Source organism: Lactuca sativa, chromosome 4 (genome assembly GCF_002870075.4).
Source record: "Lactuca sativa cultivar Salinas chromosome 4, Lsat_Salinas_v11, whole genome shotgun sequence".
Taxonomy (NCBI): Eukaryota; Viridiplantae; Streptophyta; class Magnoliopsida; order Asterales; family Asteraceae; genus Lactuca; species Lactuca sativa.
Genome location: NC_056626.2, coordinates 374,395,966 through 374,468,054, shown reverse-complemented (window position 1 = coordinate 374,468,054; position 72,089 = coordinate 374,395,966). Strand labels below are relative to the sequence as shown.

General features: G+C 38.5%; 4 protein-coding genes across 4 annotated transcripts; all 4 read left to right on the top strand.

Moving 5' to 3' along the window:
* Window positions 1-15,918: 15,918 nt before the first annotated feature.
* On the top strand, window positions 15,919-18,505 carry LOC111884936 (UDP-glucose 6-dehydrogenase 1). The gene is made up of 2 exons (XM_023881234.3): window positions 15,919-16,075; window positions 16,810-18,505. Exon 2 carries the CDS (start codon window positions 16,837-16,839, stop codon window positions 18,277-18,279), a length of 1,443 nt encoding a protein of 480 aa, XP_023737002.1. The 5' UTR covers window positions 15,919-16,075; window positions 16,810-16,836; the 3' UTR covers window positions 18,280-18,505.
* A 32,821-nt stretch (window positions 18,506-51,326) lies between these two features.
* Window positions 51,327-52,368, top strand: LOC111884929 (uncharacterized). The gene is made up of 3 exons (XM_042901774.1): window positions 51,327-52,077; window positions 52,190-52,236; window positions 52,345-52,368. The coding sequence occupies exons 1-3, from the start codon at window positions 51,327-51,329 to the stop codon at window positions 52,366-52,368; spliced, it is 822 nt and encodes a 273-aa protein (XP_042757708.1).
* Window positions 52,369-53,817: 1,449 nt separating this feature from the next.
* LOC111884935 (probable galacturonosyltransferase 14) lies at window positions 53,818-59,770 on the top strand. The gene is made up of 6 exons (XM_023881233.3): window positions 53,818-54,450; window positions 54,828-54,883; window positions 54,990-55,145; window positions 55,360-55,956; window positions 57,049-57,351; window positions 59,046-59,770. The coding sequence occupies exons 1-6, from the start codon at window positions 54,240-54,242 to the stop codon at window positions 59,325-59,327; spliced, it is 1,605 nt and encodes a 534-aa protein (XP_023737001.1). The 5' UTR covers window positions 53,818-54,239; the 3' UTR covers window positions 59,328-59,770.
* A 3,580-nt stretch (window positions 59,771-63,350) lies between these two features.
* On the top strand, window positions 63,351-66,175 carry LOC111884931 (membrane-anchored ubiquitin-fold protein 2). The gene is made up of 4 exons (XM_023881225.2): window positions 63,351-63,593; window positions 64,413-64,544; window positions 65,232-65,396; window positions 65,858-66,175. The coding sequence occupies exons 1-4, from the start codon at window positions 63,395-63,397 to the stop codon at window positions 65,935-65,937; spliced, it is 576 nt and encodes a 191-aa protein (XP_023736993.1). The 5' UTR covers window positions 63,351-63,394; the 3' UTR covers window positions 65,938-66,175.
* The last annotated feature ends 5,914 nt before the right edge of the window (window positions 66,176-72,089 follow it).

Below are 72,089 nucleotides of genomic sequence, written 5' to 3'. Positions count from 1 at the left end.
GTTTACAAACATAGTTTTCAAAACATGTTTAGCATTAGAGTCTCCCAAAATCATAAGTAAAAAATGTAAGGTTGTGTACGATCTTGCCTTCACCTTCCCGCGATCATCCGAAGTATCTGAAACATAACCCAAAAGTATAAGCCAACGCTTAGTGAGATCCCCAAAATACCAATACATAATACACATAACAATAACAAAAAACAACATGCATACAGATCTTGCAGCCTGACTGGAGTACCCCATCGGCCTACAGTCTATTTGTTATGCTCACAGAACCTTCAGCATGACTAGTACGCCTCACCAGGCCTTCAGCCTATCTGGAATGTTCTTCGGGCCTTTGGCCTAACTGGTATGCCCCTCAGGCTTGCAATCTATCCAGGATGCCCTGGGTCTCTTGGCCTTCTATCCATGTTGGTCCGCCTTAACCCAACCACACATAACATGTCTACATATACATAACAGATAAACATATATAACTAGTCAGAAGACAAACAGACAAATCTTGCTGATCACTAAGTATAGTATCATCCTATATACTAGGATACCGATCTAACAGATCACTATAGCACAATAACATACTATCACATAATAGTATATATATATATATATATATATATATATATATATATATATATATATATATACAATCCAATGGGCCGGCCATGGTGCCTTCGATCCACAAGTACAGTGAGGAAAACTCACCTCATAAACTGGACAGAAGCTAATGAGGTCCCGACTCCGAATCTCAGCACACTAACTGACACTTAATCCCACCAATGACAAATTCCATCAAAATCCCAAAATACCAAAAATACCATCAAGGTTAAACTTGGTCAAAGTCAAATTGGTCAAACCAATGAGTCAACTGAGTTAATCCAGTTGAGTCAAACCAGCCGAGTCAACTCATCCGAGTCGACCTAGAGTGAGTAAGCAGGGTGTACTCTGGAGGTACAATGGGCGTACTCCTCTTTGACCTCATCGGGACCTTTGACTGCGTACGATGGGTGTACTCCAAGGTACGTGAGGCGTAACCCCAAAAAACTTGATTCCCTCATTAAGATCTTATTGTAATGACTTAATGCACCCAAATGTAGATCCAAGGTCCAAATGCCATAAAGAGTCATAAATTTGGGAACTTTATGACCTTGCATGCACACAAAGTTCTTAATCCCTAAAGACTCAACACCTTAAAGCCTCAAGACTCCCATTAACATGCATGGGACAAAATTTGCCATTAAAGCTCCATTTTTATCACTTAACTCCACTACTAGAGTCTGAATATACAACTTATTGAGTCAAGAACATACCTTGTTCGAGATTTAACAATTTGGACCAAAAAAGGACATAAAATCAGCACATAATAAAGATCTAATGAACTAGCCATCAAGGTTTGAACTTTTTACCTTCTAATGATGGAGAAGGATGCAAAACTCTCAGGTCCAAGCTTGCTTTTGGCTTCCAAGCATCACCACCACCTTCCTCTTTCTTTGGAATACACAAAAACTCACACTAAATCTTCCAAGTGCTTAAATGAGGCTAGGGTTTGCAAGAGAACATTAGTATGGTGATGGAGGCTAGAAATGAGAAGATAAATGAGGCTTAATGTTACATAAATAGGTGTAAAACCCTCAAAACTAGGGTTTGGGGTCTGGCCACGTACGCGCAACATACGAGTGTATGCTTAGGTACTAGGTTGTGCCATAGTACGCCCAACATACTCACATAAGCATGGTGTACTCCCATATCCTCAAAATTATGGAAATGCCACCATGACTTAATTGAACACATGTAACCCCTAAGGGTCCAAATTTCCAAATAATAAATTCATAAGGCTTAAAATTAGAAGTACCTTAATGAAGGGATGTTACATGTGAGCAATGTACCAAATGTTCGGGAATACCTGGCTATTTTTTGGTGGATTTGGCTGGAGTGGCTCCGGAGAGGCGGGTGGAGTTTCGAATTGATTTGGTTCTAGGTGTGGCTCCGATAGCCAAGGCACCTTATCGGTTAGCACCTCCCGATATGTAGGAGTTGTCTACGCAGCTGCAGCAGCTGTTAGACAAGGAATTCATCTGGCCAAGTATTTTACCATGGGGAGCGTCGATCTTATTTGTGAAGAAAAAGGATGGGTCGTATCGGGTGTGTATCGAATACCGGGAGCTTAATAAGCTAACGGTGAAGAACTGTTACCCACTCCCAATGATTGATGATTTATTTGACCAGCTTCAGGGCATATCTTGGTTTTCCAAGATTGATCTGTGTTCAGGATATCACCATATGATGGTCAAAGAGGACGATAAGCAGACGACGGTCTTCCAAAATGGTTATGGTTATTAACAGTTTGTGGTGATGCCCTTTGAGCTCACCAATGCTCCAACCGCATTCATAGATCTCATAAATCGCATATACAGGCCTATGATGGACTGGTCTGTGATTATCTTTATTAATGACATATTGTTCTATTCCAAGACCCAGGATCAGCATGAGGAGCATCTGAGAAAGGTATCAGTGACATTGAGCAGGGAGAAGTTGTATGCGAAATTATCCAAATGTGAGTTTTGGTTGTGCAAGGTGAAGTTTTTGGGACACCTTGTCAACCAGAATGGTATTTTGGTCGATCCGGCCAAGGTTGAGGCGATGATTACGTGGGAGGTTCCAAGGTCTGCATCCAAGATTTTGAGTTTCATTGGATTGGTAGGTTACTATCGGAGATTCATTTAGGATTTATCCAAGATAAAAGTTCCTTTGACCCGGTTGATGAAGAATACTGTCACTCTTCATCGGGGGCATAAGTAGCAAACAACTTTTGAGACTCTGAGGCAGAGATTGTGTGAGGCACCGATTCTGAACCTTCCTGAGGGAGTTGAGGATTTTATGGTATACTATGATGTGTCAATCACTGGTCTGGGTGCAGTACTGATGTAGCGGGGTCGTGTGATCGCTTACGCTTTGAGGCGGCTGACGAATTATCCTATGTATGATCAGGAGTTGGGGGTTGTGGTTTTCTCCCTCAAGATTTAGCGACATTACCTCTATAAGGTCCATTGTACTATCTATACAGATCACAAGAGTCTAAGGTGTATGATGGATCAGTTGAATCTAAACATGAGGCAGTGTAGATGGTTGGACGTGGTGAAAGATTATGATTGTGAGATCCTTTATCACTTATGGAAGGCCAACGTGGTGGCCGATGCTCTTAACCGCAATGTGGTTACTGCCAAGATCAGAGATGTATGATTAAGGATGACCGTGATTACCCCACTCTTAGATAAAATTCGAGAGGCTCAAGTTGAGGCTATGAGAGAAGAACACCAAAAAAGTGAGCGCATAGTGGGTTAGGTGGCTTCTTTTGATTATAATAGCCGAGGGTTATTGACCCTTCATTGGAGGATGTGGGTTCCATATTGGGGTGGTACACATCAGGTTTTGATGGAGGAGGCGCACAAGTCGAGATTCTCTATTCATACCGGAGCGACAAAAATGTATAGAGATCTCCGACTTGACTATTGGTGGCCATGCATGAAGAGAGACATGGCTTGGTATGTGGAGAGGTGCTTGACTTTCAGAAAAGTTAAGGCCAAGCATCAGCGACCTCAATAAAAAATGGAGCCATTGGGTGTTCCCGCTTGGAAATGGGAAGAGATTACGATGGACTTTATCATGAAGTTACCTCATACGACACGCAGAGTGGATTCGATATGGGTCATCATGGATTGATTGACCAATAGCGCACATTTTATCCTGATCCAGGAGAGTATTTCGGCTAAGAAGTTGGTCGTCGTCTACATTCGAGAGGTCGTGGCACAACATGGGGTGTCGGTTTTAGTGGTTTCTGATAGGGATGTTTGGTTTACTTCCTGATTCTGGAAGAGATTTCACATGGAGTTGGGTACTCGTCTGCATTTCAGCACGACTTTCCACCCGCAAACGGATGGTCAGAGTGACCAAGCTATCCAAACATTAGAGGATACGTTGTGGGATTGTGTGCTAGATTCTGGTGGGAGTAGGGATACATATCTTCCTTTGGCATAGTTTTTGTATAACAATTGTTATCATGCCAACATTGATCGACCTCCTTTTGAGATGCTCTATAGGAGGAAGTGTAGAACCCTGATATGTTGGGGTGAGTTCGATCCGTGGATTATGGGGAGTACGGAGGTGGTAATCAAGACGACGAAACTAATTCGGCAAGTTTGTGGAAGAATTTAGACAACATAGAGCCAACAGAAGAGTTACGCAGATAGATGTCGATCAGACTTAGTTCTAGGTTTGGGATATGGTACTCCTGAAGGTGTCACCTTAGAAATGTGTCATCCGATTTAGGACGTGGGGTAAGCTAGGCCCCAGGTATATTGGTCCTTTCAGGGTGATAACCCGGGTAGGCATGGTTGCGTACCGTTTAGATCTTCCATATGAGCTCAGTCAGATCCATAACACTTTTCATGTCTCTTAGCTGCGGAAATGTTTGGTTGATGATTCCGCAGCGGTTCCATTAAAGGAAATTTAGGTGGATGATCACCTAAATTATATAAATAGACCAGTGATGATCCTTGATAGGAGGACAAAGACTCTATGAAACAAGGTTGTGGATCTCGTGAAGGTGCTTGTAGTGTTTGTGACTCATGTTGTATGCTTTTGTGCTTGTGTGCCTATTTGCTATATGTATGTGGAGTGAAATAGACTCAGTAGAGCCTTGTGTTTACATATAAGTTAAAATAGACTCGGGAGTGAAATAGACCCGGGGGCGAAATAGACCCGGTACAGCCTAGTGCTGACATATGAGTTGAAATAGACTCAGGGGTGAAATAGACCCAGGGGTGAAATAGACCTGGTACAACCTTGCGTTGATGTATATGTATGGTATGTGGTATTTTGGGGAACTCACTAAGCTTTGTTCTTACAGTTTTCAGTTTATGTTTATGGTACTTCCGGATCGAAGGGAAAGAGCTCAAGATTGCAACAACCCAAAAGTAATGATAAAATTGTTCATTTTAAATTCAACAATTCAATCATCAAAATTGTTCCAAAACATTCACAATGTACAATATCAAGATTATCATAGTAATAATATCCAAAAAGTGTGGAAATCATGAGAGGAGGATGTTTTGCCATCACATCGGGCCCTTCTTTTTCAAATCGGATCTACCTGAAACCATAAACATAAACTGTAAGAACACAGCTTAGTGAGTTCCCTAAAGTACCACATACCAAACATATAAATATAGGCCCCACCCGGGGGTATATTTCAACCCAATAAACAAATATGGGCTCTGCCCTAGGGTATATTTCAACCCGAACATGTCATAGTGGGCCCCGCCATGGTATATATTTCAACCCCACATATAATAATGGGCCCCACCGTAGGGTGTATTTCAACTCGATAATATAATAGTAGGCCTCACCCTTGGGTGTATTTCAACCCGATCATACAAAAAAGTATATATCACATAGCAGCTAGCGTTCTACATAACTGAATAATGGGTCGGCATTGGTGCCTTCGACCCATAGATACAGTGAGGAGACTCACCTCATAGGCAGATGAAAAACTGAAACAATACGTTGCTCCGAAATCAACTCTACTGGTCACCTTTATAAATACAGTGACCAAAACTCATAATATAAATCAAAATACCCCTAGGTCAAACTTTGGTCAAAATCAAAAGTCAAAAGTCAACCCAGCTAGTCGCCATGATATGGCTACAAGCCGACAAAACAGGTGAGTCTTGACCAAGTCACCATGTCGTGGTGACCTCAACTATGCCATGGTGTTTTGTCTGGACAGCTTAAACCATTAAGTCCTTTTTCCTTTAACTACAAAAACTCCAAGGCTCAGATCTGGTCCTTATCATGGTCTTGATGGGTAAAGTTTCAACCTTTATCCCTCAAACCCTTCCATAAGCCAAACTCCCAAACCCAACCACTAATGGTGACTCAATGCATCAAGATTCTCATTAAGCACCGAATCCTTAGAGTTGCACCTCTAAAGTTTCCAGAGTGGTTTCACACTCCAAAGTGACCTTAAAAATCGTGGCTTTATGGACTTACGTGTCCAAAACATCCCTTTTCCATTTCAGGTAAAAAAAAAATAGGGTTTAATGACTAAAATCCCATGCATGACATCAAAACTTGATTATAATCCGAATCCAAGACACTACTTGCTCATTTTGACATAGAGATTCATAAAGTTGCAAACTTTATGAGATCCCATCACTTAAGTCCATCTAAATCATGGAAAAAGCGGACAAAAACAAGATATCTAGCAACATGGCAAGAAAAGGTTGAGTCGTGGGTACTCACCAAGGTCTAAGAGATAAGCTTAGCTAAAGAAATGATGCTTGCCAAGTAACCACCTCACCAAAAGCTTCCTTCTCCTTCTAAAATCAACCAAAAGAGCTAAGAATGAGCTTACAACTTCAATGTAGGCTAGGGTTAGGGTTTCTGAGGTTGGGAGGAAGATAGAGGCTGAAACCCTAGCCTTAATGTTCCTTATATATCGTCCAAGACTCGAGATTTGGGTTTTCACTTAAAACACCTGCCATGTCATGGTGCCCATTGACCACATCGTGGTAGATCATTTAAATCCCATGGTCGAAACTGATACTTCATGTCGTGGTGAAGCTCCACCATGTCGTGGCTACCCCTTTTAAAGAAAATATAAGAAGGTTGATTCACACATGGATCAGATGTTGTAGGGATGATCGCATTGCATGCACACACCATGATTTACCGCTTTACCGACTCGGATTTACTTTTGGATGATTATTGATATACTCTGATTTTCTTATGGTTTTGATAAACCTTTTTGGTTGATGTTTTATTAATATGAGAACAAAAAAATTTGGTTCTGAGTTTTGGGACATTACATATGATCAAATATCTAGACTTACCAGTTTATGTATTACCATGCAATGATCATGCACAAGTTTAACACTAAATTGATAGTGAGCACAAATTCGACTATGAATGATAAAAGTTACTTTCCTATGATTAAGTTAAGCAACCAAGCACAAATTAATATTGACTATGCTCTCTAACACGATTAAAGTCACTAGTTTTAATTACCTAGTATCAGATGTAATTAATCCTAGCTCTAATTATTTAATGATCATAAACAATTAGGAAAACAAGTTTATGCAAATATAAATATCATCTACTACACTAAACTCATATCAAGGCATTCAAAGACTATAACTAAACAAGATAGGGTTTGTCAAACATAAGTAAAATCAATATAAAACATCCAATATTCGAAATAAACACATATGATCAGGGTTCATCTTCACCAAACAGAAGTATGGGGTGATTAACCCATAACTAAATAAGAAACAAACAATAAATCTAATTTAATTAGAAAATACATTGTAAAATCTAGCAAACCGAACGATTTGATGACGTTCTTCCTCTAATTCTCTTCAACTCTTGCAATCTAATCGATTCCTAGCCTTCTCCAGGTTTTCCAGAGGTTTTTAGTCATAAATCAAAGCTTATTCCTCAAGCCAACCTCCCAAATTCGACCTAATATCCACATATTTACAGTTGCCATATATCTAACCACCATGATGTGGTTGACCGCCACCACTTCCTGGTCTTCTATGAAATCTCGTATGCGACAAGTCATCGAAGCTTCTAGATTAAGACACATGGCCACGTCGTGGCCTTGAGATCGCCACATCGTGGCATACAAAACTTCACGACTTCTCTTCCAATTCCACACTGCTGCTAACTTTGGCCTCCAATATTTTAACTTTTGCCATCTTTGGTCCCTTTCCTTCAAGATTTTCCATTTGGCTTCATATTGTAATTTAACTTAATAAGTACCAAATATCTTTGCAATTAACCAAAATATAGCTTGAAATGTATTAAAATACTACCTAAATATATGTATAAATATGGGCATATCAGTCACTAGCCAAAACCTTCTTGCTAGAAGCATCATCGGTGATGTATTTCAATTCAAGGGTGTCCTACAATTCCTTAGCAGTTAAAGCATCACCATGGATATCAAATAGAGCATTATACATACCTTTCAAGATGTGACCTTTGCAGATGTAGTCATCGTTGTCCCACTTTTGCCTTTTCTTGGTCTCTTTAAGTGTCTCGTCAACACCTTCCTCCGCCTTAGGTGGTCTTTGTCACACCCCAAAATCGAGAACAGTGGAAACGTTCTGGGGCGGAGGACGTCATGTAATGTATCACAACAATGAAAAGTAGTAAACAAGCAACAACAACATCCATTGCATTAATAGTATAATTTTAATTACAAGTGTGTTATTTCATAGTATAAGACAACATAATGAACAATCAAAATAAAAGAGGAGTCTTGATTTCTCTGTCTTCACAAAACCTGGTCGTCGAACCTGTCTATTTGTGACCTGAGAATACAAGTTATTTTGAAAGCGAGTATCAGCAATAAAGCTGGTGAATTCATAAGTATTAATGTGTCGTTGATTTGTAAAACTTGTAATGAAAGTCTTGACATTGTTTTGAAAGAAAGTTTGTATAAGTATGTAAAGGTTTGTAAGTAATGGAAAGTGTTTGAATAACCTTAGAAATCCCTATGATCCCTATAAATGAAGTCTTCTACCAAGAACCTACTGTTTTGAGGGTAGTCTTCTACCAAGACCCTACTGTTTTGAAAGTAAGCATCTCTGTAAACGTGATGGTTTTCCCCTGTTTAACTATTAGTATAAAACTATAGTATACCTCATCGTTTATGTGCATGAGTCACATTATAAAGGTAATAAGGAAATTAGTTATCTATATCAAATATATCCTACATCGTCGATCATGTGAATGTGTCACAAAGTAAAGGAAGAAATAATATAATGACCTAAGTATTATCCTTTTGTACTAGGATAACTAACAGTGTTAACTTAAGACATCCGTAGATGTACATTTACCTTTGTAGCTAACAGTTGGGTGTAGGAATAGTTAGTCCCTTAAAGTATACCTATAATGGTATCAACCGTAGACGTTCGTAGATGTGCATTTACCTCTATAGCTAACTGAGGGATTAGGAGTGGTTAACCCCTTATAGTATCCTTTGGTACTAGGATCGACATATCTAATCTAATAATATCTACACTAATAATACGTAATAGTATCTTATCATATAGTATCTATGTAAAAGTATTTATGTAAAGGTATTCATGTAAATGTACTCATGTAAGCGTATCTATGTAAACGTACTCATGTATCATGTAATGTACTCATGTATCATGTAATGTACTCATGTATCATGTAATGTACTAGTATAGACTCATGAATGAACTGACTCTTGTGTGATTTCCCTATACTTGGAATAGTAAGTGGTATCTCCTAACTATACCTATAATAGTTACTAACATGTACGTGTATAACCTGAAGTATGCCTTTGCTACCCAAAGGTACTGAACCGACTAAGGAAAACTTTTATGTCTCTACATGCATACATGATATATAACTGATAGTTAAACGACCTTCGGATGGATACCCGATACCCTACCAGCCCACATCCCAACGGGGAAAAGGAAATAAAGCGGGTTAGCCTTCCTAAGTCTTTTAAACATTATTTATATAACTATACATATACAGTGTAACAACGTAAATTTTCAAAACAAATTTTTCATTTCTTAAAAACATGTTTTCATCCAAAACAAGTCATAAAGATCCAATGTATCATATCATAATACAAATCATATGAATCCCAAGATCATAAATTCCCCATCAGTGTGTACAGATCATGCCGGCGCCTTCCCACGGTCCTCGCTAGTACCTGAAACACATAACACAACAACTGTAAGCATAAATGCTTAGTGAGTTCCCTAAAATACTTCTTACGCACATACGCCTTTCCAGGCCATGACCTTCCGGTCCATGTGTCTCAGGGGACTTCTGTCCCAACCCGGTAAACCTTCCGGTCTTACCCGCGTCGACCTTCCGGTCCACACCACAATGCCTTCCGGCCCATAACACAAATGCCATCCGGCCCATAACATAAATGCCTTCCGGCCCATAACATAATGCCTTCCGGCCCATACATAAATGCCTTCCGGCCCACATCAAGCACAACATACATAGCACATATAAACGGCTAACTTAATCACATTCAATGCATACAACTCATAACATACCCGACCTTTCGGTCACACAATAAAACCCTTCTGGGTACAGTATAGTGAGAAAACTCACCTCGTGGAAAGTCTAAAATCTCACGTGCTCGCTATCTCCGAATCCCAAACGAAGACTCAACCTCGCCTAATCATAATGAATATCATTTTAATTAATATAGACTTCCACCACTAGACTTTACCCCTTATTAACATTCCTCAGAGGGGTAAAAGACCATTTTACCCTCTCTTGACTCAAAGTCCACATGTTGACCAAAACCCTAAAAGTCAGCAAAAGTCAACATCTTTAGTACGCGGGGCGTACAGACTGATATACGCGAGGCGTACATCGCCAACTCAATAATCAGGGTCTCCACCCAGTACGCTGCGCGTACTGGGAGTTACGCCCAGCGTAATAGTTAGATCTAGACACTCTTCATTTCTGGTCTTAATCGGTTAAGCCACTACTTCAACTTCTAGATCCGGCCTTATTTAAGCATCCTTACTCATAAAGTCGGAACCTTTAAGCCTTGGCATGGCTGTAAAGGCTCTTATACTTCTTAACACTTTTCCATTTCAACTCAAGGATCTAGATCTCATGCATGGCTAATCATTCACGTCCAAGATTACATTTTTATGGATCTACAACTCAAATGGACCAGAAATATGATGGATCTAAGCTAATGGAGACCACTTGCTCATAAAGTCTCCACCTTTGGGACCAAAACCCTAGAAAATGGTCCATAAAGCATACCACAAGATCTACAAGTCAAGATCCGAACTTTTTACCTTCGAAAGAAGCTCCAACCTTTGCCAAGCCCGGATCTACACTTGAACACCAGCTTCTAGCCTTCACAATGGACTCTTCTTCTCCTTTGCTACCTTGAAAAGACACCACCAAGCTTAGAACACTCACAAAAAGGGCTAGGAACGAAGGGACACTCTCTTAGGGTTTATTTCTGAAGGATGGTGGCTGAGGAACTAAGCCATCTCATTCCTTTTATAGCCAACAACTCAAATTAGGGTTTTGGGTCTGGACCGGTTACGCCCAGCGTAGCCTTAGGTATGCCCAGCGTACCCGGGTGGCAACGCGTTCAATTTAAGCGCGCGAGTACGCGCAGCGTACTCTTTGTACGCCCAGTGTACTCGCCCTAACACAAAAGGGCCAACATGATATTTATGAAAATATGAAGGGCTAAAGGGTTATACCTGAATTCCGGGCTGTTACATACAGGCATGCAATTGACAATATAAAAGCATATAAGGAGTTTTATAAAACCTTTGAAAAAGATTAATACCTAAGAAAAGATCGACTTGATGTCAGTTTATAAAACGGTTTGGAAGTATTTGTTTGACAAAAACGGTTTAAGTATAAAGGAACCTTCGTTTGAAGCACAACTATAACAGATTCAAAAAGGAAACATACAGTTTGTAAGACACTTTCTAAAAGTGTTTTAACATGTAAAAAAACGTTTGAGAAAGCTATTTGAAGTACTCTGTTTGGTGAAACGGCTAAAAGTGTAGCAAGTCCAATTGTATGCTAGTTGTAAATCACATGTGATTGATTACATAACCAAAAAGTATAACAAAGATTTATGTCTTTCCCACGGGGATAACCGTGTGTTTACTTGTATTCCCCCCCCCCCCCCCCCCCCCCCCTTAAAAGTGTATAAAAAGCATTTATAAAGCATTTGAAAGTGTAGATTATAGGGGCATGAACTCACCAAAGAAAGTGCGATGATTCGAAGAAAACGAGCTTTTTCTCGGGCGGCACTTCGACCGGAAAGTGGCGAGATTCTCGGGAATCTCGAGGTTTCGGACCTTGCGTCGTGTACTAGGGGTGTACCGGGACTTTCGGGTGGTTTAGTGGGGCTTTAGAGGGGGTCCAAGGTGAAAGAAATGTGTAAGGAAGCAAATAAATCTGGGCAGCCTCGTAGATATTTATAGGGTGCTGGAAGAGGGATTACGTTGGGCGTAATTTCGGAGTATGTTGGGCGTACTCGTTACGTTGGGCGTAATTTCGGAGTACGTTGGGCGTACGCGACGTCAGCGCTTACCGCAGCCTCGGACGGAGCATTGGATGGGACCTGCAGCGACGTGGACGAGCCGAGGCCTAGCAACCGAGTACACTGGGCGTACAAAGGTACGTTGGGCATAACTTGGATTGGTCCGATGACTCCTCCTTCGGATAATACCGGATTTTGATTTAAATTTATATTTTAATTGTTTAGTAAACTTCAAAAATTCATATCTTCATCATACAAACTCCGTTTTCGACGTTCTTTATATCCACGCGTAGGTGAGACTACGATCTACAACTTTCGTTTAGGCTCCGTCGGCAATTTTTGACTTTATTTTTAATAGGTCGGGGCAGGAAAAGTCCGTTAAAGTTCCATAACTTCTTCATCCGACGTCCGTTTTCGTCAGACCTTTTACCGTTGCGCTACTATTGTTGAGACCTTCGATTCTCATTTAGTTTGTGTCGGCTAAAAGTCTCTCGTTCTCTATTTCGAGTTTTTAGTTGTCTACTGCTATATCCATAACTTGGAAAAATCATAACTTCCTCATACGAAGTCAGATTTGGACGTTCTTTTTATGTACGTTTATGGTTTAATGATATCTAAAACTTTCATTTAGATACCTAAGGCTAAAAATTATTGTATTGAAACTTCGCGTTTTACGTCTATCAGTGCTGCCGGTTTGGCCGAGAATCTTCGGTTGATCATAACTTCTTCGTTATAACTCGGATTTTAGGGTTCTTTATATGTACAAAAACCTTAATACGATTCCTACTACTTTATTTAACCCAAATGAGATTTTAGGAAAGTTAAAATTTGACCTAAATTTGACTTGTGTTCCATCATATTGTCTCGAAATATCGGGTTGTCACAGTCTTGGAGTTGTCAACACGAATGTTGCTTTCAGAGTGGTCAGGATGAAGTGCATCTTCTTCTTCCAACGCCTGAAATTGACGCCTTAATACTTCTCCAGTTTTGCGAACTTCGTGGTTATCTTGTGGATTGAATCACCCATCTTCAGAAACAGCGAATATCAGTTCATTTGTTAGAAAAATAGGTAGAGTTTATAGTGGAGATCCGTATACCCCTTGGATCGTGTAAACTCTTTCCGAACTGATATTTCTACCCTATGTCCGGGTTACAAGAAGTTCAGCCTAGGATAATCCCAATGGGACACATATGTATCTAGGCACAGAAAACATAAGACAAATTGCTAGATAATACTGAGTTCGTATGAAGAAAAACAAGACCTAAAGAGTATCCCTTTTCAAAGAGGAGAGTCGTTTTATATAGAAAACGAGATGTAAAAGTTTCGTTTTTAGGGTTGGGCCGGTTGGCCATCATCAGTTTCTTTGGAAACAAATCAATGGATTCCGGAATTAGGAAATCAATGGTTTCCAAAACTAACGATCTTAGTCAATTTTACCATAATCACCCTCAAGAATTCAATTTTTCCACTACATACCTACTTGTAAAATCCAAAGAATTTTTTTTGGGCGATGCCCCAAACCTGCGGGGGCACTGCCCCTGGACCCTGCCAAAGGGTCGTTCCCCTTTAGAAACCCCGAATCTAGGGGCGCTGCCCCCGGACCCCAGACTTGTCATCGAACTGGCTTCTAATTTCATCTTATCATGTGTGCACTATGCATATTCCCAAATATATATTAGAGTACAAATTACAAAGCCCTTAGCTCACATGTAAGTTCCAATTACAATAAATGTCCTGGTGACACTAAAATCTCCAACAATGTGTATGATGAAAATTAAAATCTTGTAGTTCTTTGCCTTAAATTTAAACAAAATTTAAACAACATAAAGATAGTAAATGGTACTTTAAGGAGTTAAAGCTGTTAACAAAGAAATTTGTGGTTGAGGAACATTTGGTTTGGACTAAAACTAATGTATTATCTCTATGTGCTTGGGCACGTAATGCTTTCAAGATGGTTACAAGTACTTGAAGAGAGGTAATGTTCATGGATGTAGATTAAGAAGGGGCTATTTGTTGTGGGAGGGTATGTATTAAAACGATGTTAAAGTCCATTATTTCAAGTTTGATAGAGGTTATAACTGAAAACACAAAATATAATGTTTGGATATGTGAAATATCAGATGGGTGCCTAATATAGGAAAAAAGAAATGGATATGAAAAAATGTGCAAGAAGGTGAGATTTTTGTACATTGGAAAACCATAATGAGCCTGTGCATCGTTATCGTAAAGAACAAACTCATTTTTATAGCATGTGCTTTCATGTGTCCGATCCCCATAGTCAACATATTATTCAACTGATTGCTTCAACTCATTTCCAATTAACAAATTTCCACCCAAACGATGATACACCTAACGATTTCCATGAGACCGAGTCCACTCACTAGACAATATTTTTACAATATGTAAATTATTTTAACATCAAAAACTATAAAAATTTATTTTGAACATACGTGACAACTACATAAAAAAGTAACATCCCTAGAAACAAAGAACACACAACACCCACAAAGTGTCTTGTGTCACTATCGTCAACTATTTCAATTACATTATGCATTCAATGATATAATTTTACCGTGTTATTTTGTATTAACTTTGCTAACCACAACTCGAACCAAATCAACATAATTTATATTTGCTTGCAAATCTATACCATATTTACTCTATTTCAATGTTATCTATTACATAACACCATTTATTTTTTGCCATGTTCCTCCAGGTATGCAAAAAACCTCTATATTTTTGTCATGTTTAATCCATTAACGATTTTGTTTAGGTTCTAGGATGCGTTTTCTAAAACATTGTCTCTTAGCAAATGATAAGCAGTTTTGAAATTTCAAAGTAAATATACCTATTTTGAAAAATGTCTTGCCACCATCATATAATCGAAAAGTTTTATACGTGTTCAGATTTTTGAAGTAAAAAAAGAAAAAAAAAAAAAACAAATCCAAAAATCAATTTATTTTAAAATTTTAAAATAAAATGTATGGTGCATTGACTTATAGTTTTTACCTCTTGGAAATTGGAATTGCCAAAGTAATTTCATACTTTTCGAACGCATGTAGTCACTATGTAATAAAAGTGATTTATACACAAGTTTTTTTTCTTTACATAATAATTTATGTTTTATAAAATTAAATAATATAATATTTTAAATCATGAATTATTATATATATAGAAAAAAATTGTTTCTTTTAAATTAGTACCATATAATATCTATTTGATTTATGGTAACTATGATCTATATCCCTTTCTAATAATATCCCCCCCCCCCCCCCCCCCCCCACACACACACACACACAAAAAAAAAAAAAAAAAAAAAAAAAAAAAAAAAAAAGTAAACCTAAGATTATAGAATTTTCAAATGGAGATATAATCTATTAAAGGGAAAAGGAATTTCTTTTCATAATACTGTGTTTCCCCAACCTTATGAGCATTAAGTCTAATTACTATATTACCCCTAGGTGTTAATCCGCCAATGTTTGTGGTTTGACGCGTTGAGCTCTCCACGTCAATGGTTTTCAAAATCCTTTACTATGCCAACAACCCACCGTATTTGAATTTTGATCATATTGTATTATATAATTACATATTTGCCCTTTACCCATACGCAAATACAAATATGGAATCCAACCAAACAAAAGACCACCGACTTAATTTGCTGGCGTTATTAGGTTTTAATGCATTTGTAGTATGTAGGGCTGAAAAAAATCAAAAACTCTATTAGTGAAGGGTACTTGTTGTAATATGGCCAAATATTAGGGGAGGTTAGTGCAATATTTTCTAGCGATTTAAAACGTAAGTTTACGAGAGGGACGCTAAGTGTCATTATTTTATATCTCGAGGGCAAATCAAGCACTTTCCACAAGTATATAAACCTGTCCCCGCTTTCACTGATTTATCCTACACATTACTTGACAGATCTCTGTAAGAGAAGCAAACACTCCCTCTGACGTCTGATTCACGATCAATCGATCTAAGAGGTAACAATTCGGCTCATGATTGTTTATAGTTGACTGAATTTTCGTCTTTTATCTGTTGTTTGTCAATTATCGATGCGAATTTAGTTGTCGGTGATCTAGAGGAACGGATCTATCATTTACTGTTGAGTGTGGTATTAATCCTTATGTTTCTTCGATTATATCAATTTCTCGTGAAGTTAATTGAGTGTTTGTGCAAGATCCTTTTAATTTAGTGCTGTTTATGAACTGAATTTTGGTTTGGTTTGTGTAAATCGGAAGTTTTTGCGTTAGATCTGTGATTTATGTGTCGATTATAAATGCGGTGAAGGATATTTACTTGTAATCGAATTACAGTGTTTTAATTTTACTAAATCTGTTTATTCAGCTGCTCATATTGTAGCAGATCTGTGTTCTGTTCCATGCAATACTAAGTTGATAGACACATATATAAATCTTCTGTCGGTTTGAGTTTTCTAGGTTTTCAGGAACAGTAAATTTAACCGAAATTTGTCTATGTAATTAAGCGTTCCATGTTCAATTACATGTATCTTATATTCATACGAATATCCATGTTTGTTTAGTGTATGAAACTGCTAGCTAGATCACGAAATTATGAAAGGGTTTAGTCATTAAAAACATTTTTCCTTCATACATATTCGCAATTGTATTCATGAATGCAGATCCTGTATGACCTTTTTGCACAATTTTTCTTTACATAGTTCCAATTCTGATTCCGATTCCGATTCTGATTTCAGATTCCTGGTTTACTGAAACAAATAGAAATGTTGAAGATCTGTTGCATTGGAGCTGGATATGTCGGGGGTCCCACAATGGCAGTGATAGCACTGAAATGCCCCAACATTCAAGTGGCGGTGGTGGACATTTCCGTCCCCCGTATCACCGCCTGGAACAGCGACAATCTCCCGATCTACGAGCCAGGCCTAGACGATGTGGTAAAGCAATGCAGAGGCAAAAACCTCTTCTTCAGCACCGATGTAGAAAAACACGTATGTGAAGCCGACATAGTCTTCGTCTCAGTCAACACCCCGACAAAAACCCGCGGCCTCGGTGCCGGAAAAGCCGCCGACCTCACATACTGGGAATCCGCCGCCCGCATGATTGCTGACGTGTCAAAATCCGACAAAATCGTCGTCGAAAAGTCAACCGTCCCGGTCAAAACCGCCGAAGCCATCGAAAAAATCCTCACACACAACAGCAAAGGAATCAACTTCCAAATCCTCTCAAACCCCGAGTTTCTCGCGGAAGGAACCGCAATCCAAGACCTTTTCCACCCCGATCGCGTCCTCATCGGGGGACGCGAAACGCCAGGTGGACAAAAAGCAATCCAAACATTAAAATCCGTGTACGCGCACTGGGTCCCAGAAGAAAACATCATCACAACAAATCTATGGTCCGCGGAGCTTTCAAAACTCGCCGCCAACGCGTTCTTAGCCCAACGCATCTCCTCCGTGAACGCTATGTCAGCGTTATGCGAAGCCACGGGCGCGAACGTTTACCAAGTCGCGTACGCGGTTGGAAAGGACACAAGAATCGGTCCGAAGTTTTTAAACGCGAGTGTAGGGTTCGGAGGATCTTGTTTCCAAAAAGATATTTTAAATTTGGTTTACATATGCGAATGCAATGGTTTACCTGAAGTTGCGGAGTATTGGAAACAAGTGATTAAAATTAACGACTACCAGAAGTCGCGATTTGTAAACCGTGTTGTCGCATCGATGTTCAACACGGTTTCGAATAAAAAAATCGCGATACTGGGGTTCGCGTTTAAGAAAGATACGGGGGATACGCGTGAGACACCCGCGATTGATGTGTGTAAAGGGTTGTTGGGGGATAAAGCGTGTGTGAGTATATATGATCCGCAGGTTACGGAGGATCAAATCCAACGGGATTTGACTTTGAATAAGTTTGATTGGGACCATCCGATTCATTTGCAACCGATGAGTCCGACCGCGGTTAAACAGGTGGCGGTTGTGTGGGACGCGTATGAGGCGACGAAGGGTGCGCATGCGATTTGTATTTTGACTGAGTGGGATGAGTTTAAGAGTTTGGATTATCAGAGGATTTATGATAATATGCAGAAACCGGCTTTTGTTTTTGATGGGAGGAATGTTGTGGATCTTGAGAAGTTGAGGGAGATTGGGTTTATTGTTTACTCGATTGGGAAGCCGTTGGATGCTTGGCTTAAGGACATGCCTGCTATTGCTTAAAACTAAAACGACGTCATTTTCGGTTCGTTTCGTTTCTTTTTAAGTAGGTAAAAACAGTGATCTCCTTTTCGTATATCTGTCTTTTTTTTTTTAAAAAACTTTATGTTTTGCTTTTTTACATTACATTACACTGTGTATCAGATTTTGAGCAAAGTATTGTGTAAGAGATGATATTGTTGAATTCTTGGACTATTCGTTTTATATAACATATCCTTAATTTTGTGAATTTTATAATTGAGACCCCATAGTGCTATGGCTCCTTTTTATCCAAAGAAACCTAATCTTCATCAAATTCTTCCAACGGCAATCTCACAATAATAAAGGTCGAATCCACCTGGAAAAAAAAATCAATTTTTTTTTGGTTGAAATTGGATCATAATCATTGATACCACTTGAAAGAACACGGTTTGAAGAAAAGTTGCAGAAACATTCAACAAATATGGGTTATAAAGATAATAAAAACATAATTGGTTTGCCTCAAAGTTTGTTCATTAATTTCCACTAAAGAGAAAAAAGATGGATATTAGAAAAATTGGTCCATTAATTGGTTTGCAATATCAGTTTAGGAATGCTCATTTGAATGGATTGGAAGCTTTACAGCAATTAAGTTATCAATCCTAAGTATATGAAACTTCAAAAAAGTCTCTAAAGTAAAAATTAAAACAATAAACACATGGGAAACGTTGAAGTTGTATTTCATATGATATGCTTGACAAAACAATACAAAAAAATGTATTTTATATGGTGTACTTGACGAAAATACAAAGAAATTGAATATATGTCGTAAAAATTGTATTATGGGCATTTGAAGTTTTGGGTTGCAATAAAATAAGTTAAGTATTTCAGACAAATATCAAAAACAAACTTCGGTGAATTTGCGGAATTAAAACGTCTAAAAAAACATAAATCAAAGAAACACAATATTTAACGTGATTTGGTCAAAGTGATCTACATTCACAGGTAAACGAGAGAGGGAGAAGATTTTATTAACTTTCAAAAACAATTACAATCACACACAAAGCTTACACCTAACTTGAGCTCTCAAAACAAAAGAATCTCTCTTGCTTACTAACTTCTCCAAATGAGTGCTCTCAACCTCACAATGATTGCTCTCTTGAAATTTCTGCACACTTACAATTATAGAGATATGAAACTATTTATAGGCAAGCATGGGAAACCTTAATATGATGGGTCAGGCCATCCATAATTAACTCATTAAGGGAATGCCCAAATTTCCAACCAATCACGGGGTGCCTTGCAGATTCTTTTAGAACCTTCAACATCATGAGCATCACCAACTTCCGAATAACCTTGAACAATCTGAGCATCATAAAGGACTTCATAGCATACGTGGCTCATCAGGTTATCATGGTTCATCAAGGAACCAAGATGACGCAGTTTGCCATCACCAGAAAACAGATGGCGTAACTTGTGCACAAGTTGTAGCACCTGGTTCTTGGTATGTATTCGGTTATTAAATCTTCCTTTATTTTTTCATTTTTGGCCTTGGACTCGGCGAGTCGAATGACTGACTCGGCGAGTCGAATGACTGACTCGCCGAGTAGAAGCGGGATGAGGCACGGGGTTTAAGCTGCGGACTCGGCGAGTAGTCGTTGTTTGGACAAAAACCCTAATTCAGGGGTTTGCACCCTATTTAAACGACCTTATGCAGCCTCCTTTCCCCTCTTTATGCTCCCAAACACTCCTCATAGCAAACCCTAGCCGTTTTTGAGAGGGTCTAAGGTCTTTTGAGTGATTCTTGTGAGTTTTGATCTCAAGGAAGAAGGAAGAGCATAGAAGGATCAAGAGGGAACTGAAGGATTCGAGTTTGGTTCATCATTTGCAGTCTTTGGAAGGTATAATATCTGAACCTTGCTCATTCATTTGTTAGATCCCTCTTTGAGGTGATTTAGGGCTTTTATAAGCCATTTTTGGTGGCCAACATGTTTGCAAACATGGTTGGGGGTTTGGGCTTCTGTATCATGTCATTTTATGAGCCACAAGCCAGATCTAGGTTGCTTTTTGCACCAAGGAAGGCCCCATGCAACAAGAGAACCATTTTAGAGCCTTTTAAGCTCTAATGTCCAATGCATGCACGTAAAGTTTGTAACTTTACGTGCTAGATCGAGTTTAGGGGACTGGATCTATCATTTGGTTAAGTGTTGTACATCAGAAATCGAAGTTCTTAGTAAGGAATGTGATAGACTCGGCGAATCCATTTCCTGGACTCGGCGAGTCCAAGGGTTTTGGTCCCATATCAGTGAGGGTCATAAGGACCAGTTGAGTGTGGAAGGATTTTGGGAGTCCGGGGAGTGACCCAACGTTCTAGACTAAGCAAAGTGTTCTGGGAATTCATGGTACTCAACGAGTGCATGAACGGACTCGGCGACTCCAAGACAATCTTCATGGTACTCGGCGAGTTGTTCATCAACTCGGCGAGTCGAGGACAGAACGTGTTCATAAGATGAAGAGTAACTCGACGAGTTGTTCATACAACTCGGCGAGTCAAGACAGGACATGAGTATCAGTTGATGATGAACTCGACGAGTTGTTCATACAACTCGGCGAGTCGGATGTGGATTCAATCGGTGTTCATTTAGAAGGAAAACTCGTTGAGACATCGCCTAACTCGACGAGTAGAGACGGGTATGAGGTCTGATGAAAGGATGGGGACTCGGCAAATCAGGTCAACTGGAAGTTGCCTTTGACTTTGACTTGGTCAAGAGGTAAAATGGTCATTTATCCTAAGAGTAGATGTCAATTTCTGACTAAGTGTTTTGTGGGAATTATAGCCGGAGGATTTTCGGAGCCGCAGCGGCAGCAGTTAGAGGATTCCCGCACAGTTCAGCAGCTACGAGGTGAGTTACCTCCCAGTAGGGGTGGGTCTAAGGCCACAATGACGGCCCACCATTGAGGAGTATTTAGAAGATAATTGTCTTTTTGATAATTTATTTTGGTTTGGTATGCGTTTGGTTATGAGTTATATCTGTATGATATGTTACATGATAGGGATAGTTTCCCTGATAGTAGTCCTTAGGACCAAGGGGTAGGTCAGTACCCGGATATGTCTGAATGTGTGCTTATATCTTGCTTTTGTATGCTAGTGGTACGGGTGGAATAGTCCCCAGTTACCGGTTGAAAGATACCGATGGTATTGTATGGTATGTGGTATGATGGGGGAACTCACTAAGTTTTGTGCTTACAGTTTCAGTTTTTGGTTTCAGGTACCTTTTCATCTAAGGGGAAGGAGTCGGTGGCGTAGCATGGCATCACACACATACGTATGAAAGATACCGATGATGATTACCGGTTGAAAGATACCGATGGTATTGTATGGTATGTGGTATGATGGGGGAACTCACTAAGCTTTGTGCTTACGGTTTCAGTTTTTGGTTTCAGGTACCTCTTCATCTAAGGGGAAGGAGCCGGCGGCGTAGCATGGCATCACACACATACGTATGATTTTCCGCACGGTGTTTTCTAGGATAGTACTCTGATAAGACATTTGTTCATGGTTGTGAATTTCAAATATGATACCTGGTTTTGAGATGACGTATTTATACCATGTTTTCTAATGAATGTTTTATGAATTAATTAATCAAAAATGAAATTTTTGGGCTTGAATTTTGGGGTGTTACAAGTTGGTATCAAAGCCCTGGTTTGAGGGATTCGGACACGCCCTTGGGGGTGTCTGGACTCAGCTAAGGGACTAAAAGATTTTTACAATAAAATGGTTTTCTAAAAATCTAAATGGAAGGATTTTACGAAAGACGAGGTGTGTGATGCATGCGCCGGCCGGGCTCAAGTAAGTTTTTCCCAAGATACCCATACATGTTATGTTATGCTATATGGCTTGATTCAGAATTGCATGCTAGAATAGGACTAAGGATCTAGGAAGATGCCTTGTGTGCCTGACATATGATTCTGATAATCGCATGCTAGATAGGGCTAAGGATCTAAGAGGATGCCTTATATGCCTATTGTATGAGCTGTATGCTAGGGATGTTTAGTCAGCAGTAGGATGACATGTATAGGTTAAGCATGATTTGGTTACTCGATGCACGAATGTTGCTTGCTTTGTGCTATGGGGATTCTGGCTATTTCCAACTAACTAAGGAGCGGATATGTAACAGTACCTGCAAGTTAGTTAGGGGGAAGTGGTAGGGGATCCTGTGCAGCTGATGGCGGAGAGTAGGTCGGAGAGTGCCCTAGGGAAGCCTAGGATGAGGTTAGTGGAAAGGGGTATCGGTAAAGGGACCTTGTGAAGTCGAAGCAATCCTTGAGGAAAGCACGAGTAGATGTGGAAGGTAGTATGGGCCCGTACTACTGAAAGCAGAAGACCCTTACTCGAATCAAGGAGGGCCTAGATGAAATCGGAAACCTTGGAGAGTGTGTTAGATCTCTCGAGTATATGTATTATCCTGACTTTTATGCGTGTGTTTTCAGTATGGTGACCACAGGACTTGGAGCAGGAGGTTCCAGATCCGGATCAGGATTAGGCTCGGGTTTGGGGTCCGAGCAGGTTGATGACGGGCTACGCGAGTTCATCGCGTCTGAGATCACGAGAGGCATCCTTGAGTCGACCCCTATCATCTTCGAGTCGATCAAGGAGGGGATTGTTGAGTTGATGGAGGATCGTCTCCGATCATTCAGGAGTGATATGGCGTCTAGCCAGGTGGGTGCGCGCACACTGTCCTTTAAGGACTTTCGGGGAAGTGGTGCGCCGGATTTCCATGGGGTTAAAGATCCCATTGCTGCTAGGAGATGGATCACAAACATTGAGTCTGCGCAGCTGACGAGCTTCTGCCCTGAGGGGTCGAAGGAGCGATATGCAGCAGGATGCTTGCGAGACAGGGCTAGAGATTGGTGGGAGTCTGTTGGTGACTCATTGGGAGCCTCGGCTGTTGAGGCTATGACTTGGTCGGAATTTGTGACCAGATTCAGGGCAGAGTTTGCGCCAGCTGTGGAGCTTCAGCGGCTGGCCAGGGAGTTTTTGGATATGAGGCAGACTACGGAGACTGTGGTGGAGATCACCGCCAAGTTCCAGGAGAGGGCATTGCTGGTGCCCCAGTATGCGGGTGATGAGGATATGAGGAGGACTCGCTACCACGACATGCTACGAGCTGACATTCGGGAGCATGTTAGTTTTTCGGCTTGCCCTACCTTGGATTCCATGATTTCTAGGGCTAGGGAGAGGGAGATTGATATGGAGCACGTCCAGAAGAGGAAAGCAGTGGAGGGGCTGACGACTGGGGCTTCGGGGAAGAAGCCCAAGGGATCTGATGGTAGGCCGAAAGGCCAGGCAGGACGGGACTGCTGTAGGAAAGGTGGGGCTGCTATAAGTGTAGCAAGGTGGGGCATTTTGGCAGGGATTATACTGCCCCCGCCCCTGCGGTACAGATGATAGACCTGATTTGCTTCCATTGCAATCAGAGGGGCCACAAAAGGACCAATTGCCCGAGATTGACAGCAGCGTCAGCAGCAGTGCCAGCAATGGCGCCGGTCTCAACGATGGTGCGGATTAAAGATAGCCAGAAGGTCAAGACAGAGGTTCCAGTGGTGCGGAGCCGAGCGTTTCAGCTGACAGCCGAGGAGGCACGCGTTGCACCTGATGTGGTGACGGGTATGATTCTTTCCCTCTGATCTCTTTTTGTTGTGATTGTGATATTGATATGTTCTCTGTTTAGGATCATTCCATGTGAACGGCATTCCAGTTCTGGTGTTGTTTGACTCGGGCGCCACCCAATCATTTGTGTCTCTTGCGCTTAGCAAGAGATTTTCCGAGTCTTCGGGCATGCTGGATTGCCCTCTAGAGGTAGAGATTGCAGACGACCATTCGGTGCGGGCATCAACGGTATTTCGAGATTGTGTGCTGTCGTGACTCAATTGAATACCATAACATTGAATATATATGAAACATAACAACATTCGTCACCATTCATCAACATAGTACAACCAGTAGTGTTTACATATCATACATTGTTTAAACATTACATTCCCCAAAAATTAATTTGTTCAATTCAAAAAAAAATAAACTGCAACCGTCACTGGATATGATTTCTCTTGATTCACTGGTTCCCTGAGAATACAAGTATTTTGAAAAACGTCAACATATAAAATGTTGGTGAGTTCATAAGTTGTATTTGAAAACAATGATTTGTATCGTTTGAAAACCACCAGAAAATCCGATATTTTCTGAAAATAGTATAGTCAAAAAGGTGTGAAGATCCATAAGTATGCCTGTTTGTTTTCTATACTTGTAAAATATTGTTTATTGAAATCGTATGTGTTCCGAATTTGTATGTATTGAAAACCCTAGGAAAACCCGATGTCTTCCTAATTCTTTGAATTCCATGAAAATTACTTGAAACCATTGCAACGCATGAAGTTGTTATTCCAGACGACATTGGATCATTGATGAGCATGACTATCCGCCACAGACACGCGTTACACAAACGACTAGTCTATAGCAATACCAACGATCCCGAAGGCGTCGTCCGTACTAGTCACGCTATCCAACCGTCCTGTTGTCCCACATCCGAAGAGAAGGAGGACACGAAGGCCTCGACGACTCCATTAGTCGGTTGGGGATAAAAGGTACGAGGGGTCCCAGACCTGCCTCGCAAAAAGGCAGACTTTACTAGCGACACTAAAGGACCCTTGGGGACCAGTAGTCTACAGCCATTGAAAGTCCGGTTACGTTGTGTCGGGATGGTAAAACCCAACACCTCGTAAGATGAAGTCTTTGGGCCTTAAGATCAGGTCGTCGGGCTAGCTAGGCTCAACGAACAAGATTTTACACTTGTGGGGCCCAAAGATAGTGCGTAGACGTCTGTGCACATGTATAATGTATTCCGGATCGTTATCTGTATGAATCATAGTATTGTAGTATCATAGTATCGTTGTATTTGTGGTTTCGGATTTTCATTGGTTCGAGACCGAACCAATTCGTTTGACAACGACTTTTGGTATTGTAGTGTATTGTATTTTGTCGATAGTAGTAGTACCATTATTTGATCATATTGCATGTATAGAATTAGTCTTGGAAATTTTCTGTTTTCGGCCCCTCCTCTTTTGTAAAATTTACCTTTTCAACCCCTTTATTTAAAATATTTTCCGGTTTGGTATTTAAATCAATTTTCTTGACATTTTAACACCAAAAATTATTGAAATAATCATTTTCCAGCATATTTTCCATAGAAAACAGCTTAAGACCCTGAAAATGCAGTTTTCTTGGTTTTAATACCTTCTTTTCGCAAATTTGACAATTTTGGCCCAAATAGAAAATTTTTTGCATCTTTGGTCCTTTTTAAATTTAAAAAGCATTTTAAACCTTTGAAAAGGAATTGGAACACTTATAGTCCACTGTTTTACCGAAAGTTACAGTTTTGGCCCTCCAAAACAGAAAAATTCGCATAATGGGCCTTATTGGGCCGAAATTTTCATTTTTAGCCCATTAAGCTTGAAATTCATGTTTTTAGTCCTCTAATTAAGTGTAATTCCAGAAATAGTTTTATGGAAACTGTTTTGGCACACTTCATCCATCAGAATCTGTGAAATGTCAATTTGGGCCCTTATTTTTGTATTTTTCACATTTTAGGCCCAAAATTTGTGTTTTTGACCCAAAGAAAATTATTACTAAACCACTTAGCCATTTTTCTTGAAACACTTTGTGTTTAAAAATATATTTGAAGCTAAAATCATTTAACACAAGATATTTCTCGGTTTTGATGGGTTTTAAGGCTAGATCCAACATTAAAACACATAAAAGCATACATATAAGCATGGAAATCATACAAGGCATACAAACACATATAGATCTACACTTTCACTTGTATTTCCCCCCCCCCCCCCACAAAACTCATAAAAACAGAAAATAGGGGGTATGAAGCTCACCTTGGGTGTTGATTCGGTTTTTGAAGAAAGATTGGAAGAAATGAAGTGATTTTTGGCCTTTGCACTCCTTGATGAACTTTTCGAGATTATGGGGGTTTCTAGAGTGCAAGATCATGATTTTTGCATGGATTAGGAAGAGATGTTTGATAAATAAGGAATACAAGTCATAGATCCAAGCAAAACCTTACCTTAGATGATGATTTTTTGTGGAAGAACCTTCTTGAATGCTTCCTAATTTTCGAGATTTTGGATGGAGAGGGAGAGATGTTCTTGAGTGATCTAGAGAGAATTTGTGAGAGATTTTTGGTGTGTGTGTGTGTATGGCCGAGAGTGAGAGAGAGGAGAGAAGAAGAGGTGATATTTGAAGTGATATGCATGGAAGAATGGGAAATAATGCATGGAAGTCCTATGGGTAATAGTGAGGTGGCAACCAAAGTCAACTTCTCTTCTTATCCTCTTGAGTTTGGGCCTTGGGCCGAGAATGGTGGGGAAAAAAAAGATTTTTGGGCTTTTTGCCCTTAAGCCCAATATTTGAGGTAGTTTGGGTGTTCATTGGCCTTATAAAATAAAATTGTGATTTTTATGCTTTATTAAGCTAGGTTAGGTTAAATTATAGATCAAAGCTTGTGATTTATTTCATTCTAGGTCCAACATGGCCCAAAATGTTGAAATAAATAAGTGTGGGTCCAATTAGAGCCCAATTAGGGTTCTAAGCCCATGATAGTCTAATTGGAAGCTTATTGGTCCGTTTGGATCCAATAAGGGAGTCCTAATCCAAAATGGACTTAACAAGGACTTTTAGGGTCTCCAATGGTTTGATGACTATTTGTAGTTCTAGCATGTTGTATTTGATTGAAGTTTTTGATTCCCATTAACTTGAATGTATAGATTACATGGCTCAAAATTTTCAGTTGTGACATCATCCCCCCGTTAGAGGGAATTTCGTCCCGAAATTCTGTTTGAAAGCTAGATTTGAGAATGCTAGAATAGGTGAGGGTACTTCTGCTTCATTTGATCCTCGCGTTCCCATGTGAATTCTGGTCCACGCTTTGCGTTCCACCGTACTTTCACGATCGGGATGCGACTCTGCTTAGTACGCTTCACCTCCCTGTCCATGACTTCGACTGGTTCTTCGACGAACAGGAGATTCTCATTGATTTCGATTTCGTCAAGAGGAATGACAAGGGTTTCATCTGATAGGCACTTTTTCAGATTAGAGACATGAAACACGGGGTGTACACCGTTTAGCTCCGCGGGTAGTTGTAGTCTGTATGCTACCGGGCCTATTCGGGCGACGATTTCGAAAGGTCCAATGTATCGCGGGTTCAGCTTTCCCCGTTTTCCGAAACGTATAACCCCTTTCCAGGGTGAGACCTTCAATAATACTCGATCACCGACCTGGAATTCTAAGGGCTTTCGTCGTTTGTCGGCGTAGCTCTTTTGTCGGTCACGCGATGCTTGTAATCGAGCTTTGATCTGGACAATCTTTTCTGTGGTCTCGCGAATGATTTCTGGTCCTGTTATTGCCCTATCCGACGTATGCGTTCTTGCTAGCTGGGTGTCACCTACTTCAGCCCAACATAACGGTGATCTACATTTACGCCCGTACAGTGCTTCGAAAGGGGCCACCTTGATGCTCGAATGATAACTATTGTTATATGAGAATTCGATCAACGGCAGGTGGGTATCCCAAGACTTTCCAAAGTCTATCACACATGCACGAAGCATGTCCTCGAGCGTCTGGATGGTTCGTTCGCTCTGACCGTCCGTTTGTGGGTGATACGCGGTGCTCATATCGAGATGAGTCCCCATTGCCTTGTGGAGTGATTGCCAAAACCGCGACGTGAATCTACTGTCCCTATCCGAGATGATAGATTTTGGCACTCCATGGAGTCTTACGATCTCTCGTAGGTACAACCGCGTCAATCTCTCCATCTTGTAGGACTCTTTGATTGGCAAGAAATGGGCAGATTTCGTCAGTCGGTCGATTATTACCCATATGGTGTCCAGTCCGTCCGACGTCTTGGGCAGCTTGGTCACGAAGTCCATAGAAATCCCTTCCCATTTCCACTCAGGGATTGCCGGTTGCTGTAACAATCCGGAAGGTTTTTGGTACTCCACTTTTACTTTGGCGCACGTAAGGCACTTACCAACATAAGTCGCGATTTCCGCCTTCATGTTAGGCCACCAATAGTGTTGCTTGATGTCCAAATACATTTTGTCCGAACCAGGATGAATGGAGTATCGTGTCTTGTGGGCTTCCTTCATAACAGTCTCCCTAAATCCTCCGATTTTTGGGACCCACATACGGTTCATGAAGTAGTATACCCCATTCTCCTTGACTTCTAGGTTCTTCTCCATTCCGCGCAATGCCTCGCTAGTTCTATTTTCCGCTTTCATAGCCTCTGACTGGACTGATGCAATTTGAGTGGCCAAATGAGACTGAATGGTTATCGAGTGTGTTTTCGTACGGCGATTTGTGTACTCCTTCCGAATTAATGCGTCAGCTACCACGTTGGCCTTGCCTGGATGGTACTTGATCTCGCATTCATAGTCATTTAGTAATTCCACCCATCGCCGCTGTCTCATGTTCAGCTCCTTTTGATTCAAGATGTGCTGGAGGCTCTTGTGGTCTGTGAAGATGGTGCACTTTGTACCGTACAGGTAGTGCCTCCAAATTTTTAGAGCAAAAACCACAGCTCCCAGTTCTAGGTCATGGGTCGTGTAATTTACTTCGTGTGTCTTTAGTTGGCGGGACGCATATGCTATCACTCTTCCACGTTGCATGAGAACGCAACCTAAGCCTTGATTCGACGCGTCACAGTAGACTACAAAATCTTCCGTTCCTTCGGGTAGAGATAGCACAGGAGCGCTACAGAGAGCTTGCTTCAAGGTTCGAAACGCAACCTCTTGTCGGTCTGTCCACTTGAATGGCACACTCTTTTGCGTAAGCAAGGTTAGCGGCTTGGCGATCTTAGAGAAGTTTTGGATGAATCTCCTATAGTAGCCTGCTAGGCCTAAGAACTGACGAATTTCGGTGGGCGTAGTCGGAGTTGCCCATCCTTCCACAGCTTTGACCTTAGAGGGATCCACATGAATTCCATCTTGGCTAACTACGTGACCTAGAAAATTCACGCTCCGTAGCCAAAACTCACACTTAGAGAGTTTGGCGTAAAGCCTTTCCGATCGCAGCGTTTCTAGGACTTGTCGGAGATGTTGGCCATGCTCCTCTTTGCTTCGAGAATAGACAAGGATGTCATCGATAAACACAATGACGAAGTTGTCCAAGAACGGTCGACAGATTCGGTTCATTAGGTCCATAAATGCGGCGGGTGCATTTGTTAGACCGAAGGGCATTACGACGAATTCATAATGTCCATAGCGGGTTCGGAAAGCGGTTTTAGGAATATCTTCTTCTCGGACCTTGAGTTGATGGTACCCGGACCGTAAATCTATTTTAGAAAAATAGCTAGCTCCTTGGAGCTGGTCGAATAGATCATCGATTCGTGGGAGTGGGTAGCGGTTTTTAACAGTGAGTTTATTCAACTCTCTGTAATCGATGCACATTCTGAAAGATCCGTCCTTCTTTTTGACAAAGAGCACTGGGGCTCCCCACGGCGAGTAGCTAGGTCGGATAAATCCCTTGTCCAGAAGCTCACCGAGTTGGCTGGACAATTCCTGCATTTCAGCAGGAGCCAGTCGATATGGTGATTTAGCGAGAGGAGTTGCTCCTGGAACGAGGTCGATTCGGAACTCAACCTGTCTCTCTGGGGGTACTCCCGGAAGATCTTCAGGAAACACGTCCGGGAATTCACACGCTACCGGAATGTCTTGGATGTTAATTTCTTCTTTGGCCTTGTCCACTATGTGGGCCAAGAACGCTAAGTTGTTCTTTCGCAGATGTTTTTGTGCTTTGATGCACGAGATAAGACGAAGATTCGTGCTAGGTTTGTCTCCGTAAATTACTAGGGTTTCGTGATTCGGGAGACGAAGGCAAACGGCTTTCTCGCGGCACAAAATCTCAGCATGGTGGGGGCTTAACCAATCCATGCCGATAATTACATCGAAACTCCTAATTGATACTGGCATTAGGTCTATTCGAAAGACGTGCTGGTTAAGGGTTAGGGTACATCCAGTGTAGATTTCCCTAGTGGATTCGGTCTTCCCATTGGCCATTTCCACCGTATAGGTTTCATTTAGCTTCTGGGGTTGTTGTTTTAGTAAATGTTTAAACTTCTCGCTTACGAAACTTCGCTCCGCTCCGGTATCAAATAAGATGTATGCATAAGTGTGGTTTAGGAGGAACGTACCGGTCACAACTGCGGGGTCCTGAACTGCATCACTCTGACCCATAGTCAGCATTCTCCCTGCTCCTCTGTTTCCTGAGTTGTTGTTGTTAGGGCAATCTCGACGGAAATGTCCCATCCTTCCACACCCAAAACAGGTGTGGCTAGGCCCTGCGTTGTCGCCGCCGGTATGGGTGTTGATGTTATTGCGGGGGTGGTTGTTGTTCTGGTTGTTTCTCTGACTCTGGTTCTAAGAAGGATAAGTCCTGCAGAACCTTGCAGTGTGTCCCCTTCGGTTGCAACTGGTGCAATGGAGTTCCCGGCATTCTCCTTGGTGATGGAAACTGCACTTGTTGCATTTGGGAAGACTACCGGAATAGGGTCTTGAAGCATTTGAAGCAGCTGAGGCTGGAGCATGTGGGGTGACTGGAACCGGCGCAGTGACAGCGTGAACTGCCACCGTTTGCAGCCTTTTAGAGGTCTCGGGGCCCTGACGCCCCTTCCTCTTGTTGTTCCATCCTTTCTTACCATCACTCTCCTTCTTCTTCTCGGTCTCTACCGGTTTCTCGCCCTTTTTGTGGTTATGATCATATAGCCTCTTTGCCAATCTCTTTGCACTGTCAAACGTTTCAGGGTTCGCAGCTATCACATTCCCTTGAATGGGGGATGTCAGTCCCCAGATGAATCGTTCAATCTTCTTTCCCTCTGATGTAATCATACCCGGGCACAACAGGGATAGTTCGCTGAATCTCGATATGTAAACATCAATGTTCCCATTCTGCACCGTGAGATTCCATAGTTCCTGTTCCATCTTCTGTATTTCGCCTCGGGGGCAGTACTCAGCCGTCAACATCTCTTTCATTTCTGCCCAGGGAATAGAGTTGGCAACAGGGAGTGTCATAGCTTCCACATGTCCATTCCACCAAGTGAGTGCTTGGTCCACGAAAGTGCAGGCCGCGAACTTCACCTTCATCTGCTCGGGGCACTCGCATATCTCGAATACCGACTCTACCTTCTCGATCCATCGCTTCAGAGCGATCACTCCTCCAGTGCCGTTGAAAGTTCGGGGTTTAGCGTTCGCAAAATCCTTGTAGGTGCACGTTTTAGTGAGTCCTTGGTTCGTCCCGTTGTTCGAACTTCCGGATCCTTGCCCGTTACCTCCTCCGTTGTTCCCTCGGTGAAGTTGTGCCATAGCTGCTGTGACCGCAGCAGACACGGCTGCCTGGAAAGCAGTGGAGTCAACTTCGGGCGGGATTGGTTCAGGATTTCCGCGAGTAGCTAGGCGAGGCATCTTTCTGTCATGAAACGGAAAGATGTTGAGTGTACGTGGTTTCTGTGAGGTTGTGATCCTACTAACTAGGTGTATGGTGCTAACCTAAACATTACTACCATCAAGCATACAATCATAACGTCTCAACACATAACAACTGAGAATATTATAGCAAAACACACAAAAGTTTATTAATATTATCCGCATTTAGTATAAGAAAATTTGCTCGTAGGAGCATACATATGTAACACTATTTCGACAGCATAACGGCTCCATGAGTAGTGTAGTCACTTAAACATAGAGCCGGAGTACATAACATAGTTCCTAATAACCTACTATGATAAGTCTATCCCTAACCGCGATGAGCTGCGTCAGGAGGTGGTGCTGAAGTCATATGCCGAAATGTTGCGCCAATAGCTGCGCCATCTCTGCCATGTCTCCTATAACCTCATCCCTCTCATGCTCTGCTTGCACTGCCCGAGCCTCCATAGCATACAGCTGTTGTCGCAGTGCGGCGATCTCAACTTCGAGGGAACGGTTCTCTCTTGGGAGGTTCGCTGGTGGAGCAGGGTGATCTAGTCGTGCCTCGTCCTCGCATGGCTGGACGGGGTCCTGGTCCCTGACCTGGCCGTCTTCGTCGTCATCGTCGAGCTCTCCAAATTCGTAGTCAGTGTCTACGTATTCGTCGGGTCCAACATCGTGTGCTTCGCCTGGATTCTCTCCTGGCTCATCCACAAGCATCCCGTGAGCTACTAAGGCCTGATGAAACTGGATACCCTGCTGCTCCTCCTCAGGCTCCTCCTCCTCCTCTAGCCACCCGTTGTTTCCCTGATTAGGGAAATAGGGGTCTCCAGGGTGATGAAAGCCAGCCATGCTGTCTGCGCGAGTGCGTAAATATGCTACATCATCCTAGGATGCTACGACTATTGTACAGACTAAGCAAACATTCTCTTTTTGGGTGATAAAGGGTATAGTTTTAGGTTCCCTGGCTATCCCGATCTCATCAAGACGTGTGTTAGTTTTACCTTGGAGAGAATGTAGTTGATCAGGCTACATTCACTCCTTGGTATCCCTAAGAACAGTCTCGAATGAACCGAGATACCAGCATTATTGTGTTTGATTCAGCGTGAGGTCCTTATTCCTAATGCAAGCAAGTGTATTTTATTTACTTGTTTTGTTCAGAGTTATGTTAGTCCTTCTTTTTGGTTTATAGTTGCATATCAATGTATGGCTCGACATGCTAGTTCACTATAAACAAAGCTCTGATACCAACCTGTCACACCCCCGAACCAGACGGCGGAAACGTCCGGGGGCTGTCGTGACTCAATTGAATACCATAACATTGAATATATATGAAACATAACAACATTCGTCACCATTCATCAACATAGTACAACCAGTAGTGTTTACATATCATACATTGTTTAAACATTACATTCCCCAAAAATTAATTTGTTCAATTCAAAAAAAAAATAAACTGCAACCGTCACTGGATATGATTTCTCTTGATTCACTGGTTCCCTGAGAATACAAGTATTTTGAAAAACGTCAACATATAAAATGTTGGTGAGTTCATAAGTTGTATTTGAAAACAATGATTTGTATCGTTTGAAAACCACCAGAAAATCCGATATTTTCTGAAAATAGTATAGTCAAAAAGGTGTGAAGATCCATAAGTATGCCTGTTTGTTTTCTATACTTGTAAAATATTGTTTATTGAAATCGTATGTGTTCCGAATTTGTATGTATTGAAAACCCTAGGAAAACCCGATGTCTTCCTAATTCTTTGAATTCCATGAAAATTACTTGAAACCATTGCAACGCATGAAGTTGTTATTCCAGACGACATTGGATCATTGATGAGCATGACTATCCGCCACAGACACGCGTTACACAAACGACTAGTCTATAGCAATACCAACGATCCCGAAGGCATCGTCCGTACTAGTCACGCTATCCAACCGTCCTGTTGTCCCACATCCGAAGAGAAGGAGGACACGAAGGCCTCGACGACTCCATTAGTCGGTTGGGGATAAAAGGTACGAGGGGTCCCAGACCTGCCTCGCAAAAAGGCAGACTTTACTAGCGACACTAAAGGACCCTTGGGGACCAGTAGTCTACAGCCATTGAAAGTCCGGTTACGTTGTGTCGGGATGGTAAAACCCAACACCTCGTAAGATGAAGTCTTTGGGCCTTAAGATCAGGTCGTCGGGCTAGCTAGGCTCAACGAACAAGATTTTACACTTGTGGGGCCCAAAGATAGTGCGTAGACGTCTGTGCACATGTATAATGTATTCCGGATCGTTATCTGTATGAATCATAGTATTGTAGTATCATAGTATCGTTGTATTTGTGGTTTCGGATTTTCATTGGTTCGAGACCGAACCAATTCGTTTGACAACGACTTTTGGTATTGTAGTGTATTGTATTTTGTCGATAGTAGTAGTACCATTATTTGATCATATTGCATGTATAGAATTAGTCTTGGAAATTTTCTGTTTTCGGCCCCTCCTCTTTTGTAAAATTTACCTTTTCAACCCCTTTATTTAAAATATTTTCCGGTTTGGTATTTAAATCAATTTTCTTGACATTTTAACACCAAAAATTATTGAAATAATCATTTTCCAGCATATTTTCCATAGAAAACAGCTTAAGACCCTGAAAATGCAGTTTTCTTGGTTTTAATACCTTCTTTTCGCAAATTTGACAATTTTGGCCCAAATAGAAAATTTTTTGCATCTTTGGTCCTTTTTAAATTTAAAAAGCATTTTAAACCTTTGAAAAGGAATTGGAACACTTATAGTCCACTGTTTTACCGAAAGTTACAGTTTTGGCCCTCCAAAACAGAAAAATTCGCATAATGGGCCTTATTGGGCCGAAATTTTCATTTTTAGCCCATTAAGCTTGAAATTCATGTTTTTAGTCCTCTAATTAAGTGTAATTCCAGAAATAGTTTTATGGAAACTGTTTTGGCACACTTCATCCATCAGAATCTGTGAAATGTCAATTTGGGCCCTTATTTTTGTATTTTTCACATTTTAGGCCCAAAATTTGTGTTTTTGACCCAAAGAAAATTATTACTAAACCACTTAGCCATTTTTCTTGAAACACTTTGTGTTTAAAAATATATTTGAAGCTAAAATCATTTAACACAAGATATTTCTCGGTTTTGATGGGTTTTAAGGCTAGATCCAACATTAAAACACATAAAAGCATACATATAAGCATGGAAATCATACAAGGCATACAAACACATATAGATCTACACTTTCACTTGTATTCCCCCCCCCCCCCCCCCACAAAACTCATAAAAACAGAAAATAGGGGGTATGAAGCTCACCTTGGGTGTTGATTCGGTTTTTGAAGAAAGATTGGAAGAAATGAAGTGATTTTTGGCCTTTGCACTCCTTGATGAACTTTTCGAGATTATGGGGGTTTCTAGAGTGCAAGATCATGATTTTTGCATGGATTAGGAAGAGATGTTTGATAAATAAGGAATACAAGTCATAGATCCAAGCAAAACCTTACCTTAGATGATGATTTTTTGTGGAAGAACCTTCTTGAATGCTTCCTAATTTTCGAGATTTTGGATGGAGAGGGAGAGATGTTCTTGAGTGATCTAGAGAGAATTTGTGAGAGATTTTTGGTGTGTGTGTGTATGGCCGAGAGTGAGAGAGAGGAGAGAAGAAGAGGTGATATTTGAAGTGATATGCATGGAAGAATGGGAAATAATGCATGGAAGTCCTATGGGTAATAGTGAGGTGGCAACCAAAGTCAACTTCTCTTCTTATCCTCTTGAGTTTGGGCCTTGGGCCGAGAATGGTGGGGAAAAAAAAAGATTTTTGGGCTTTTTGCCCTTAAGCCCAATATTTGAGGTAGTTTGGGTGTTCATTGGCCTTATAAAATAAAATTGTGATTTTTATGCTTTATTAAGCTAGGTTAGGTTAAATTATAGATCAAAGCTTGTGATTTATTTCATTCTAGGTCCAACATGGCCCAAAATGTTGAAATAAATAAGTGTGGGTCCAATTAGAGCCCAATTAGGGTTCTAAGCCCATGATAGTCTAATTGGAAGCTTATTGGTCCGTTTGGATCCAATAAGGGAGTCCTAATCCAAAATGGACTTAACAAGGACTTTTAGGGTCTCCAATGGTTTGATGACTATTTGTAGTTCTAGCATGTTGTATTTGATTGAAGTTTTTGATTCCCATTAACTTGAATGTATAGATTACATGGCTCAAAATTTTCAGTTGTGACATTATAGGCATGGATTGGCTCAGCCCTAATGGGGAAGTGATCGACTGCGTGCAGCAGTTGGTGCGGGTCAGAACCCCAAGTGGGGGAGAGCTGGTGATTCAGGGCGAGAGGCCACACCGAGGACCAGCTTTATGTTCATCAGCGAGAGCTAGGCGTTACCTTCAGCAGGGTTGTGTGGGTTATGTCGCGTATGTTTTGGATACCTAGGAAACGGGTAGGTCGACGGTGGACGATGTACCTGTGGTACGGGAGTTTGCGGACGTATTCCCCGAGGAGTTGCCTGGGATACCTCCGGAACGACAGATGGAATTTAGGATCGACCTAGTTCCTGGTGCGGCTCCGATATCCAAGGCACCGTATCGGTTGGCTCCTCCTGAGATGCAGGAGTTGTCTACACAGCTGCAGGAGCTGTTAGACAAGGGTTTCATTAGACCGAGCATTTCACCCTGGGGAGCCCCCGATTCTGTCTGTGAGGAAGAAGGACGGGTCGCATCGGATGTGTATAGATTATCGGAAGCCGAACAAGGTAACGGCGAAGAACCGCTACCCCCTCCCGAGGATTGATGACCTCTTTGACCAGCTACAGGGAGCATCTTGGTTCTCCAAGATTGATTTGCGTTCAGGGTATCATCAGATGAGGGTCAGAGAGGAGGATGTGCAGAAGACTGCGTTTCGGACGCGTTATAGCCATTATGAGTTTGTGGTGATGCCATTCAGGCTCACCAATGCTCCTGCCACATTCATGGACCTCATGAACCGTGTGTGTAGACCGATGTTGGATCGGTCTGTGATAGTATTTATTGATGACATCTTGGTTTATTCCAAGACGCGGGAGCAGCATGAGGAGCATCTGTGGGAGGTTCTGGAGACTTTGAGGAGGGAGAAATTGTATGCTAAGTTCTCCAAGTGTGACTTATGGTTGCGCGAGGTGCAGTTTCTTAGGCACCTTGTTAACCAGAACGGGATTTCGGTAGATCCGACCAAGGTAGAGGCCGTGATGAATTGGGAGGTTCCGAGTTCTCCATCTGAGATTTGGAGCTTTCTAGGTTTGGTAGGCTACTATCGGAGATTCATTCAGGACTTCTCCAAGATAGCAGTTCCGCTCACCCGACTGACTAAGAAGTCGGTGGTGTATCGTTGGGGGCCTGAGCAGTAGGCCGCGTTCGAGACGCTGAGACACAGATTGTGCGAGGCGCCAATCTTAGCCCTGCCCAAGGGCATGGAGGATTTTGTTGTGTACTTCGACGCATCCATCACAGGTTTGAGAGCGGTATTGATGCAGAGAGGGCATGTCATCGCCTACGCGTCGAGGCAGTTGAAGCCTCACGAGACGAACTACTCGACGCATGATTTGGAGTTGGGGGTTGTTGTGTTTGCCCTCAAGATTTGGCGTCATTGCCTCTATGGGGTTCGTTGTACGATTTACACATACCACAAGAGTTTGAGGTATCTCATGGACAAGCCAAATTTGAATATGAGGCAGCGTTGGTGGCTTGACATGGTGAAGGATTATGATTATGAGATCCTCTACCATCCAGGGAAGGCCAATGTCGTGGCCAATGCGCTTAGCCGCAAGGCAGCGCCGATCAGGGATATCTGTCTAAGGATGACAGTGGTGACTCCGCTTCTGGAGCAGATCCGGGAGGCTCAGCAGGAGGCTATGAATGAGGAACATCGGAAGAGTGAGCGGATTATGGGGAAAGTTTCCTCCTTCGACTATGACAGCCGAGGGTTATTGACTCTTCACTGTAGGGTGTAGGTCCCTTATCATGGAGGTGTGCGTCAGGTCCTGATGGAGGAGGCACATAAATACCGATTCTCCATTCATCCCGGGGCGACGAAGATGTATAGGGATCTTCGTCTGGACTATTGGTGGCCCTGCATGAAGCGGGATGTGGCATGGTACGTGGAGCGGTGCTTGACCTGCAGGAAGATCAAGGCCGAGCATCAGAGACCACACGGCAAGGTGCAGCCATTGGATATCCTGCTGTGGAAATGGGAGGATATTACGATAGATTTTATCACGAAGCTTCCCAGAACCGCGCGAGGGATGGATTCGATATGGGTCATTGTGGATCGATTGACCAAGAGCGCCCACTTTATTCCGATTCAGGAGAGCATCTAGGCTGAGAAATTGGTCGATATCTATATCAGGGAGGTGGTGGTGCGGCACGGAGTACCAGTTTCGGTGATTTCAGACTGAGATGTGCGGTTTACTTCCAGGTTTTGGAGGAAGTTTCATGACGAGCTGGGTACTCGTCTATATTTTAGCACTGCTTTTCACCCGCAGACGGATGGCCAGAGCGAGCGGACCATCCAGACTCTAAAGGATATACTGCAGGCATGTGTCTTAGATTTCGGAGGTAGCTGGGATACCTACCTCCCGTTTGCGGAGTTCTCGTATAATAACAACTATCATGCGAGTATCGACCGTCCTCCCTTCGAGATGTTATATGGGAGGAGGTGCAGGACCCCGATATGTTGGGGCAAGGTTGGCCAGAGAGTCATGGGGAGCACCGAAGTAGTGATCAAGACGACAGAGAAGATTCAACAGGTCCGGAGCAGGCTTCAGACTGCTCAGAGTCGGCAGAAAAGTTACGCCGATAAGCGTCAATCAGACCTGGAATTCCAGGTCGGGGATATGGTTCTCCTGAAAGTGTCGCCATGGAAGGGCGTCATCCAATTCAGGAAGCGGGGCAAGTTGGGCCCAAGGTATATCGGACCGTTCAGGGTTGTAGCCCGGGTGGGCAAGGCGGCGTACCGGCTGGATCTGCCAGCCAAACTCAGTCAGATCCATAGCACTTTCCACGTCTCTCAGCTGCGGAAGTGCCTAGTGGACGATACGGCGGTGGTACCCTTGGAGGACATTCAGGTTGATGGCAACCTGAATTACATCGAGCGGCCTGTAGCGATCCTTGACCGGAAGTCGAATGGTCTGAGGAACAAAAGAGTAGAACTCGTGAAGGTGCAATGGCAGCACCGGAAGGGATCGGAGTGGACTTGGGAGCCAGTGAGTGAGATGATGGAGCACTACCCCAAGTTGTTTCAGGATCGAGCGGCAGACTTCGAGGACGAAGTCTAAAATAAGTGGGGGAGATTTGTAGCACCTGGTTCTTGGTATGTATTCTGTTATTAAATCTTCCTTTATTTTTTCATTTTTGGCCTTGGTCTCTGCGAGTCGAAGGACTGACTCGCCGAGTAGAAGCGGGACGAGGCGCAGGGTTTAAGCTGCGAACTCGGCGAGTAGCCGCTGTTTGGACAAAAACCCTAATCCATGGGTTTGCACCCTATTTAAACGACCTTATGCAGCCTCCTTTCCCCCTTTATGCTCCCAAACACTCCTCATAGCAAACCCTAGCCGTTTTTTAGAGGATCTAAGGCCTTTTGAGTGATTCTTGTGAGTTTTGATCTCAAGGAAGAAGGAAGAGGATAGAAGGATCAAGAGGGGACTGAAGGATTCGAGTTTGGTTCATCATTTGCAGTCTTTGGAAGGTATAAAGTCTGAACCTTGCTCATTCATTTGTTAGATCCCTCTTTGAGGTGATTTAGGGCTTTTATAAGCCATTTTTGGTGGCCAACCATGTTTGCAAACATGGTTGGGGGTTTGGGCTTCTGTATCATGTCATTTTATGAGCCACAAGCCAGATCTAGGTTGCTTTTTGCACCAATGAAGGCCCTATGCAACAAAAGAACCATTTTAGAGCCTTTTAAGCTCTAATGTCCAATGCATGCACGTAAAGTTTGTAACTTTACGTGCTAGATCGAGTTTAGGGGCCTGGATCTATCATTTGGTTAAGTGTTGTACATCAGAAATTGAAGTTCTTAGTAAGGAATGTGATAGACTCGGCGAGTCCATTTCCTGGACTCGGCGAGTCCAAGGGTTTTGGTCCCATATCAGTGAGGGTCATAAGGACCAGTTGAGTGTGGAAGGGTTTTGGGAGTCCCGGAGAGTGACCCAACGTTCTGGAGTAAGCAAAGTGTTCTGGGAATTCATGGTACTCAGCGAGTGCATGAACGGACTCGGCGAGTCCAAGACAATCTTCATGGTACTCGGTGAGTTTTTCATCAACTCGGCGGGTCGACGACAGAACGTGTTCATAAGATGAAGAGTAACTCGACGAGTTGTTCATACAACTCGGCGAGTCAAGACAGGACATGAGTATTAGTTGATGATGAACTTGACGAGTTATTCATACAACTCGGCGAGTCAGATGTGGATTCAGTCGGTGTTCATTTAGAAGGAAAACTCGTCGATACATCACCTAAGTCGACGAGTAGAGACAGGTATGAGGTCCGATGAAAGGATAAGGACTCGGCGAGTTGGCGAGCCAACTCGGCGAGTCAGGTTAACTGGAAGTTGACTTTGACTTTGACTTGGTCAAGGGGTAAAATGGTCATTTTACCCTAAGGGTAGATGTCAGTTTCTGACTAAGTGTTTTGTGGGAATTATAGCCAGAGGATTTCCGGAGTAGCAACGGCAACAGTTAGAGGATTCCCGCACAGTTCAGCAGCTACGAGGTGAGTTACCTTCCAGTAGGGGTGGGTCTAAGGCCACAATGTCGGCCCACCATTGAGGAGTATTTAGAAGATAATTGTCTTTGTGATAATTTATCTTGGTTTGGTATGCATTTGGTTATGAGTTATATCTGTATGATATGTTACATGATAGGGATAGTTTCCCTGATAGTGGTCCTTAGGACCAAGGGGTAGGTCAGTACCCGGATATGTCTGAATGTGTGCTTATATCTTGCTTTTGTATGCTAGTGGTAGGGGTGGAATAGTCCCCAGTTACCGGTTGAAAGATACCGATGATGATTACCGGTTGAAAGATACCGATGATGATTACCGGTTGAAAGATATCGATGGTATTGTATGGTATGTGGTATGATGGGGGAACTCACTAAGCTTTGTGCTTACGGTTTCAGTTTTTGGTTTCAGGTGCCTCTTCATCTAAGGGGAAGGAGCCGGCGGCGTAGCATGGCATCACACACATACGTATGATTTTCCGCACGGTGTTTTCTAGGATAGTACTCTGATAAGACATTTGTTCATGGTTGTGGATTTCGAATATGATACTTGGTTTTGAGATGACGTGTTTATACCATGTTTTCTTATGAATGTTTTATGAATTAATTAATCAAAAATGAAATTTTTGGGCTTGAATTTTGGGGTGTTACACAAGTTGCTCCATTTCACTCCCAAGTGCTCCAAACCCTCTTCCAGACGACCCGTACATATGACACTTGATTTGTTCCTTTGTCAGATGATCCATTGCCTTCTCAGATGATTCGTTCCTTTTTACATTCTCCATGAACCCCAAGTGCTCCATTGAGTTCCAAGTTGCTCCAAGTGGCTCCAAGTTGTTCCATTGCAACCGTAAGTGATCTACTTGATTCTAAGTGCTCCATGTTAGACTAGACTTCATACCCAACAATCTCCCACTTGAAGGCTTGAACAACTTCATCTGCCATTCAAAGGTTTTCATCATTCTTTTCTCTCTCTCTCTTTCTCTCTTGCCCTCTTTCTACGCCGACCCTTGTCCTCAAAATCTTGGAAGGGCAAATGAAGCCATGCCTAGCTTCAAATTTTCAGTGGTAAACACCTTAGTACATTCATCTACTGAGTTCTCCATACTAAGGACTTTCTTTAGCTTAGTAGACCATTGGTTCGTTGTCTTGAACTCTCTGGTCAGCCGCATCTTAAGCTCATTGATATTTTACGTGTTGAAACCAACAATCAACACGACATTAACATTCAATATGAGGAGCTTAACTTCTTCAAGTAACAACCATGATTAACCTCACATCTTCTAAACCCACTCCTCTTCATGATCTTATCAAACTTTAAGTACCACTGCTTACAGTTTGCTTCATGCCATATAGGTTTTCTTTCTTCTTGAACACCAACTTTTTCTTACCGGCTGTAAGAGCACTTACTGACTGTGCCTTCCAGATGTCTCCTTCTAGGTTATCATCAAGGAGATTACTTGTATTCACATCTAGATGCTCTTGATGGAGATTTTTAGAGGCTACTTCTCACACCCCGAAACCGATGGCGGAAACGTTCCAAGGCGGAGGATGTCATGTAAAGTATCACAACCAATGTACATAGCAAGAATAGTAAACATAACCATTAAATTACATAGGGATATTTACATTTTTTTGAAAGCAAAGTAATACATGTTTATATATACATCAATATAACAAAAGTAAAGACGAGACTTCTATACACCTCCATCTTCTCCAAAAGAAAGCGGGATACCTGTCTAACGTGAACCTGAGAATACAAGCACTTTTAGAAATATCACCATAAAGCTGGTGAGTTCATAAGCGGTTTGTTTATGGTGAAAGAAAATGTTCCTTTAAGTTTACGAAAAGTTGTTTTCCCAAGAAAATCCCATATTTTCTTATAAAAGAAGTTTGGTTACCCATATGTTAAACAGCTTGTTTATGAAAAGTTATGTTATCCCAGGAAAAATCCTTATTTTCCTTAAAATTTTGTGGTTGGTTATCGATCCGGAATGAAATGTACAAGTATCTACCATACTTGTATCGTTAAGTGAAGTTTCCTTGAAAGTTTGGTTATCCTTGAAAAGTACATTAGTTTTAACACGTATATAAAACTAATCAGTAGGTTGTGAACTAATACCTAAGGGTATTACTGATACCCTCTAGTAATCAAAACAGTTATTACTTTGAGGTTAGTTCACTAGATTCATTATTACCTAAAAGTAAATCTCCATTATCTAAGTTGCGAGTTCTATAACCATACATTAAACTAGATATGGCTCGTAACGGGGGCCAGTATCGTTTTATGACTTTGTCACCCGTAGACCTGCCGGTCCCACTATAGCTAGCAGCAAGGTGCGGGATAGTCAGTCCCGTATAGATCTATACACTCAAGTCACGTTATCCCTTCAAGAGATTCTGGTTACAGGGTCGGTCCTCCACTCGCGTATCTCTGTGGAGTGTTACCGAGGACGTGTCTCCAATCTTAAGAATAACGATTTTACAAGTAATAATATGGAAATTCCCATTTTATGAATGGCATGAAATCCTTTTTGAAATATAAAATATATCATTTTATAATGAGTTTCACAAGTTTTCCCTGTTTTAGTTTCGAAAACAAACTCTACAAGTTAAACAGTTGGTAATACGGTTTCTTGTGTTAAAAGCATGCTGAACATGTAAACATTTCATACGAAATAAAAGGATTTTGAGTACAAGTACCCTTGTACTTTTTCTTGTATTCCCCCCCCCCTGAAAACATGAAAAAGACGAAAAAATGTGTAGGGTTATGAACTCACCAGACGAGGATGTGCCGGGTAGGACTCTAGGTGACAATTTAGGGCTTGAACACACGCGAGGATCCTATATAACATGAGGAGATACATAATTGTATCTAATTAGACATTGAATCACTAATTAAGTAAGATAATACACTCTGATGCGCGAAAACACCTTATCTCAAGTGTTGGAAGTGATACGGGTTGCATCTAAGGAGTGTATGGCCTCGATACGGAGTTTACTCTTCAAGAGTAAACCCTTAGGGGTGTTTACGGACGAAAGACATATCCTCCATGAGTTTACCGTAAACTCATGGGTGGGGTCTTTTTGGGGTTCAATAGTCTTATATTGCACAAGGGAAGGTTCTAAGGTTGATTCAAGGGCTTAGGAAGTGATCGGGACTTGAAATGACCTTGGAAATGGGGTTTACGGTTCATGAAGGACCCTTGGTGAGTTTATTGCCGTAAACACATGGTTTTACGGCCGTAAACTCATGTGTGGGGTGATTTTGCATGATTTGTTGCATCACATGAAGGGATACAAGGTTCTAGGCACTTAAGCAAGCTTTTGGAGGTGTTTAAGGGCAATCTAACACCATGAAAAGGTGTTTATGGTCCATGAATGTTCATGGGCCGCAAACTCATGTTTACCCCCTTTATGACATGTTTTTGGTTTTCTAAGCTCATTCATGCAAGTCCTTAAGTCATAGCTAAGCACTAGAAGGGTTTTGGGGCTTCAAAACCCACTTATGGGTGTTTACGGTTTTGAGGGTGTTCCTCAACCGTAAACACATGATTTTGAGGTATTTAGATGATTTAATCTCGAAATTGCATGGATACTAAGCTAAAAAATAAGCTAGGAAGGGTTACTTACGATTTTGGAGCTTGAATGAGGTGTTTTTCGATCAAAACCCGAGTTATAGAGAGAGAGTAGAGAGAGCTTAAGGAGTGGAACAAAAAACTTCAAATGGTGACCACTCAACCCTTACATAGGGTTTGAGTTTGTGGCCAGGAGGGGATCCACCCAATACCGACGTTAAACGGAGCTTATGGTCGTACCCGATTAAATGGTCGTAACCCGACTTGGTCGCAACTAAAAACTTTTCAAGGGATATCGAGGGTGTTTCACGTGTTTTTATTTCGTTTCAACACTTATGAAGTCATAATAAAAGTCTTAATTGATTTGCCTAACCCAAAAGTTAACGAAAAAATTTCAATAAAAATGAATTTCATTAACGGAAATGGGTTACAGTGACAACATAAATTTCGGGTTGTCACACTAATGCATGCAACATAGAAGTGATTGTAGTCATCTTTGCAACTGGAACCCTTTCTCTTCTGTTGGATTCCCTTGACCATTAATCTTCCCTTGCAAGTTTTACCCCCGTCTATCTCATCCTTAACCTGAAACATTTGACTGTTCTGCATTCTGCTCAACTAGTCATCCATAACCTTCTCCCACTGTATGGAGTTCATCCTCAAGGCCTTTGGTTTTGACCCATTCTCACACATCAATAAGTCATTGGTTGATGGAGAATGCCTCACTAGAGTACTTTTCTTAATGGTCCTCTTGATAATAGGTGTTTTGAACTTTGGAACACCTACAACTCCACCCTCATAATTATTATCACCAAAGCTCCCATTCTTTCCAGGTTTATCAGAGCTCCCACTGCTTCCTGAACATTTGCCTATCCTTTGACATTCAACCTCATGAGCCTTGATAATATTGACAACAGTTAGAAGCTCAACTGGAGGTGCTAAGCTGACATTCAACCTCATGAGCATCACCAACTTATGAGCAACCTTGAACAATCTTAAGCATCATAAAGGAATTCATAGTATACGTGGCTCATCAGGGTTACCATAGTTCATCAAGGAACCAATATGGCGCAACATGATGCTTGATGGCGCAACATGATGCTTGATGGCGCAACATGTTGCAAGTTGACCATCACCAAAACCAAATGGTGCAACATGTTGCCAGTTGACAATCACCAATTGACCATCACCAGAAAAAAAAAGTGAAGTATTTTTAGTTTTTAGTTTTTATTCTAAATTCTTTTAAAGGTCATCTACATATGTCACAACTAGCATTTTTAGTTAGGAACATCTGTTTTCATGTAAACATCAACTCTTGTAAAACTTGTAATCTAAGTGGATATCATGTACTATGCTCAATCAAAAACATCCATTTGAATTAAAACTCTTGAGTGAAGTCCAAAACCTAATTTAATACATCTCAGATACTCAATTGTAGGTTTGAAACCCTAATGTTCTGGTTTAAACTTAGTATGGACCAGGATCCTCTTATTGGGCCTAATGGGCCAGTAAACTTTTCATTTGATTATTTTGGGCCAAGGAACCCCATTTGGGCTCTAATTGGACCCACATTCATCAAACCATAACATTTGGGCCATGTTGGGCCTAAAATAACTCACTTTATTATCATGGGCCTAATGGGCCATAAATGGGTTCTTAAACCCTAATGGGCCGTAAAATCCTCTCTTTTTATTGCTATTGGGCTGTAAACCCATCAAGGGGCCCAATGGGCCGAAATTTCCATATTAGACCCTATAACATTCGAATACATTCAATTATGGCTCAAACTCTTCTTTCTATTTTCCTTCCCCCCCCCCTCATTCTCGGTTATATATAAAAAAAGTTTGAATTAATTCCAGGGATGACACATAATATTTTCTTGGAGGATATCCATGCAAATTATCCCACAAATATTTATGCAATCTCAAGTATCCAGAAACATCACATCTCATCTCTCTCTTTTCACTTCTCTCTTCTCTCTTTCTCTCTTCTTATTCTCGGCCCAAGGTCATTCTTCCTCATCAAGATTATTCAAACTCCATTTCACGCCCCAACCCTCAAGAACTCCTCCCCTTTTCTTTCATAAACCGTAAGTGGAGGTGTATGAACAAGAAGGCTCTTCAAACTCACATACTAGGTAAGATACTCCACTCTTAGCTTGGATAAATCCATCTTATGTATAGATCTTCATCAAAACATCTCAAATCTTGTGTTTATAGTCCTATAATCATCATACTTTTCGAGGAACCTCTCAAGGAAGTGTGTTAGGCCGAAACCTCTTCCAATCTTCTACCAAAAACCAAAATCTTCAAACCTATGTGAGTTCATACCCCCTATTTTCGGTTTTTACTATGTTTTGGGGGAGAATACAAGTTGTTTTGTGTAGATCTGTGTGTATGCATGATTTTGTGTGTTTTTCATGATATATGTATGGTTATGTGTTATAAACTCCATGAACTTGAATATCTACTAAAATGTGATGATATTTGTAGAACCTAACACTTATTTAAACTTATTATGCAAAGAAAAGGTTTTAAATTACATCAAAGTTACTTAAAACTAACAGATTTGCACAAAAGGGCCAAAAATGACAAAATAACCAAAAATGATGTATTTCTATATAACTCATGGTTTTTAAGGGACCAAGAGAGATGTATTTTGATAAATATGAATCTTTATGGTATTTGTGATCTTAAAAAGGGCTAGGAGTGTAAAAGTTCAGAAATGGGCTTCTTTTGGGCTTTTACGAAATTTTTGGCCAAGTTTGTAAAATTTTGGACTTTTGTAGGCTTAAATGTCTTTTTCAAAAAAGTTATGCCAAAAATGTATATTTTTTATAAGAAGGACTAAAAATGTGAATTTATTAAAAATTGGGCCAAAAAGATAAATTTAATTATAAATGGGCCGAAAATGCACATTTTCATAAAACCAAGCCAAAAATGATATTTCTGACAAAAGTGAGTTAAAAATGTTATTTCTGCCTAAAACTAGCCTTAAATGCAAATTTTGGCCTTGAAGGACCTAAAATGTCATTTTTACCAAAAATGTACCATAATTGTAAATTTTCGGTTTTTAGGACCAAAAATGACTTTTTACAAAAAGGTGAGCTTTTTATGTCACTTTGGTAAATAACATAGCTTAAACAACCAACGTAACAAACCACGGATCGATTTCGGTATTCATGTCCTTATTGGGCTTGTAAATAATATACATGTTAAATGGGCCTTAGTTGTCATTTTACATGTATATTGGGCTTGAGATATATATTCACATTCCTTTTGAGCCTGGAAATAATTTTCATGCTTAGTGGGTCTTAGTTGTCCGCTTACATGTTTATTGGGCCTGGAATATACCTTATATGTTCTCTTTCTTTTTTCGCGTAAATTCGATTAAGGATCTAGTGAGACGAGTCAGGTCAAACATGGATTGTTGAGTCGAGTTTGACTCCTGTTGACGTTAGGGTTTGGTCAACATGAGTAATGGAGACCATGGAGGGGTAAAATGGTCTTTTACCCAATTCAAGAGTTAGAGAGAGAAAGAATAGACTTCAGTTATTAGATTTGTGCAAAAAAGTATTAATTAGAGATATTCATCCTTGTGATAGGCAGAGGCTAGTTCGAGATTCGGGTGCGAGGTTATTTGTTTGCTGCTCGCAAGATGAGTCTTCTCACTATACTTTACCTTGAGTGGTATTTATGTGTGACCAGAGGGTCTTATGTGCTTACTTGAGTTATGCATTTTGTCTGTGATATATATATATATATATATATATATATATATATATATATATATATATATATATATATATATATATATATATATATATATATATATATATGCTATGTTATGTGTTACCGAGACTGGATCGGAGGGTCCAACGAGCTGTGAGACCAAAGGGTCCTCACTGAGACCATACCAGAGGGTCCAACGAGCTGTGAGACTGGAGGGTCCTCACTGAGACCAGACCAGAGGGTCCAACGAGCCGTGGGACTGGAGGGTCCCACTGAGACACATAGACCGGAGGGTCTTACAGAGTTATAGCATCGAGTGGCTAATGTGTTGTATGTGGTATTTTGGGGAACTTACTAAGCTTCGTACTTACCGTGTTATGCGTTATGTGTTTCAGTTTTTCTCAGGATCAGGGGAAGGCACCGGCTTGATTGTACACACCAGTGAAAGAGTTATGTTTTGAGGATCCTGGATTATAATCAAACAATTATGGGGTTGCAATTTGTAAATTAAATGAATGAGATTTTGTGAAAGGTGTTATGAGAATTATAAATTTTAAATGAAAAATTTATTTGTAAATTTACAGTGTTACAAATATATTAATAAATCACAAATAACCTTATTCTCAAAAGTCCATCCTATCAAATTGCACTGATGGAGACAACTCAAAAGGACCATGCTACAATCAGGTAAAGTACATCCCAGTTATAGTTATAGACTCAGACACCAAATCCAACAGTCTTATGTAGTCATCCTTTACGACCTTTTCATCGGATTCTTACTTTCCAAGATAAAATGGTTGTGGCAATGTACTACAAGATTACCGAGGAAATTTTAGGTGTCCTCCGTGGTTCTCGTTCGATATACGACAATCCATCACGAAAGTGCTTGACCCGAACCAGATTGTCGTTGCACAATCTCCAAAATCATGGATTCGCCATGGTTCAAAAAGGGAGCTCTGAAGAACCCTTAATTCCTCTTTGAAGACACATCCTAATAATTGAAGCTATTTTTAAATTGTGCAAAAGTAAATGGTATCAAACAAAATAAATAACAATTTAGATAAAATCGAAATCAAACATTTATTTGTCATTTATCATAATTTCTTTCATAACGGGTAAAATAGTTTTTTACACCGTTAATTCGGTATTAAAAACAAATTTAATGTGAAAAACACTTTATTAGATGTGTAAAATAGTAATTTACTTGTTATTTATCCATACAAGATTATTATCCTTTCAAACACGATATCTATACAAGACTATAAGAAAAAAAGAAACAACTTTGAGTTGGGCATAAATCAATCATTTTTTTAAATTTAACTAGCTATATTAGTTAGGCCTGATGTCATTACTAGGTTATTGTAATGATGATATATGGGTCAAACATTGTAGGAGTATTGATTAGAGAGTTGGAAACCTGGTATCCCTCACTAAATGAAGGATCATTAGTGGTATATCAACGACCAAGTTAGTATCCTATATAGAAAGTTCAATAAAGGTGTTACGAAAAAAATTTGTGTCACAAAGTGTGTTCCTTTTGTATTTAGGTGTTGGCGACATGTTTGGTTAGAGTTCCCTCTAACACGTATCTAATCTACCAAGTTACAGATTGAAAATATTGATATAGTATAATGATGTTGATTTATATTGTACCAAAAGAATTAAGAAGAATATCACTTAATGAGTAATATATTCATGAACTTACTTAAAATTAACGGATTTAATTAGTATGAAAATATCGGTCATCATGTTATTATTCAATTTGTTCATTATGGTAAGAAAGTTACAAGGTTTGGGTTTTGTATAATTCAACTGCTATTATTATTGTAGTAAATATTAAAATAGTTTCTAATAACATGTAGAAGGAGAATTTTAGAAAGGTGATTTCATAACCATAATATTTTTAACTAGACAATTTGGGTTAACTTACAAATCGAAAAACGGAACTATAATCAAATTAACCGATATAACGGAACTATTACTGAAAATAGTGGTTGGTTTTTTGATTTCCATTAAATGAATACAAATAGTTCGGTTTCGGTTTTATACAACCGCCCCATATATAACCGAATTGAACCATTATATATGAATATATAAAATTTTTTAAAAGCTTTATGTATATTATGGGTTATTATATTAACTAAATAAGAAATTGAAAATAGAATATGAGATGCTAAAAAGTATAAATTACCATTATAATATTTAAAAAACATCAACAAACTTTCATTTATTGTGATTTTTATAGCAACATACTTGTTGATTTTCACTATTCATGGCAATGCATATTTTATTTATCATTTTCAATTGCAATGTACGTTATGCTAAATGAACCATTATTGTTAACCAATATTAATTAATAACCAAAATCATTAACCGATAACCACTAACTAACGAAATGCATTAAGTTATTGTAATTGTTATGGTTTCTATTTGGCCTATAACCAAACTAAAATGCCCATACACATCCTAAAAACCATCGTTATGATTTACATTTAACATCCAATAAATGTTATACTTTCCTGAAGTGCTAACCATAAAAAAAGATTTTCATACACGTATATTTTCATTACTAAAACTCTATAATATAAATTTATAAGTATATAAAAAAGTAAAAAACTCATTTACCGTTAAAAAAAAGATTACCAACATTGGTTTCTAAATTCTAACTGGATTTGTTATTTGATTGTACAGTTACACTATATTAAAAATATGTTCATCTAATGAATTTATTTAATTTTTAATTCTACTAAAAGCATTGAAATAACAAAATCCTTTCCTAAACTCTTATAAAAATAATTTAGTCACTAATTCACAATTTATATATTACTCAGTATTCACTAAATTAAAGAAAAAAACCTAAAAAATTTATTCAGCTAAATTAATTTTTTATTTAATATTTTTTTCTCCTTCAATGGGAAAAATGATCCCGGATTACTGTACATGTCCTTCCTTACGAGACTTCCTCCCTGCTACCAAGTGTGTGTTTTTGTGTGAAAGAGAGTGAATTTGCAGTTGGAAAATGTAGTGAGAGAAATAAAGATCTTGTTCTTGCTAAAAATCCCATTTTTTACCAAATGGGGTTTCCATCATTGATCAAATTAGCTTCTTTTTTTCACTTATCTTTACTGATTCGATTTGAGATTATTGATTTCTGTAGTGGTTGTTGATAGCTTCATCTGCTTCTTGATCATTTGATTTGGGAATTGGGATGGTTTATTTCTCTAGTGGGTTTTCATAGCTTCCTCTGTATCGTGTTTGATCAATCGATTGGGGATTTCTGATTTCTGAAGTGGGTGTTCATGGATTCTTTCTGTTTCTTAATCATCCGATCTTGGATTTTAGACTTGTGAATTGGGTGTTCGTAGATTCTTCTTTTTCTTGAGTATTCGATTTGGGATTTCTGATATCTCTAATGGGTGTTGATCGCTTCCTCTGTTCTTGAGTATTGTTCAAACTTTAGGTTCTTTTTGTTTGGATTTTCTGGGTTTTCTTGCGCATGAATCATGGAAGAAGATCAAGAACACAAGAAATGTTACGTCTGCAAGTTCTGTAAACAGAGTTTTTCAAATGGGAAGAAGTTGGGAGGTCATATGAGAGGACACATGGCGTTGATTTCAGCTAGCAAAAAACAGAGCATGAAAGAACATGATCAAGAATCCATTAATGGCGGAATGGGTATTGAATTTGACGAAGAAATAATCAAGAACAGTGAAGATTCTGGTGCAAATTCTTATGGTTTGAGACAAAACCCCAAGAAATCCTGGAGGGTTTCAAATTTGAATCCGATACAAATATCAGATTTAATTTGTAAGCAATGTGGTAAAGGGTTTCACTCATTGAGAGCTCTTTCTATTCATATGAGATCTCACTCACTTAAAAGCAAAGAATTAAGCAAGAAAATATTGTGCACAAAATGTGGTAAGGGTTTTGATTCAATGAAGGCTTTGTATGGTCATATGAGATGTCATACCATCAAGTTATCTCAGTTGTCCAATCAATCATCTTCATCTTCTTCTACATCATCAGAAGATCGCAAATGGAATGGAGGGGTAAAAAAGGAAATAGCAAATCCAGTAAGGAGAAAGAGATCATGCACAAGGTACAACCCTACTAAACATAGTGATCCTTCTAGTTGTACTAGTTTGAGTTCTTTTGCATCAATTGGTGAGAATAATGATGATGAAGTGGAAGAAGGGGCTTTGTGTTTGATGATGCTCTCAAGGGGTTTGAGTGGGGGCAAAATGGTAATTTCAAGTGACTCTGAATTTGATAGTTTAGATGGCCCATTGTAAATGTGTTAACAAATATCGAGAATGGCCTTTCAGAAGAAATTGATGAATCTTTTGAGACATTCTTGAATGTTTAGATATTGAGATTGAGATTGAGATTGAGAATGGTGATGTCAATATGAAGGTAATATGATATGGAGTGGGACACATTGTTTTTGGTAAATTGAAACTTTATTACTTGTGTAACTTGTTTACATCATTGTTCATGTTTTTTTTTTCTTTTTAATAAAAGAAAAAAGTTTTTGATGAGATGTAAACATGGTACTTAATTGCTTGTTTTGATAGAAAATATTATTTCTTGTTTGGTAATAGGATGGGTTATTTGTCTTGCTGGATTTATATACAACTTCACCTTTAGAAAAAGAAACATGGTGTCTCGATGATTTACATATTATCTAATTTTTGGTGTACAAGTTAATAATAAGTTGATCTCTAGTTTCAAGTGAAGGTAGTTGATTATGAAGCGATTGTTTGAATTTGATTAAGGATGCAGAAAGTTACACAAATGGCCCATGGTTTACTATATAGAGCAAATGTAGTCTCTATGTGAATTTTTTGACACAAGTGATCCACGTGCCTCTCATGTGATGGTAATTTTGTCACATTGTATCTAATCATAATTGTTGAAGATGTTTTTTGATTTCATCTTTTACTTATAGTTAACCATAGTCCCCCTCCAACTCCCCAAGAAAACATCTTTTCATCCATTTATTCTTCTTCTTCATTTTTCATCTTCATTGTATAGAAGCACATACCAAAATTTATGTTTTCTCGATTAAGATTAGTTCTTAAATTACTGAATGTGTGTTCAAATGATTCACAAAAACCAGACTTGCAGAAGGTTTATAGTTAATTATCATTTTGAAACTTTAACTACGTCCTCTAACGAATGCTTCCATTATTATCAAAATGTTAAATAATGTTCATAAGGTCAAATCGAGCTACGATATTCTTCTTCTAGTTAATTGTACTTTTGGCCCCTGTTTGAAAAGTGAATTGCACTTTTGGTCCCTATAGTGTTCAAACAGACAAAATAACATAAGCGATCTCTATGTGAAATAAAGTTAGAAAATAGTCCCTATGTTTCAAATAGACAAAATGATAGAAATAGTCACCGTGTGAGAAAAAATTACATAAATTATTCATATGTAACAAAATAACATAAACAATCCCGTGTAAGACACAATTATGGAAATTGTCCTTCTGTGAGAAATAGATTAAGTTACAGAAATGGTCCCTATATAAAGAAAGTTACAGAAATAATCCTAGTGTGTAAAATAAAATGTAAAAGTAATAATCAATGTGTAACAAAATTATGAAATGGTCTCTCATGCTGCAAGGTACATACTTAAAACCCTCAATGCTGACATTTCCCATTCCAAGTTCTTTTTTAAGATGGGTTACACAATTTATGCACATATAGTAATAAAATTGCTACTTTGAACAATTAAATAATATGCTATATATACATTAAACAAAATAATAAAATAATGACATTTCTTTTTATAATAAATTAACAAAAAATAGTTTACATAATCTACTCTTTTGTACAGTTTACCTAAAAGATAATAGTAGATCCGATCATGCTCTCCTATTTAGAGAATTAAAAATTATAATTTACTTTTTTTGTACAAATTACCTAAAAAGAAAAAGAATAGTAGATCCGATCATTTGACAAATAAGTACCCATTTTCAAGAGTTTGGAAAAGGAAAGGCTACGCAATATAAGCAAATTATATATTTCATCTCTCTCTCTCTCTCTCTCTGATACATGGGAGAGAAAAGTCAATCATCTATGAACAAATCTACGCAAGATTGCAGATTGATACAACTTTAAATTCATAGATTCCAAGGTTTATAGATTTGTATCTGGTGTTTAAACCCCTAATCTCTCGCGCATTTGTTCAATGAAATCAACCCAATGCATTGGTGTTGGGCAAATAGATTGAATTATTCGATTAGTAATAGGAAGGAGCGCGAATCTAGATTTTGCCATTTGTGTGGATCTGATTATGATGAGAACGTTACCCGGACGATTAATTTATACGTTAGAGAGGATCAATTGGAGGGGGTTCGGCGTCGGTGGTGCTAGGGTTTTTATGTTTGAGAAGAAATTAGGGGATCATTATGCAGCTACACTTCTCACATAGCATGAGAAGTATAACGATATCGAGCAACAATGGGTTTACTGACTTGATGAAGATCAAAGTCGCAGCTCGCCATATTTCTTACCGTACTATTTTTCATACTATTCTTATCCTGGCTTTCTTATTGCCATTTGTTTTCATCCTCACTGCTCTTGTTACCTTGGAAGGAGTCAACAAGTGCTCATCAATCGGTACACCACTAACTTTAAAGTTTTGTCTGTCGATCATTCCTTGATCTACTTTTTGATTTCAATATCTTTTAGTTGTTATGCATAAACATATTCCATCCTAGATCTTGATGTGTTAACGTTTCTAAATTCTGTCAGTGAAAAGTAGAACTCATCCTGGTATTACCTTGGTGGTTCTAGATCTTGGTTATATTCTCTGGCATTGTCATACTTTTGATAGCCAAATTAGATTTTGGATGGATTTTGGGATTACCTTTTTCAAATCAAAGCTCATTTAGCAATCTGAATTCGTTTTCTATTGAACCATTGGATCTCTCCACCATAATTTTATTGGAATGTTAATCACAGACACCCCATTAATTAATTCTTTCATGCTTCAGATTGTTTAGGTAGGCGTTTAGGACCAAAGCTTCTGGGAAGGGGTGATGATTCAGAGGTAAGATTATTTTCAATTTTCTGTATAAACATCTCTTGATCACTTAACTGTGTCAAATCCCATGTTCATCTTGCCTCTTTAACATTTTTCATTTTGGTGGCAACAGAGGTTTCTTAGGGACTTCTCCATGGTCCTTGAACAAGTGAATTCTGAAGAAGTCCCAGATGATCTACAGCTTCCAGAAAACTTTGAACAACTTATTTCCGAAATGAAAAGCAACAAATACAAAGCCAAGGAATTTGGGCTTATATTGAAAGGAATGGTATGTCAATTCAATGTATTTATGTTATTTATATGTTTTGACTATTATGAATTGCCAACATCTGAACAGGGAATAAGTTGCTTTTGCAATTCTTAGCATGTTTTGGTTTATCATATTCTACATTCTAATCTTATAAATATAATGATCAACACCAAACTGCATGAGACTGGTTTGTTTTGGTCTGAGAATCATTTTTTTTTTCACACTTTGACAGATGGAAAGATCTGAAAGGGAGATAAGAGAATCAAAATTTCAAGAACTAATGAACAAACACTTTGCAGCAACATCAATCCCAAAAGGAATCCATTGCCTCTCACTACGCCTCACAGATGAATACTCTTCAAATGCACATGCAAGAAAACAACTCCCATCACCCGAATTACTCCCAATTCTTTCAGACAACTCCTATCACCACTTCATAGTCTCTACAGACAACATTCTTGCAGCTTCAGTTGTAGTCACTTCAGCCATTCAGTCATCTCTAAGGCCTGAAAAAATCGTCTTCCATGTCATCACTGATAAAAAAACGTATGCAGGAATGCATTCATGGTTTGCTTTGAATCCAGTGTCACCTAGTATTGTTGAAGTGAAAGGGATTCATCATTTTGACTGGTTGACTAGAGATAATGTTCCTGTTCTTGAAGCCATGGAGAATCATAATGGAGTTAGGAATTATTATCATGGGAATCATGTTGCAGGTGCTAATGTTAATGTTAGTGTTACTTCACCAAGAGTTTTTGCATCCAAATTGCAAGCTAGAAGCCCTAAATATATATCATTGCTCAATCATATTCGCATATATTTGCCAGAGGTAATCACTAATTCACAAATTCATGCTATATTATATATATATATATATATATATATATATATATATATATATATATAGGGTTAATATCGTAAAACACCTTATATTTTGGGTGTTTTTCGGATTTAACCTCAACTATATATTTTTCCTAAAAAAGAACTTACATTTTAGGCTTTTAGCAGAGTTATCGGTAATCTTCTGGTTTTAGACAGCTTTTTTTTTGGAAAAACCTTCATTTTTTTTTTCCGAAAAAACCCTTGGATTTTTACTTTTTTTTTCCTGAAAAAACCTTCACATTTGAGAATTATTTTGGAGGGTTAATCTCGAAAAAGACCTTATATTTTGTGTTTTTTTCCGGATTAAATTAAAATTTTTTTTGCCTGAAAAGGACCTTGTATTTTTTCATTTTTTTCGATCTGGCCCTTTTAGTCATTTTTTCCAAAAAAATTGTAAAATGTGAGGGTTTTTTCGAGAAAAACTAAAAAGGTTGAGGGTTTATTTGGAAGCATTTAGAAGGTTGAGGGTTTTTTTCTAAAAATAATATAAAAGTGATGGCTTTTTCGTAAAAAATGAAAAAAAATACAAGCTCCTTTTCAGGAAAAAAATAAATTTGAGGCTTAATCCTGAAAAAACACAAAATATAAGGGTTTTTTTTTAGATTAACCCTATTTCGGAAGAAAAACGTTGTGTTTTTTTTTTTTTTGGAAAAAAAAAAAAATCTGAGGGTTTTTTCGGGTTTTTCCTGGAAAAGTGTTCAAAACCGGAAGATTGCTGAAAAACGTCTAAAAGGACCAAATTGGAATAAATTGAAAAAATGCAAGGTTTTTTTCAAGAAAATAAAATAAAATTTTGGGGTTTAATCCGGCTAAAAACCCAAAATGTAAGATCTTTTTTTTCTTTGCTCAAATATTAACATAATTTTATTTCTTTACCTGTAATAGCAATAACGAAAGTCATTTTTATAACTTCCATAGTACATTATTGGTATTATATATAAAGAAATGTAATTATGTTGCTATTATAGGTTAAAAAAACAAAGTACATTCCTTATATTGCTATTATCTGATATTTTAATGGTAACTTTTGTGTGAACAGCTTTTCCCAAATCTTGATAAGGTGGTTTTCTTGGATGATGATATTGTAATACAACGTGATTTATTGCCACTTTGGGACATTGACCTTGGTGGAAAAGTCAACGGGGCAGTTGAAACTTGTAAAGGTGAAGATTCATGGGTGATGGGTAAGCGATTCAAAATCTACTTCAACTTTTCTCATCCGCTTGTAGCTAAAAATTTGGACCCTGAGGAATGTGCTTGGGCTTTTGGGATGAACATCTTTGACTTGCGTGCATGGAGAAAGACTGATATCAGAGAAACATATCACTCGTGGCTAAAAGAGGTAAGCCAACAAAACAAATATTCATCACATCTTTTTTTTTAATTAAGTTGTGTGTAAGGGTGTTCGTTTGGATGGATCGGTTTGATCCGATCCAATCAAGTGAATCCGAATAGATTTCGGTTTTCAAAACATTGATCCAAATAGTCCAAACTAAATTTAAATCCGATCCGATCCAACCAAATTACAATTCGGTTGGATCGGTTTTTACAATTCGGTTTTCAAGAGGCAAGACATTTTGAAACTATATAACTTGAATATTAGCAAAATCTATAAAGAAACTATTTTTTTTATAAATTATAATTTATGAACAAATACTAAGAAAATATATTATAGTTAATATTTCATTGACAAAAAACTTTTGATAAGAAGTAATTTTAAAGTAGTATATTCGATGAAAATTTATAATAACTAAAAATAATAATTTAGTAAATTTATAAATTGTTAAAGATACATATGAAAAATAGATAATAAGTTGTTATTCGGTTTTTTTGGACTATTCGGTCCTTAGTTTATAAACCAAAACCAATCCAAAATCCAAAATAATAATTCGGTTTTGTTGAAAACCAATCCAAAAATCTGAATATCCGAACCAAATAGTCCGATCCAAATTGTCCAATTGGACAATTCGGTTTTATCCAAATAGTGATCAGTCTTAGTTGTGTGACATTTTGTTAGTATATTCATTTTGACCCACATTTTTTAAAAATGACTATTTTACCACAGGGACCAAGTTTGTATTTTTTTTTTGACTATTGACTAAGGTCTATTTTATTTTGTTAATATATTAGCTTTTGACCCACAAGTTTGTTGAAATGACCATTTTGTCCTTGGACCAAAACTGAAAAAAAGGTTCACCACTGATCAAGTTTGTAATTTTCTCTTATTATTTTTTTAATTATGGTTTATAAGAGTTTGTTAATATATTATTTTTGACCCACAAATTTGTTAAAATTACCATTTTGCCCTTGGAACAAAACTCGGGAAAAAAAAAAGACAGGGACCATGTTTGTAATTTTATATTTTTAAAAAATAAATGAAGGTCTTAACATTTTGTTAATATATTGTTTTTTAACCCACGAAGTTGTTAAAATGACCATTTTGCCCTTGGCTCAAAACTGAAAAAAAGTATACCACAGGGACCATGTTTGTAATCTTATCTCTCTCTCTCTCTCTCTCTTGAAGGTCTATAACATGTATATGCATATGGCTTTTCTAAATATTTGAATTATTTGTTAATATTTTAAATCATTTATATACTAATATAACTAGCCATTTTAAACTATATTATTCTATTATTTATTCTCTACACTCTTCTGATCCTTATCCTTAGTTTTTTTTTGGTACTTCAGAAGTTTAATATTTTAGTGCCCACATTTTTGTTTTACAAACATTTTATGTCCACATATTCAATTTGCAACATTTTTTAATTCATACGGTTTTTAAATCAGTTTTGGTCCAAGGGCAAAATGGTCATTTAAAAAAAAACTTTGAACAGCTAGGTTGTTAATTTAGACGACAAAGCAACGAATCTAGTTAGGAAATTTCAAAATAAGGACACAATTTGCAAGTGAAAACGTTATCAGGACCAAAATTGCAAAAACCAGATATACTCAAGGACCAAAAATGACCAAAAACGTAATTCACCCTAACCATTATAACATTCTTATGAAGTTTTTTTGTTTTCTTGTTTGCAGAATCTAAATTCAAATCTGTCACTATGGAAACTTGGAACCCTACCACCAGCCCTAATTGCATTTAGAGGTCAAATCCACCCGATTGACCCATCATGGCACATGTTGGGTTTGGGCTACCAAAAGAACACAAGCATCCAAAGTGTAAAAAAAGCAGCTGTAATCCACTACAATGGTCAGTCAAAACCATGGCTAGAAATCGGGTTTGACCATCTTCGCCCTTTTTGGTCAAAATACGTTAATTACTCCAATGATTTTGTCAAAAACTGCCACATCATGGAGTAGCTATGGCCCACATCAAAGTAAAAAACAAAGAATTTTGTCAACACAATGCAATGCTGCTCAAAGGGCTGGACCCCAAACCCTAAACCCTAAACCCTAAACCCTGGACCTTAATTTATTCTGATAATATATATTGAGCATTGCGTATACGTTAAATCAATAGGATGATGAAATAATAGAAATTAAGTATTGGGCCGAGATTGATGGAGAAGATGCGTATTTAAAACTTTGGCTCGATTAGCTTCAGAAAAAAAAGATATGATTCTTTGTTACCATATAAGTTTATTTTTATATAATTGTGTCAAATTTTAGGGATGTAGAGGGTGGGTTCGAATTTGTTTGTTTACAGGAGGGGGAACATTATTTTTAGGTTATATCTGTCGGTATTGGTGATATGTACGATTCATGAGAAACATTTTAAAATGTGCAGTAAATTCTTTTTGGTATCTACATGTTTATAATGTGTGTATTTATGCTTTTCTTTGTTGCGTATTAAGTCTTAAATCCCTCAATGTATTAAAAATGCTCATCTTGTATGCAACTTTTCTATTTGTTAAGACTTACCGTTATACCTACCACTAACCATTATAGTCGTGAGTGTCATGTCATCATCATTAACTACCATTAAATTTATGAGATGCCCACCACTAACTATTCCACTCATCATTTTTTATTATTATTTTTAATTCTAAAATATAATAAAATTATATTTTTTTTTATTGAGAAAAAAAACATTGAGTTTTTTTAACTAGTTTTTCATTAATTATAAAAATAAATACAACTTCAAACCTAGAATAAAAAAACATCACATTAACTTAAATAACCTAAATTAACAAACAAACAAACATAAGTAAAAAAAAAAAAAAACTAATCTTTGCTCGTGTTTAGTTGGTACAAATGATCCGCGACATCTTCTCGAAGATTGAAACACGTTTAGTTGTTATGAATTTCAACAACTCGTGATAAAAATTCATTAGTTCTGGGTACAAACACTTCAAGCGGGATGACGACATCGTTTGGATAGTACGTGCAAATCACTCGACCTTGATCTTCAATGATCATATTATGCATTATAATACATGCTAGGACCATTCGTTTAATTCAATCCTTATCCCAAAGTCGTGTAGCGTATTTCACTACATGTCACGTCTGTTTGAGGACTCAAAATGCCCTCTCGATATCCTTCATCGTTGATTCATGTCTCTTTGTGAACAACTTTGCATTTTCACTTCGAGGAATTGAATATGCCTTCATAAGTGTTGAATAATCCGGGTATATCCCATCACAAAGGTAGTAACCGTATTTATACAAATGTCCGTTCACCGTGAACGTCATATCTGGTGCTTTGCTGATCCAAAGATCGTTAAAAAGTGGAGATTGACCAAAAACTTTAATGTCGTTGTTAGACTCCGAGACTCCAAAAAAGGAATGCCATATCTATAAATCCTGAGATACGACAACTTTCTAGGATTATACTTGGTTCACATATATCTCCTCAAGTGAATTGACTACGCCATGCATTTTGATATTTTTCCCAAGCCACATACGTACAATCTAGACTGCCAAGCATACTCGGAAATCCATGCCTCTCTTTATGAGCCAAATATAATCTCTCAATATCACATGGACTTGGTTTACACAAATATTCCTGATGAAAAACCTCATACATACATGCGCAAAACCAATCTACACAATCAATTGCGGTCCTTTAGGATACTTTGAAGTATTCGTCAGCTGCATCAAATGTTATACCGTATCCCAAATACCTAAGCACAGCCGCACACTTTTGTATACTACTAAAACCCATTCTTCATCTAGCATCGGGTTTTTGTTTGAAAAAATCATAACGAACTTCTAAATCATTACTAATACGTAGCCTTATTTAGACGGAAACGACATTCGAATGCGTCATCATTCTAAATACAATTATCGGCGAAGTAATCATGTACCAATAATTTGTGTGCGGCTTGGCGATCACGATTGACGACCACCCTTGTACAAGTAACATTCGAACTTTCTTCATCGTGAATGTGTTGCACAAAATCGAAGAAGGTCGAGATGAATTCCCCATCATCATCCGAGTCAAAAAATTTTAACAATTCCAAATCCTCCATGTGTGTTTTGGTTTATAGAACGAGAGTAAAATGTGATGGTTTTATTAGATATATGTATTGAGTTTTTGAAAGAAAAAAATTAAAACTTAAAAAATGACTGTTGAACGGTCAAAAGAAAGGAAAACGTTTTCATTGGCCATTTCATTTCGTCGTCGGGAATATGGACCATAACGACTATGATCGGTCGGGATGGTGTGCACGGCCGTGGTCGTAGTCCACCTCAACCACAAGACACCTCGTTGCATGTATACCGGAAGGCCTAATGTGCCTAAGTGAAGTTGATCGTTTTTGCCTACATGGTCTAACATACATGGTTTTGAGGTGGTATACCTATGGCAAAAGGAAAGGGCCCAAATCTCACTAGCTATTGTAGTGTAAGAGTTTTAGTTTCATTGTGGATTGAGTTTTTTGTAGTGGGTGAAAAAGTTTTAGTTAAGTTGTGGTGGATTGGGCCTTTTGTGGATACTAGTAGCTAGTAGCAACGTCGTTGATCCCTCCTATTCCCGGCCAGCTGCGACTTGTATGTCTAGCCAACGACTATCAATTCCTAACGAATCCATAGATTCTTCTACCATTCGACCAAATCTTCTAGATTGTATTCTCATTTTCCGGCCTCGAGCAACTTTACTAATAAAGGAAAAAATCTTAACTTAATTGAATTCAAATTTTATTGATATAATATAAAGCGTTAGCGCCCATCGGCTTTCCGCCTCCATTTGGTCGTGCTGATATGATGTAATGTGCAGTCGTTCTGAGGCATTTTAGGGCCCCCTATTTTCTCTCACTTAAAGTCCTTTATGGATTTCAAGTCAGTTACAGAGCTGTGACTTATTTGGCGCTATATCACAATTCATTCATTCTCGGGCATAACTGTTCACGAAACATGGCAAGGGACATCTGTCGGCGGTGGGTGAATTCCGAGCGAGAGGTCAAACTAATCCCATTCACCCTGGTCTGGTTTGATTCGAATGGATCTTGTTGAATAAATTGATCCATTGTTCTGTGCCCTACTCGGCTTCATTGATACCCTTTCGGTATGCGTTGCGAACACTTTCACTTTTAGCGTCTCATCTTCTCTATAGAAGGAAACACTAGAACGGATAGAACGAATGGTCTAACTACAAAACTTTTTCTTTTTCATTACTTCCATGTTCGTGCCTTGTGCCAGAGGCTTTGCTTCTTTTTACTAAAAAAATAGAAAAAAACATCAAAGGAAACTTTGTATATAAATTCTTATACACAATCAACTAACTTTGTTTGGTATATTTCATAACTAAAACTACTTCAAGGTAAGTAGAGACACCATCTCATGAATGAATGAATTGGACGACATATATCGCTCAACATTTAATTAAACACTCATTGGTTAACGTTGTTGGATATTTTACTTAACTATAAGATAATAATTGCTATATCTTGTAAATTGATTATGGTTTTCGACCATACACTATTGTTGGTTTATGTTTCATTTTTTTAGAAAATGTAAGTGTAGAAGCTAGAAATAAAACTTATGTTAATTTAACAGTAAATAATGCTTAATAGTTTTACTAAAAATATGAAACCATCACTGGAAATATTAACTTGTTTATAGTGATATGCCTAACTTTTAAAAGAGATTGAGATTGAGATTGGATTCCACTTACTAGTCAAGAAAAAGATAGCTAAACATCCCTAGTTTCTAACTAGAGATCATCAATCAAAATTTTAGTAACCACATTTAACCGGATAACAGGTAAGTCATGAATATTATTATCCTCACTCATTGTTTGAAGTTGTTATCTTAATCAAAATTAAATGAATTCATCTTCCACGTGATATTGTAACATTTGCAAGAGATATGATGAAGCGTCTTTTCCATGTCATTTGAAAGTGTATGAAAGTTCTTTGAAAAGCCAGTGTAAATGCATCAACAAGTCTTCAGTAGTCCTTTCTCATTATTTCTTTCACACGATTGATATGACCCCACAAAGTTCAAATTTCATAGAAATTACAGTCTCCTTTCCTACACATTTCCTATTATTTTCTTCACGCGATTTATATAAACCTCTGTGTTTTTTCTTTCAAATTCATCAGCAAAGAAAACCTATCGTCTTTGTTCTCACGAAATTCATCACTGTAGTTGAATCCAGAATCCAGATCGATTTCTTTGATCTAAGTAAGCATCTTTTGATCCATGTAATATGTTTCTATTCTATGATCATTGTACATGTAAAATGAAGATTTGGATCTTGACTTTGTTCTTAATTTTGACTTGACTTGTGGTATAGATGTTACCCATTTGAGAATTTTAGCAGATGAGAATTTTTTGGTGATTATTGGCTTTTGTTTATAATAATTCGAACACTCCAATTAACGATTTCACTACACATATCTAAAGATTTGTGGGTAGTTCTTCTTTTCTTGATTTATAGGTTTAAGTTTAACACCCTTGAGAATTTTACTATAAGCTATGTTCTTAGGTAGTTGATCGATTCTTGACTTTTTTTGAAGGGATTAATTATTTAATTTTGCAAATTTCATATTAAAAAGTTGTGTGCTTCTTTATTTGAAGCTAAATCCTACTGGAAGTTGAATAGTTGGTATATTTAAAAGTTTCTGAATCAATTGCTTATCTATATTTTATTCAAAAGCATATGGATTCCTAATATACTACCAACACTTTTAGAATCTAATTTAGTAATTCCAATAATATACTAAATACTAATTTAATAATGCCTTTATAATAATATTCTTTGGTGGTTTCATGACTTTTTTTGGGATACATTTTGTTAACCTACTTGGTTTTGATTCATTAACTTCCTTGAAATACTCATAAAAACTCTGGCCACCTTGATTCTTGCATTTGTATTGAGTAAATATAATTGTTTTTTTTTGGCTACGATTGTTCTTGTTTTTTCTGTAAATAATTACATAACAACTAAGGGTGTTTTGGATGTGTCTTTAGAAAATGATTGCATGATTATCGTGTTTTTAGTGTCAGGGGTGCCAGATTCACTTGAGATCAAGTTTCTTTTGATTGACGGATCGGTTATTGGTCCTTCAAGCTTCCCAATAGCCACAAGTGTGGCTTCTTTGAAAGAAAGTATCATTTCTCAATGGCCTGAAGGTTAGAATTTTTTTTTTTCTTGATGCATTTTTTGGGGTAGTGTTTGGTATGATTGAATAAAAAAAAATGATTCGTTGTATTGGAATCAAATAGATATAATGGATTGGACCTGATTTCTCATATTTTGTCAAATGTCATTCCTGACTCGTGCGGGAGTGTCAGTGAAGTTTTTTTTTTTTTATTTGTCGAATGGAAAATTGTAATATAACCAAAATTTTATAGAACTTTCAATGTCACATATTCTTTTGAGAGTCATGATTTTAATAAAATTGTAGTTTTATTTTCTAAAAATAACCAGAACTTTTATTTTTGTTATTTTAATGTGGTTTCTATAGCTTTTATTATTACTGTTATTTTTTGTATTGTAAATTATAATTTCTATAATAACAGCTGAATAACATATAGACTAGTATTAAAACAAGACTTAGAATTTACATAAATATTAAATACTCTTAATTATGAAAATAATTTTCATTCAATCTAAGCAACCCAACATGATCACAAATATATATGACTCATTTCGTTATCTTTCTTATTCTACTAACTTGGTCATTCCATTTCTTCGATATTTTCTTTATTCGTCATTCCATTCCATCAATTTAAACAGACTTTTATTTTTGCATTAAGAAAACATATTGTTATTCTTTCTTGACTAAATGAAAGAATTCTATGGTTTATTTTCTACAGGGAAGGAAAATGCTCCAAGAACGATAAAAGATGTAAAATTAATTAGTAATGGAAAAGTATTGGAGAACAGTAAAACGGTTGGAGAATGCATGAGTCGGTTTTGTGATGTTCCTTGTAGCATTACAACCATGCATGTAGGTATTAACCAAGCACCTCAAGAAAAAGGTTAGCCTTTTCTTAATATACTCTCAACTAGCGGTTTTTTTATTGATTTAGTTATTGAAGTCTTAACAATCAATGAAAACTAATAGTTTAGTGGCAAAATTTATAAATTAATGAATACATGTGTTGTTTTTCCCTTTTTCAGTATCAGAAAAAATGTTTTTCTCATCAAACAATCAGAAAAGATAGAATCATTTAATCACTAAGAAAAAAAAATAATCACTAAGAAGATTTGGTAAAACAGCTAAATTAAATGAATGATAGAAATACTTAGCTTTTTTTTATAAATTAGAGGTACTGTATGTCCTGTACCTTAAAAAAATTAATAGTCAAAGAAAAATATACATTTTAGAAAAAAAAAAAAAAAAAAAAAAAAAACCGACCACATATATATCTTTATTCATGGATGTTGGGGTGTTTAAACAACTAAGGATTTTGTGTTATTTAAAATTTATTGCATTTAGTGGTCAAATTCAAACAATTGAGCCATCATAGCAAGTGTTGGGGTTGGGCTACCAAAAGAGCACAAGCATCAAAGCCATAGCTAGAGATTGGGTTCGGGCATCTTCGTCCGTTTTGGTCAAAATAGGCAGATTACTCTAATAATTTTGTCAAAAATTCTATTGGTTTGAGTTTTTGCTATAAACATGTTCTTATTGTATGCGTTCATGCTTTCTTCGTAGCGTCTTAAATCCCTAGATTCAAGTGGTTGCATCTGTAATGTACTAAATATCTGTCATAAATTCAAGTGTTTGCATGTCCAGTGTACTAAAGTTTAAATATGTTCATCGTGTACACAAAGCTTTTATTTATGCATGTACTACATGTTTACACACCTAACTGAAGTCGGTTGGGAGGTATATTTAAAAAAGGGTCAAGGGTCCAAGTCTTAAAATCTATAGTTGAGAGTTTCAATTTCAATGTATATTGAGCTTTTGTAAGCACTTGCATCTCTCAAGGAAAAAAATTATCTTTTACCTAATTTTACATTTAACATGGATGGGCCGGTGTGGGCCAACTCTAGAGCTGCAAGAAGAATAACCATTTATGTAGGAAAATTATTGATTTCTTATAACTTTGTTTTCATGGAAAGTTATAATGCAATTTCTTTTATGAGTGTAGTGACCCGATTATGATGGCGTATGTTGAATTGTAATGATCAAGTGAATCTAAAACAATAACGAAGACACACAATATAAACAATCATGTTTAAGCTCTCATTAGATCTAGTAAGCTATTACAAAGTGGGTTATGTAATAATTCTCTCACTTGACTAATCTCTCAAAATGGTTATTACATAAAATGGAAGCTGTAAGGGCTAAATTGGTTGTAATTAGTCGAAGAGTCATAGGTCTTTGTATATAGTACAGTCTTCATATTCTCTGTAATCTATTTTACTAGTGCACATTATTCGAAGCTTAATGGTCTAGTCCTTAGTATATTTTTTGTACGCTTTTCTTCTCCTATAAATAGGAGTCTTTACTAGAGTTAGATAAGGTTTTTACAGTCTTGTCTATTTTGCACTCTGTAAACCTAAAAGCGTAATATTGAGCTGAAACAAGATCTTATTTATATCGGTGTTCAATCTTACATACATTTTTTTATTTCAAACTCTGATTAAAATTCATACTCGATTATTTGATTCTTCATTTGGTATTAGAGAAGGAATCATATCTCTGATCTGATTTTCATCTTTTCAAAAGTTTTTAAATCAATTTTTTTGGTTTAAAAGTTTCCGCACTTTTTAAAAAGTGAAAAATTCATTGGATCTAAGTCTGTGATTCGATTCTGCACTTGAATTGTTGAATCGAGTGTTCATCTAGTGATTTCAATTTAAATCAACTAGTTTGCTTTCAAATTGTCAAAGTTTCTTCAAAATTCTCAAAGTTTTCTTCCGTACAACAATGACGTTATTCAATCTTAATTCCATGACTTCATTTTCTCATTTGTTAGGATCATCAACAAAAATTCCGATGCTAATCCCTGAGTATTACGATCAGTGGGCTGATCGTATGGAGGATTATCTGAATGGTTTGGATGAAGAATTGTGGACTTGTATTTCTGGTAATCTCAATCCTCCATCGAATGTTCAACCAATTGGAGCTTCTTCTGGAAGTTCTGTGGTAGAGAATTAATCTGATCGTCTGAAAAAGCTGGAGAAGAGATGCATGAGAGAACTGCGATGAGCTTTGCATCCATTTGTGTACAACTATGTGAGGAGTTGTACAACTGCAAAGGAGATCTGGAACAATCTAAAAGAGAAATTTCAAGGAAGCGAGAAGACGAGAGTTAACTCAGTGAAACAATGCTTGGTTGAACTGAAAGACTTCAGACAGAAAGACGGTGAAACTATTGAGGCATACTACGATAATTTGAATGAATTAATCTATCGATGCAACCGATATGGAATCACCAGATCAGTCATGGAGTTCAATCTTATCTTCGTTATGGGTCTTAGAAAGGAGTGGCGAAGTACAAGCATGATGGTTAAGAATCAACAAAGCTTTGATACGTCAACTTTGAATGACTTGTACAATCAGTTAAAATCACACGATGTGACAACCGTCAATTTTCAGTCAAGTCAAAGTCAACTAAAGTCAACAAGTCAAACCGGTCAACTCGATTTGCCCGTAGGTACTAGAGTTTACGTTATGTAATTTCTAAACAACTCGCTATTCTAATGAGAGATCATAAATCGAAAAGTGCGTACATCTAGATCTCCTTAACCTAAAACTATGGTACGTGGCGAGCCAAACCGATAAAACAATGTTGCATACTCATCGGGAGTATGCAAGATCCTTAAACAAGGCTTAACGGGGTTTACGGACCTTGCATTGCGAAGCCGGACACTCACATTCGTCACACACAAAACCGCTCTCAATCGTTTTCACTCCATCTCTTCTTATCGAGAATCTCTCCCAAATCTCTCCAAGAATGTGAAATCTCTCCTAAATCTCTCTTTGTATGAGAAATCTCTCCAAGAATGTCAAATCTCTCCCAAATCTCTCTAAGCATGTGAAATCTCTCCTAGATATCTCTTTGTATGAGAAATCTCTCCAAGAATGTCAAATCTCTCCCAAATCTCTCTAAGTATGTGAAATCTCTTCCAAATATCTCCTTGTATGAGAAATCTCTCCAAGAATGTCAAATCTCTCCCAAATCCCTCTAAGTATGTGAAATCTCTCCCAAGTATCTCTTTGTATGAGAAATCTCTCCAAGAATGTCAAATCTCTCCCAAATCTCTCTAAGTATGTGAAATCTCTCCCAAATCTCTCTCGAAATCTCTCTCAACTTTCTATAATCACTCGGGGCATTCTGACCCTCGAATTTGGCGAAAACAGCCCAAAAACGGAAGTCTACGCGAAAAACGGACTTAAGGAGCCGAAACCCCTCTTAGGACCCGAAAGTCCTCTTAGGACCCGAACCCTTCTGAGCCGAAGGCTGCTGAACCGAACCTCACTCAAAGAACCGAACCCGAAGGCTCCTGGAACCGAACCTCGCACATCACCCGAACCCGAACCTTCGGTACATTTCGGGTCTGACCATCTTCGCCTCTTACCTTCGGACCGAGCCTGGCATGCGAACCCGAGCCCTCCCTTCGCTTCCCTCTGTTTCGCTTCATTTCGGATTCGGCCACAGCAAGGACCGAACCTCGGCCTAGGACCAAGAGGTCTCGCTGGAAACTCATTTTCTCCCGGTTTTCGCGTAGTTTTGCGTTTAAGGCCCGTTTTTAATTATTTTAACGCGGTATTTTCACCCAAAACTTTATTTTAACATATAAGGACCCATAATTATTAATTTATCACGTTTTTAAGGATAAAACCTTATCCAAAAAGTGTGGGTGAAGTACAAGAGGTGGAGTGTTGACTTTCCTTTATTCTATGACTCAAGCAACCACCATACCCACTCCATGACTAACCCACACTCCTCCCCACCATACCTTGTCACTTCCTTGTCCTTTTTATCTCTCTAAAAAGTTATTCCCACGTTTTTGAGAGCTGGATATTCATCCTCTCTCCTCACTTCTCTCATTTGCTCTCATTTCACCAAGAATCAAACACCACTTTTCTCTCAAACTTTTTCTCTCCATTTCAAGTCTCCAAGGCTGATTTTCAAGCCTTATTCTTCTCTTGGTAAGTATAATTCATCCTCCTTGTGATTATTACACTTCATTCTACTCAAATCATTGATTTCTTACACAAACATCATCACATTCTTGTTAGATCTTCGGACCTTCAAGTGATTCTTCAAGTGTTCTTGAGTTGAACACTTCAATTCTTCAACATCCATCTACTGAAATCACTCAACGTGAGTTCATACCCCTCCATTATCATGTTTTCTTAAGTTTTAAGGGGGAGAATACAAGTTAAAACACCAAGAACATAACTAAAATTTCCTAACAGCTTTCATCAGAAAAGTTGGACTCCATTCACGGACTGTTTTGGTCAACTTAAACATTTTAGTTTTTAAAACTGTTTTAGGTGCATGTAGTTCAAGTTTCTAGCTTTAAAATGACTACTTGCACATCTCCATACGATTTTCTACAATTTATGGTGATTTTTACAAAACTGTCTATCATTTCAAACATCAAACCGGACCAGTCTGTGATTATGGATCTGATCACACAAGTTAAATGTCACTAAAAATCATGGAAAAATTTATGAATAAACTAGACTCATTTTCCAAACTCCCGGAATTTACGGATTCTGATTTGGACCTGTTAAGAAGTTTTTATAAATGTTCCAATAATAACGATCGAAACTAGTAATAACAGAAAAATGCTAACAATTTCTTATCACCTTGTAACATGTTGAGCAAGGTGTATATCTTTATATGAATGTGTGTTATTGCAAATAAATGACATTTTGCCTTAGTTTATAAACATGCATCAGTTAATAAATGGATTTGATATATTGAAAATACATCCGGAATATAAAGGATAACACATTTGTTTTAAATCAAGGTACATCCATTTTACTTAAACAATTGAATAAACTACATTGAATATAGTTTACGTACATCATCATTACAAACGTTTCGGATAAACTATAATAGGTATGGTTTATGTTTTCCATTAACACAACAAATACATTTCGGAAGGTTTTATTTCCATAGAAAAAGGGTTTTTACACTCACGCACACCACACATAAACTTGTTAGCTTAAATTGTGAGTTATCCTTCTCAGTACTCCTAGAGTACGAGTTAGAATTCCTGGTAGTTATAATCAGAGTCTCTTGTAGGGAGAACGTGATAATTGTGTATAGATCTATATTGGGTTTGACACCCCACACCTTGCTGCTAGCTACAGTGGAACCTGCAGGTCTACGGGTGACAAATGTCATATCAGTTTTGCGACGCCTGAGAAACGTCGTGGCATGTTCATTAGTCATAGTATGATTATAGCGCTCACATAGGGAGTTAACAACACATAAAGTTTACGAGATTTTTCTTTTTTTGTATAAATCAAAAAGGGATTTTATGTCGATTTAAAATCACTTTCTATATCAATAATTACAGGTATTATGGTATACTTTCGGTCTTGGTATTTTAAGACTACACATCATTCATTACGTGTCTTTCTCAAATTTAGAAGGGTTTTTACGCCAATTTAAAACCACTTTACATCTTTAAGTATGACAAATACTTGTTCATTTCTGGTCCCGGTACTTAGGACTACATAACTTTTATAAGGAAAATATTGGATTTTCTGGGTATCATACCTCGTTTTACAAAGATGATATTTTAAACTCTTACCATCAAAAGCTTATGAACTCACCAACCTTTGTGTTGACACTTTTTCAAAACTACTTGTAATCTCAGGAAAACAATAAACAGGTAACCAAGTGCTTTTGAGGATGGGACGTTAAGGCGACAAACATTTCATACTTATTATCTACATATTGTAATTGATTTAGAACATGTAATTCATACAATGATGTAGCTCTTTCGAATATATATATATATATATATATATATATATATATATATATATATATATATATATATATATATATATATGATTGGTTGTATTTACTTTGAGCACTAATATACTCGTTGTTGTGATACTATACATGAAGTCATCCACCCCCGGACGTTTCCGCCATCCTTGGTTTGGGGGTGTGACAAACGAAAATGAAGTGAACGAAATTGCTGATGAAACGAAGGTGAGTTTGGGAGGTCCACTGGCTTGAGTTTCAAAAATGACTGAGAAAGAAATTCATGAGAAAAATGATTATGATGAAGAAGAGGGATTCATCATGAATTATTATGATGAAGCGATAGCATTTTATTCGAACAACCATGTCAAAAAGTTCTTCAAAAAGCCATTCAATCCGAAGATTAAGTCAACTGAGATAAAAGGAAGTTTAGTGAATATAACTGCAAGTGATGAGAAGAAGGATGCGAAGCTTGTTGAGGGAAAGAGTGAGAAGAAGTTGAAGGGAGATGCTGGAGTAGACTGGCACTACTGTAATAGGGCTAATCATCTAGCCAATGATTGCATGTTGAGGAAGAAGGATGATAAGAAGAATAAGATAAAAGATGAAGCATATTATGCTGAAAGATTGGAGGAAGTTCGTGCGAAGGCGAAAAACTTGTCATTGGTTGCCATGGGTGAACAAGAAGACGATGGAACTTATCAGGTCTGGTCATCTGGATCAGATGATGAGGAGATGCGAAATCCGACACATGGAGCA

Coding starts and splice junctions, on each gene's coding strand:
- LOC111884936 (XM_023881234.3), top strand. CDS start 16,837: ATGTTGAAGATCTGTTGCATTGGAGCTGGATATGTCGGGGGTCCCACA.
- LOC111884929 (XM_042901774.1), top strand. CDS start 51,327: ATGGAAGAAGATCAAGAACACAAGAAATGTTACGTCTGCAAGTTCTGT. Junction 52,078..52,189: donor GGGCAAAATGGTAATTTCAA/GTGACTCTGAAT, acceptor TTGAATGTTTAG/ATATTGAGATTGAGATTGAG. Junction 52,237..52,344: donor ATGGTGATGTCAATATGAAG/GTAATATGATAT, acceptor TTTTAATAAAAG/AAAAAAGTTTTTGATGAGAT.
- LOC111884931 (XM_023881225.2), top strand. CDS start 63,395: ATGACCCCACAAAGTTCAAATTTCATAGAAATTACAGTCTCCTTTCCT. Junction 63,594..64,412: donor GATCGATTTCTTTGATCTAA/GTAAGCATCTTT, acceptor TCGTGTTTTTAG/TGTCAGGGGTGCCAGATTCA. Junction 64,545..65,231: donor CATTTCTCAATGGCCTGAAG/GTTAGAATTTTT, acceptor TATTTTCTACAG/GGAAGGAAAATGCTCCAAGA.
- LOC111884935 (XM_023881233.3), top strand. CDS start 54,240: ATGCAGCTACACTTCTCACATAGCATGAGAAGTATAACGATATCGAGC. Junction 55,146..55,359: donor GGCTTATATTGAAAGGAATG/GTATGTCAATTC, acceptor ACACTTTGACAG/ATGGAAAGATCTGAAAGGGA. Junction 55,957..57,048: donor TTCGCATATATTTGCCAGAG/GTAATCACTAAT, acceptor TTGTGTGAACAG/CTTTTCCCAAATCTTGATAA.